General features: G+C 51.1%; 2 protein-coding genes across 2 annotated transcripts in view; both read left to right on the top strand.

Annotated features, from left to right (window-relative positions):
- Nucleotides 1-26,425: 26,425 nt before the first annotated feature.
- Pvalb (parvalbumin) lies at nt 26,426-39,265 on the top strand. The gene is made up of 4 exons (XM_052161513.1): nt 26,426-26,524; nt 27,937-28,069; nt 29,288-29,397; nt 39,056-39,265. The coding sequence occupies exons 1-4, from the start codon at nt 26,464-26,466 to the stop codon at nt 39,082-39,084; spliced, it is 333 nt and encodes a 110-aa protein (XP_052017473.1). The 5' UTR covers nt 26,426-26,463; the 3' UTR covers nt 39,085-39,265.
- A 19,293-nt stretch (nt 39,266-58,558) lies between these two features.
- Nucleotides 58,559-70,795, top strand: part of Ift27 (intraflagellar transport 27) — a 16,205-nt gene continuing 3,968 nt past the window's right edge. Inside the window, exons 1-6 of the mRNA XM_052161353.1 lie at nt 58,559-58,883; nt 65,294-65,373; nt 66,194-66,253; nt 67,307-67,366; nt 68,706-68,823; nt 69,665-69,774. Coding sequence (XP_052017313.1) covers nt 58,850-58,883; nt 65,294-65,373; nt 66,194-66,253; nt 67,307-67,366; nt 68,706-68,823; nt 69,665-69,774 — 462 coding nt within the window. The 5' untranslated portion in view covers nt 58,559-58,849. The remainder of the gene's footprint in view (nt 58,884-65,293; nt 65,374-66,193; nt 66,254-67,306; nt 67,367-68,705; nt 68,824-69,664; nt 69,775-70,795) is intronic.

Raw genomic sequence — 70,795 nt, 5'->3', positions numbered from 1 at the left:
GCAGCCATGTAAAAGCCGGTGTAGCAGCAGGGCAGGGAGCAAATGGGTAGATTCTCTGGGAGCCTCACTGGACAGCTGGTCTTGGTGAAGAGATGTTACCTTGAAGCACAGAACAAACCAACACAAAACCAAAACCATGTGAAAAGAAGGAGAAGGAAGAGGAGGAGGGGAAGGGGGAGGAGGAGGAGGGGAGGAGGAGGAGGAGGAGGGGAGGAGGAGGAGGAGGAGAAGAAGAAGACCTCAAAAAGATAAAAATGAAAATGTTTGGGGGTGTAACCTGAACCCCAGGGCGATTGAACAAAATAATGGGTTTAAATGAACTAGAGAAGCCTTGAGTTACCCCGTAATATGGCCTTGTCACTTGTTACAGACTGTAATAATGTATGTCTCCCTAGGTATCCTAGGCTGGCCTCAGCTTTCTGAGTGCTGGGATTTCAGGAAGGTTCCGCCAGCCTGGATTTTTTTCATGTTTCAAAAGAGATCATCTTGAACGAGGTGTTGTTGGAGCCATCTAGTCTCTTGCTGGTGCAGACTGGAAGGGTTCAGTTTATTGGTACTGTTACCAAAGTCTTCTCAGTGTTGGGGCAGCACATATTTGCCCTCCTCCACCTTGGGTAAATCATGAGTTCAAGGTCATTCTCGGCTACATAGAGAGTTCAAGGCCAGCCTGAGCCACATAATAAGACCTCATCTAGAAATAAGAAAAGCAGAAGAATATTCTTAGGGTAAGTGTAGAGGAGAAGTTGTTGGTCAAAGGGTGTGTGCTCCTTAAGTGAACTCTTTTGGCCTCACCCCACCCCACCCCTGCCCACCCTACAGTCACTTCTGATCAGCATTTAAATTGTTTAGAATCTGATGATGGGTTCGGCACCAGGCTTAGTGTTGTGTTTCTTTGTTAGGAGACAAGTCTAAAGCATCCTTTGCCTGGTCTTCTTTCTTGCCACCATCCTGTGGGTGGCTGGGGACCCTTTCCTGCCCATCTCCACCTCTACATGCTCCATGTGAAGCTGTGTGTGGCTCAGTTTCTCCATCTCTTTTTTCCCCCGCCCTGCAGAGCTTTCCCGTTTTCTCACAGTAGCTGGTCAACCTATTTATTTCTGGTTTCTAGACAGCCTGGTGGCTGAGGAGGCTCCTTGTCAGCAGGTTGGAGCCGGCTACTCTCTCAGCCACTGGCTTTGCACCCAGTGCTGAGCCACCCCCGTGCCGCCCCTCAGAAGACTCAGCAAACGCGGTCCTTGGCCTGCTCAACCCGGCCGAGAGGGACACTAACTACCTCGCCTTTCACGGCCAAAAACCCGGGGTGCTCAGGCTTTGCGTCTCCCTGGACACCCAGGTCCTTTTAAGGAGTTATGCATCTTATACGTTTCTTAATCCCCCGACTAAATTTACCAGCTGTCCCTTGCAGCCAAGACATTGGCTAAATTAAACTCCACAGTGGTGGACACGGTGTATCAGATGCGGCTCTGTGAGCTGTGGCGGGGGCAGCCACACCCGACCTGTCCTGAGGCCTGGAGGTCAGAGCGCTTAAGGGGGCCTCTCTCTTCCCTCCAAAGCACTGCTGTCTCACCAGCTACCAGGACACCATTTCTTTTTCTTTTTTTAAACATAATATTTTTACTAATTCTTTCTTACGATGAGTTTTGGTCCTATTCACCCCACCAACATTAACTGCTCCCAGGTCAAGGTCCACGCTCCACCTCCACTTCTTCCCAACGTCACATTCTATCTCTTCCTCTCTCTTTTAAATAACCCCAAGTCATATTTGTGCTGTCCATGTCCTCATGGGTCTGTGGCCATCCACTGGAGTATGGCTAACCTACGAGAGGCCACACTCTTTTTTTTTTTTTAAAGATTTATTTATTTATTATATGTAAGTACACTGTAGCTGTCTTCAGACACACCAGAAGAGGGCATCAGATCTAATTACGGATGGTTGTGAGCTACCATGTGGTTGCTGGGATTTGAACTCAGGACCTCTGGAAGAGCAGTAAGTGCTCTTACCCGCTGAGCCATCTCTCCAGCCCCCATGAGAGGCCACACTCTTAAAGTAAATGAACTCATTCCTCTCACAAGAAGCCTTCAACTATCATGAATCCCTAAGCTAGGCCTGGGGCCTGAGACCCCTCCCTGCCGCCATCATGGCGGAGTGTTGCCCGGCTTCGAATTATGCAGGCAGCCATGGCTGCTGCGAGCTCATGAGTGCAATGGGCCTATCATGTCTTCAAGACAGTCCTTCGGTCTGGCCCTCCCTGCCAGATCTTTCTGACCCTCTTTGAGTCATGCAGGTCACAGTTTCTACAGAGAAACTCTACCACCAAGGCTCATTCATTTATCCAAAAACATTTTCTAATTATCATTTTTAAAAAAAGATTTACTTTTTTTAGTTCATGTGTGTGTGTGTAAGTGAGTGTATGTGAGTGTGTGAGTGTACATGAGTGTGAATGTGTGTATGTAAGTAAATGTGTGAGTATGTGTGTGTGAATGTGTGTGTGTGAGAGAGTGAGTGTGTGGGAGTATGTGTGTGAGTGTGTGTGAGTGTGTATGAGAGTCAGTGTGTGAGTGTGTGTATGAGAGTGAGTTGTGGGAGTATGTGTGTGAGTGTGTAAGTGTGAGTGGGTATGAGAGTGAGTGTGTGAGTGTGTGTGAGTGTGTGTGTGAGAGTGAGTGTGTGGGCATATGTGTGTGAGTGTGTACGTGTGAGTGTGTATGAGAGTGAGTGTGTGAGTGTGTGTGTGAGAGTGAGTGTGTGGGAGTATGTGTGTGAGTGTGTACGTGTATGAGAGTCAGTGTGTGAGTGGGTGTGAGTGGGTGTGAGAGTGAGTTGTGGGAGTATGTGTGTGAGTGTGTAAGTGTGAGTGTGTATGAGAGTGAGTGTGTGAGTGTGTGAGTGTGTATGTGGGAGAGAGAGAGAAAGAGAGAGGGGAGAGAGAAAGAGAGCGAGAGAGAGAGAGAGAGGGGAGAGAGAGAGAGAGAGAGAGAGAGAGAGAGAGAGAGAGAGAGAGAGCCTGCATGTCTGTCTGTGTACCAGCTGCAAACCTAGAACCCAATGAGGCCAGAAGAAGATGCTGGGTCCCTGGGACTGCAGTTACAGATGGTTGTAAGCACCTGCCTGCCATGGGTGCTGGAACTGAACTTGGGATTTCAGATTCTGAAACAGCAAACAAAACTCTTAACTGCCGAATCATCCTTCCAGTGCTCTGCCAGAAACCCTTCTGAATGCTACTATTTCCACAGCACTTCATGGCACCCCTGTGATCTTGTTCCATGGATGTACACGTGGGCGGGAATCCCACACTCCATAGCAGGAGAGTCTTAAGCAGAGAAAGAGAGAAGAGGAGACAGTGGAGGCCACGGCCACATCCCTTTGAAGTAGCAGGAGATGCCTCTCTGATAGCGTGACTTGTGTGCAGCAGGGGCCATGTGGGTGTGTGGAAGAAGGTTCTAGACAGAGAAAGTAGTGGGGTTATGCGGCCCGAGTGAGCGACATGTGCCGCAGACCCGCAGGACTTCCCTCACCTGGCCTGGGGTGTGGGCCAGCTGCTGCCAGTGGGAGTTAGGGTATCTTCCACAGGCAGTGGTAAATGAGAGGAGAGGGGAGACCTGAGGGGTGAGCTGGCTCATTTCCATGGTAAGAGACTTCCCTGTGTATTGACCTCGGCAGCAACCAGATACACAAAAGTCAGCCACAGCCTTGAGGGAAGAGAGGGCCAAGGAGGCTGGTTCGTTCTGGACCCGGTTCTTGGCAATCATCTGAGTTAACAGAGCCACGTGTATGTTGTTGCTGCTGGGGACCCTTTAGAGCAAGAGTTCTCAACCTGTGGGTGGGGACGCCCTGCCTCAGGGAGGTCAAATGACCCTTTCAGAGGAGTCTCCTAAGACCATCAGAAAACATAGGCATTTAATTACAATTCACACAGTGGCAAAATCACAGTTAGGAAAAAGTTTTATGGTTGGAGGTCATCACAAGATGAGGAGCTGTATTAAAGGGTTGTAACATTAAGAAGGTTGGGAACCACTGCTTTAAAGGGATACCCAGGGCCCGGCCTGCTGTGGACACAGTGTCACATTGTGGGAACTTTCACCTCTCTCATCTGAAGGGAAGAAGCCCCTTTGTCACATCTAGACACAGTAAGCTCCTTGCAGCAGCATCCTGTGACCCTGTGTCCCAGGGCTAGGGCGTGGAAGGATGGCCTGGCTCTGAAGGACCAGCCCGTGCAGATGCCACACACCAGGTCTGGCTCTCGACAGCACAGCTTCAGGGTGGAGCTGCCCACTCTCCCAGAACTGAGCCCAGCATGTGGCCCAGGCCCTGTCCCAGCCAATCGGGCCATCCACAGAGAGTAATAGGTGTTACCCCAAACACCCCCTTCTTCCCTGTTCTGAGAAATTACAGGCATGAAAGATATGAATCAGGAAGTTTGACTCTGGAATGTAACTCACTGAAGCTTGGGGACAGGGATGGGTGACATTTGCGACGTTGTTGCATGTGCCAGTAAATCCTGTGGTCCAGGGGAGAAGAAAAAGTTGCCATGGCTTCTGCTCATAAATCGGCAGAAACCATTCTTTAAGCCCAAGTGCACTCCCAGAGAGAGCAGAGCAGGCCTGGGCTGCTTGCTCAGCAAGTTCATTGTTCTCAGTCTTAGGCAGAGAGCGTAAGAGAGCAGCGCCTGCAGCAGACAGTGCGGGCGCTGAGCTGAGGGTTTCTGAACACATCAAAGCACAGACCGGGCCTTGGGCGGGGTGTTGAACATCCCCAGGCAGAGGAGATGCCCTAGCTGCCCGGGAAGAGACATCAGGCTAAGCACACAGATGTCCTCTGGTATAAGATAATCTTTCTGATCACACACAGACAAAAGCCTGCTTTAAAGAAACACTTGAGAACTCCAGACCCCTCACGGGAGAGGCGTCCAGTGGCAGGCAGCGGCTTTGGTAACAAGGAGGAAAGGGTGAGTATCCCAGGGTCTAGCTGGGCCTTTCCTGTGGTCCCTTGAAAGCTAACTTCCCCACTTACCCCAATTTCCCTGTGAGAACTTTGTGAGTCTCACACTGTAGTCTGAACCAGGCTTGTTGACCAGATGGGCGGACATCCAGAGGAGCTCAGGGAAGAAAGAGGGTAAGGAAAAGATGAAGGGAAGATGGGGCTCTTAAGGCCATCGTGGAAAACAGGGCGTGGCCTCTCAAAAATGCAAACTGGAAGCACTGAATGAAGACAGTGCCCACTAGTGAGGGTGTAACCAGTGGAGGAGGCTGTGTGTGGAGGGGTATTTGCATTCTTATAGCCTTGACTGCATGAACCACAAGTTCCAGGAGGCTGCACCAACCTGCATCAGTGGATGGATAAGCGACATGTGATCCAGACACACCTCAGTGGAGAAGACTGGCTACTGAGAGCTCGGTGGGCTAGCAGGCTGGGGTAGGTGGCCACCAGAGGCACAGACAGTAACAGAGGAAGAAAGTCCTCGGGTGTGTATCTCACAGCAGGCTGGCTGTACCTCACACTAACCAGTGTGAGGTAGCTTTCTTAGTTGGAAGAGAGGGTTTTGAGTTTTCATGCCAAAGAGGAGATGAGCATAGGAGGATGTTTCCATTGCTTTTCTATTGCCGTGGTGAAATGCTGTGACCAAGGCAGCTTAAAAAATGTTTAATTGGGCTTAATGGTTCTAGAGGGCTAGAATTCATGATGGTGGGGTGAAGACACCGTGGAAGGAGCAGCCGAACGCTCACGTCTTGAACCACAAGCATGAGGCAGAAAATGGCGAGTGGCTTTTGAAACCCCAAAGCCCACTCCTCTAACAAGGCCACACCTCTTAGTGCTTCCCAGACAGTTCCACCAATGAGAGATCAAGTAAACATTTAAATATACGAGCCCATTGGGGTGTGGAGATTTTAATTCAAATCACCACAGACGGAAATATCATATGCCTTTACTGACAGCTATAGAAGATCATCACATATCAAAGCATCACCCCATGCCCCAGAAAGGTGCACATTTGTTGTGTACGAATAAAATATAAAATAAACGATGTATGTAAGATGGTGCGTGCCTGTAACCCCAGCACTCGGAAGGAAGAGGCAGGGATCTCTGGAGTAAGCTGTCTAGTCAGAAGAGCTGTTCAGGGTTCAGCCGGCAGTCCTTGCCTAATTGAACAAGGTAGAGAGTGGCTGGGAAGAACTTCACATGGATGTACACACTCATATACACACACATGCAAACCCACATACATGCACTATGCACATGATGGGGAACCCAAGGCTGTTGGGTCAGCATGCAGTGTAATCCCTGCACCGGGGAGGCAGAGCCAGGCAGGCTGGGGGCTGCGTGGCCAGCTTAGCCTGATAGATAGACACTGAACAGCTCTGCCCACTTTGCTCCTCTGCTCTGTGGTGCCCTCCACCAGGGCCACTTGCTGTGTCTGGGAACAGCAGGTGCCAAAGTGAGTCACAGAAGATGCCTCAGCAGAAAGAGATCTAGGAGAGCAGTAAAACTGAACATTCCAGCTCTCCTGTCCCCTTGGAGAGAATCCCAAAGTCGGGGAAGCTGCCTTATCATTTTTTCCCATGATGCTTTGCATGCTTATTTGGCCTTGATGCTCGATCCATCAGCATCCACACGATGACAGGGAGCTACTTCCACCTGAGCGTGAGCTGAAGATGCCAGACGGGAGCTGCCTAGTGCTCCCATGTCCCAAGTGAGAGTCTAGATGCGAGAGTTTCTGCAACTGTCGTATAGGGCACACATCAGGTGTCATGACCATTTTCATGAGTTGCTCAAAAAGCTGGGAGGGGAGACTGGCTGGAAGGCCCAGGCCTGGGTTTTCTACACCCTGCTCTGGAGCACCGAGCTGATCTAGAAAACAAGAGCGTCAAACGCAGGTTTGAAAAGTGACTCTTGGCTTCTCCTCTACTGTTAAGTATGAAAAAGATAAACAGGAGAAACCGAGAACTTGGAAGTTGAAGGTAGTTCTTAGAAGGGTGTTTTGTTTTAATGACTCCCAGCTCCAAAGAGAAATGGTTGTGTGTATCTCAGCTCTCCATAGGAAGAAGCATTTATTCCAGGATGAATGACTGTCCCCTCCTCTTCCTGTTTCTTCGCTCCTCCTTTGTGCGTATATCCGTGAACATGCATGCCACCAAAGTGCACACACATGCACTCACTGGCCATTGTGGACATCAGAGGACAGCTCCCAAGAGGCCAGTCATCTCATGGAGACATCAGGAAGGAGGCTTGGATATCGGCATCTGAGGCTCTGCAGGAGTGGCTCCTCTTGATTCAAAACTTTGTGAATTAAAAAGAGAATATTTTAACAGTAAAACCCCAAAGCATACATTGGCAAGGTAAACACAGAGACACTCTCATTCAAAACTAAGAAAAAAAGGAAGCCGGTAGTTGACATCGATTCCACACAAGTGGAATGGCATTGATTCCACACAGTCCTCAGAGAACTAGCCGAGGGCACAGGGCAAGAAACTTCACCTCGAAGCAATTCTCTGCTATGCTACCCTTATCTCTTGACTCTGCCTTCTGGTCACCTGTCCTTTACAGTAGTAGATGTCTACACTGGCAGCCCAATAGCTTCCTTTACTTTCTTCCTGTGAAACTGAGGATCCCAAAGACCTCATTTCAAAAAAATAATATTCCATAGTTATTGGTATATGTATCTTATCTATCTGTCTATCTATCTATCTGCCTGTCTGTCTGTCTATCTATCTATCTATCTATCTATCTATCTATCTATCTATCTATCTATCCATCTAGCTACCCATCTATCTATCTGCCACCCCAGTGTGTGTGTGTCTGTGTGTGTGTGTGTGTGTGTGTATGTGTGTGTGTACAACTTGTGGAACTCAATTCTCTCCTTCAACCCTGCATATGTCCCAGGAATTGAACTCAGGTCAATAGGCTCGGAAGCAAGCCCTTCATCAGATGGTCTGTCTCCAGCCCTCAAAGCATTTTTAATGTGAATAGTCTCTGTCTCCTGGTGGACGATCATTTCACCAGTCACTTGACTTAAAAAAATCAATGTGGATTTTCCATGACTCTTGTTGGGATTTCTGGGTACCTCCAAAGTTACACATAAGATTCCTGTGTACCCTAAAATTTATATACATAATTCTTCCCAGGACAGAATATTTTGAGCAAGTCAGATAACTCAGCTGTTTTCATGTCTCTGAGATGAAGTACCTGATAAAAACAAGTTTAAAGATCAAGTTTGGTCTGCTTCAAAGGTTTTAGCCCAGGGTCTTCCGGCCCCATGCACAAAGGTAGACCATCATGGCACAGGAGTGCAGGTGAGGAAGAACTGCCTGCCCCACAGATGACCAGGAAGCAGAGGAAGAGGAGATCCTGAGCCCTTGCCCACCTTCCTTCCTATTCCCCCTTTATTTCTTCCAGTTGCCAGCTCACGTAGGGTACTGCCTATCTCCAGGGTAGATCCCTCCACCCATCCCATGGGAGGACCCTGCCTGTCTGCAGACGGGTCTCCCTGCTCAGTTGATCATCTTAGGAAATACCCTCCAGACACGTCCAGAAGCATGCCTCCCCTGTCTCCTAGGTGACTCTAATTTCAGTCAAGTTAGCTGTGAAGATGAACCATCATGGTGGGCTGACTAGAAAATACCCTCAGATTTATGAGTACTTTCGGTGTGAGTGAATCTCGGCTGGGATTGCAGGTGTCTACCTGCACAGGCACAGGAGAGGCTGGATAAAGCTTATTTTATTTATTCTCTGGTTTTTATCATAATGGATCTGTTCCATTTGTTTTTGTTTGTGTGTTTGTGTTTGATCAAGTCCAGAGCTTTATCTTGGTCTGGAAATGATTTCTTACTTAGACTGGATCCTGCTCTCTGAAAGAACTGCGGGGACTCCTCTATTGCTCGGAGTCTGCTTGGAAGCTGAATTGCTACCACATCCTTTTTTCTGCTTAATGAAGCCCTGGGTTCCATCTCTATCACTGAATAAAACTGGGTGTGAGCTGGGTGGTGGTGGTGGTGGTGAACCCCTTTAATGCCAGCACTCTGGAGGCAGCGGTAGGCAGATCTCTGAGTTCAAGGCTAGCCTGGTCCACAAAGTGAATTCCAGGACAGCCAGGGCTACACAGAGGAACCCTGTCTCAAAACAAACAAACAAAAACAAAACAAATAAAACCCCCCAGAACACCCAAAACCCAAAACAACCAATACAACCTGGGTGTGGTAGTGCATGCCCATAATCGCAGCCCTCCAGGGGTGGGAAGGATCGGAGGTTCAAGGTCAACTCTCTTTTGGGATTTGTTTTTTTCAAGACAGGGTTTCTCTGTATAGCCCTGGTTGTCCTGGAAGTCATTCTGTAGACCAGGCTGGCTTCGAACTCAGAAATCCCACTGCCTCTGCCTCCCAGAGTGCTGGGATTACAGGCGTGCACCACCACTGCCCAGCTTCAAGGTCACTCTCTTGCTCTAGCAAGTTCAAGACCAGCTTGGGCTATCTAAGATACCCTCAGAAAAAGACTGTCAAAGTTGAGCCTCTGAGGTGTAGAGTCTCACAAAGGGCAGTCCTTTCTGCAGTCTCTGGTTCCTTACTCCCCTGCATCAGCTGATGCGCTGTACCTAGCCCACCCAGTTCCACCTGCCTGTGGAAGCCAATGGCATAGTTTCCAAATGTGGAACCAGTCTCTCTTTTGGTTTTCTACTGTGGTGATTTGTGGCTTAAATATCAAAGTTGACTCATGGTTCTGTGGATGCACTGGGCTAATGGTTCTGTGGACACACTGAGCTAATGGTTCTGTGGACACACTGGGCTAATGGTTCTGTGGACGCACTGGGCTAATGGTTCTGTGGATGCACTGGGCTAATGGTTCTGTGTATTTGCTAGGCTAATAGTTCTGTGGATGCACTGGGCTAATAGTTCTGTGGATGCACTGGGCTAATAGTTCTGTGGATGCACTGGGCAAATGGTTCTGTGGATGCACTGGGCTAATGGTTCTGTGTATTCGCTGGGCTAATAGTTCTGTGGATGCACTGGGCTAATAGTTCTGTGGATGCACTGGGCTAATAGTTCTGTGGATGCACTGGGCTAATGGTTCTGTGTATTCACTGGGCTAATAGTTCTGTGGATGCACTGGGATAATAGTTCTGTGGATGCACTGGGCTAATGGTTCTGTGGATGCACTGGGCTAATGGTTCTGTGGATGCACTGGGCTAATAGTTCTGTGGATGCACTGGGCTAATGGTTCTGTGGATGCACTGGGCTAGTGGTTCTGTGGATGCACTGGGCTAATGGTTCTATGGACACACTGGGCGAAAGTAGGCAGTTCTCCATATGGTGTAATTAAGGGAGTCACTGATAGGTAGGGCTGTGCCCAGCTGTGGGACAGTGAATGCCAGGGTGGGCCCATGAACTCTCATCAGTCTGGATAGTCTAGTAGTCTATCTACACTTCTGTCTTGGTGACTGGAAGAGCATAAATAGAAACCACATCAAGTCTGAGCCCTGGGTTCCAGATAGGCACAGTCCTCTCTTATCCTTCTCAAATAAAGTGAGCCACAGGTCATCTGTGCCCATCAAAGGACCCGAGGAGGGGACTCCAGCTTGACACGCATGTACAGTGGGGACACACTGGGTTATCTTTGTAGATTAATTCATCATAAAAGGTTGCTCTAAGCAGACCCGTGAGAAAGGCCGATCTAGATACGGTTGGCTCAGTAGACTGACATCTGATATATTGAAGTGGTCCAATGCAACAAAACAGTAGTGTGCTGAGAGAAAAATGGCTTCCAGGAGCCATGCAATGACAGTTTGGCTTAGTGATAGATTGCATAAATGATGGTAAACCCTCAGGGCCATACGTGAGCAGGATATGATGGCACGTGCCTGCAATCCTAGCATTCAGGAGGCTGGGGCAGGAGGACCATATATACATTCAAGGCTAGACGTTAAAGTACAGAGTCTATCACCTGCTGAGTTGTTACCACTGTGGCACAGCATGAGTCATGAACTCAGCTGAACAGGCTGTCACATGAGAGTATAGTACAGTTGTGTATCTGTTACGGAGGCTGGAGGATAGCTCAGTCAGTAAAGGTTTTGCCTTGCAACCATGAAGACATGAGTTTCAACCCCCAAAACCCATGGTGCCGAGTACTGGGAACTGGAGATCTAAAATCAGACTCATTTGGAGCACGTATTCCTTAAGTCGCTGAGTCTCCTTGGTCAGTGGGGCTGAGCTTCAGGTTGGGACCCAGTGGGAGAGCTCCAGGAGGCACTATTAGTGCATTTGAAGGATGTTTGTTTCTGATCAAATATTTGTTCTTTTTATCCTGATTCCAAGACAGATCCTACTGAAAGGGATTTTGACTGCAGAAGTTGAGGCAGTTAAAAAACTAGGTCAGGCCTGCTCTCTCTCTCTCTCTCTCTCTCTCTCTCTCTCTCTCTCTCTCTCTCTCTCTCTCCCCTCTCCCTCTCCCTCTCCCTCTCCATATATATATATGAATATACATATATGTGTGTGTGCACATGTGTGTGTGTCTGACTGCCTGTCTGCTGACTGCCTGTCTGTATGTGTGTGTGTCTGTCTGTCTGTCTCTCTGTGTGACAGTTTCAGTTGTCAACTTGACATACCAGAAGGAAGGAACCTCCACTGAGGAATTGCCTACATCAGATCAGTCTGTGAACACCTCTCTTCTCTACTTTGGTACCTGCATCCAGGCTCCTGCCTCAACTTTCTGTCTTGACTCCCCTCAACAATGGACTGTAACCTGTAATCTAAATAATCTATTTTCTTCCCAAGTTGCATTTGGTCATACTATTTGATCTCAGACATAGAAAAACAAACTGGAATGATATGTATGTGTGGTATATATGAAGTCCATAGGAGGACATGAGGTGTTCTATCACACTGAGTATTGTTCCTTTGAGATAATGTCTCTCACTTAACTCAGAGCTGGTTCTTAAGTCCTCATGCCTCAGCAATTATTCTGTTTCCACCCTTTATAGCACCAGGGCTACAGGAGCCCCCACAGCCATGCTCAACTTTAAAAAATCTACCTAAGTGTTGAGTTCTGAACTCATGCCTCATGGCATTGAATTTACTGTCTTGACCACTTAGAACTTAGAGTTCAGTACTGTCGAGTATAGCCAATCCTGCCAACTACCTCATGTTACACATGGGAAGCCTACAGTACAGAGCTGGCAAAACATGCCCCAGGAAAATGAAAGGGGGGGACTCACTCCCAGTATTGAATGTTAAATTTGTGGAGCAGAGGCAAGAGACACAGCTTGTTCTGCCAGTTATTAGGAACTTGAGGGGTTCAAGTCACAGGCTGATTCACCCTCATACATGTCTGCCTGGCTGAGCTGGTAGAGTTCCTCCTAATCCAGAAACAGGACTTGAATGAGGCTAAATGATTTCTGGTTTTAATGCCAGTGACACTTATTAGATTTATGTGGGTCTCTGGACAGAAAAAAATAAAAGTAGAGGAACCAAGAGTATCATGCAAGAGTTGAGAAAAATGCTAAACAGCAACAAAGAAAACCAAGCAGCCATGCTTCAAAGGGATCCCAGACAAGCCCCCAGGATGTTTTGTAGGCCGAAGAGAAGGCACAGTTCTCCACTGTCATCTACAGCAGTCTGGGGAATTCCTCCAGACTTCTAAGAACCTTGACTTTGGACAATCTAAGATTTGTATCTTTGAGAAAGAAAATAATTTTAGGACTAGCTAGCTTGCAAAGCAGAGCTGGGGATGAATAAAGACATCTTGATATAGATTTAAGCATCAGAGTTAAAGAAAGAGAAGTAATCAGAAGGAAAGACAGGCATGTCTGACAGCATAGATGTGGGTTTCTCAGAGAAGAATCTGAAGAGACATTATCATTACTGGAGACATCAAACCATATATATACAATAAAACATGTAGTAGATTGTTATGAAAAAGATAGGCACCCAAAATGGTAGAACTTCTTTATCATAAAGTGTCCAATAACCATGATGTTGGTAAATCAATAAACTTAAGGCAAAATCTAGCAGAGATTGAATTTGTGTGTGTAAATCTTAGAAGACAAGGACATACTGTCTTGGTTGTCTGCTACACACATAGTATTGCTCTAATAATGGAATAGCTTCCCTTTGTGAGAACATTTTGAAAAGATTTATTTCACATTTTGTGCATGCATGTGTGTCTGTGGGTGGGTATGTGCACATAAAGTCAGTTTCCCACGTAGGCCAGAGGAAGGCGTTGGATCCCCTGGAGTTAGAGTTACAGATGGTTGTAAGCTGCCTGTTGTGGGTATTGGAAACTGAAGCCCAACCCTCTGCAAAAGCAGTTTATGCTCTTAACTGCTGAGCCATCTTTCCAGCTCCTTTTTTGAGACTATTAAGGGTCACCAAATCTTATAGTACAGCTGTTTTTAATCACCATAGCCTTTGAGTTTTAGGAGTGAGATCCCATAAACTACAAAAGAACATATTGATATTTACATGATAACATTAAGGTAGAACATAAGAAATCAAAACTTGCTTTTGTACTCTGTGCCCTCATTCACCTTGGCTTCAAAATGACCCCTTTGCATTTGGGATCATTATCTCTTGGTGCCTTGTGCTGTGAAGTCTCCTTCAAAATAGCTAAACAACCCAACTGAGTTTAATTAGGGTTCTCCACAGGAGCACAGGTAAGGGGCTATTTATAGAAGCATAGGCAAAGAAAATGACTCTCATTCCCCCAGCAACCATTAACAGCCTATAGATCCTCAGAGAGGGGTGGGGCCTTATAAGTCTCTTTCTGCTCCTTGCCAGAATCTCACTCTGCCACTACTGTTGAATATGGGTCTCCAAGTGAAATAGCCACCATTTTTATCAGATCAGCTATGCTCTACTGGTTGAATTTTAGTGGGTTCACATTTCATTTTGTTGTTGAGAGGAGGGGGAAAGAATTCTCACAACAACAAAATACTGTGGAAATGGAAGGGAGACTGCTAGGAAGGGGATTGGGAAGGAGTCAAGAAGTAAAAGGTTTTCATTAGTTTTTTTATCAACTTGACACAAGCCATAGTCATCTAAGAAGAAGGAGCTGCAACTGAGAAGTTGCCCCATTCGATTGGACTATAGGTAATTATGTGCAGCTATCTTTTGATTAATAGTTGAAGTATGAGGGTCTCAACCCCTGTGGGTGGGGCCACCCCTGGGCAGGTGGTCCTGGGCTATATAAGAGCAGATTGAGCAAACTATGGGAAGCAATCCCTCCATGGCCTCTACATCAAGTCCTGCCTCCAGTTCCTGCCCTGCTTTCCCTCGCTGGACTATAAACTGTGGAGTGAGATTTCCTGACCAAATTGCTTTTGGTCATGGTGCTTTATCATAGCAAATAGAAATAAGACAGGGGGTGATAAAGTCAAAACATTATATGCACGTATGAGAACGACAAAATGAAACTCATTGTGTATAATCAATATTTTGTTCATTTAAAACTTAAATGAACTAAGTTAACTAAGTATAGTAAATGGTCTTTTAATTATTCACAATTAAAGAAACCACATGCAGCTCACAACTGTCTGTGATTTGTGTACCAGGAGATGCAACATACATGCCCAAGACATACATGCAGTCAAATCACCAATTCAATGTACATAAAATAAAAAATAAATAATTTTTTTAAAAAAGAAAACGTTTGTGAACAAATATTCACCAAAGATGTGGTCACATTTCTCAGATTAGCTGAGGAGCTGCTGGGATCTGCACTGCGTGTTCTTAGCCGTGGCTCAGGCTGGGGTCAGAGTTCAATCTTGGGGACCCTTGTAATGCAACCTGGACCAGAGACCGTCCACACCCAGCTTGGATGCTGCTCCCTTCCATCAGTCTTCCAGAGTCATCAGCTCCCAGGCACGTTTGAACACGTTGCTCCCTTGTCCTAGAATGACCGTCTCAGGCCTGGCCAGCCTGCTGGGCAAGTCCCCTGACTCATCACCGCTCACCGTTGCTGAGCACTTGGCCCTGCCCATCACCTCAGAACCATAGCTGGGCTTCCGTCATTGTTGGACCACTCTGAAAGTCACTGTTTGTTTGCAATACCGTTGTGTAATCCAGACATCTGGGAGAGAAGCCTGGTTGGCATCTGACAGACCAGAGCCTTTGTCACCCTCTCTTGTCTCATGTGGACCAGACTCTTCCTGACAGTCACTGAGGGACTGATTCTCCTCATCTGAAGTGAGCATGGCACTGCTAGCTGTCTTAACCTCTGTTGGCAGCTGACCCCACCTTTCCTTCCCTCCATCTCTCCCTCCCTCCTTCCTTTCCTTTCATCCTTCCTCTCTTCCTCCCTCCTTCCCTCCTCCTTCCTGTCTCTACCCACTTGCCCTTTCTTTTCCATGTTTCCTCCTTCTCTTTCTATTTTAAAAAAGTAATCCACTCCCCCCAGTTTGCCAGAGCTGCAGTGGTGAGCAGGGTTCTAGACCCGGCTGATAAGAGCACTCAGTCTGCTCATCACAGGGACTGGTTTAATGGCAGGCATGTGGCCCCAAATGAGCTATTCTGGAACTGCCTAGAACTTGCTACAAGCCTGCCTCATCACAGATTCTCTTGGCTTTGGGATATAGTTCTAAGGTGTAAACAGCTATCTTACCAACTATGTAGAGAGAATCTGTCTGAGAGACTGACAGAAGGAGAAGCCTTTAATGCCACCACCAATGAGATCCTTTTTGTTTGTTTGTTTGTTTTCATTAGATATATTCTTTATTTACATTTCAAATGATTTCCCCTTTCCGGGTCCCCACCCCCTCCCCCGAAAATCCCATAAGTCATCTCCCCTCCCCCTGTTCCTCAATCAACCCCCCTCCTGCTTCCCTGTCCTGCATTCCCCTACACTGCTGCATTGAGCCTTTCCAGGACCAGGGGCCTCTCCTCCCTTTGATGTCCAACAAGGTCATCCTCTGCTGCCTATGTGTCTGGAGCCATGGGTAACACCATGTATACTATCTGATTGAAGTTTTTGTCCCTGGGAGATCTGGGAGTACTGGGTGGCTCATAATGTTGTTCCTCCTGTGGGGCTGCAAACCCCTTCAGCTCCTTGGGTCCTTTCTCTAGCTCCTCCATTGGGGACCCTGTGTTCAGTTCAATGCCTGGCTGAGAGTGTTTCCCTCTGTATTTGTCATGCACTATCAGAGCCTCTCAGGTGACAGCTATATCTGGCTCCAGTCAGCAAGTACTTGTGGATATCAATAATAGTGTCTGGGTTTTGTAACTGTATGTGGGATGGATCACTAGGTGGGGTAGTCTCTGGGTGGTCTTTCCCTCAGACTCTGCTCCACACTTTGTCTCTGTATCTCCTTCTGTGGGTATTTTGTTCCCCCTTCTAAGAAGGACCAGAGTATCCATACTTTGTTCTTCCTTCTTCTTGGGCATCATTTGATATGTGAATTGTGTTTTGGCTATTCCAAGCTTCTGGGCTAATATCCACTTATCAGTGAGTGCATACCATGTGTGTTCTTTTGTGATTGGGTTACCTCACTTAGGATGATATTTTCCAGTTCCACCCATTTGCCTAAAGAATTTGATGAATTCATTGTTTTTAATAGCTGAGTAGTATTCCATTGTGTAAATATACTACATTTTCTGTATCCATTCATCCATTTAGGGACATCTGGGTTCTTTCCAGCTTCTGGCTATTATAAATAGGGCTGCATTGATCCAACCATTCCTGATGGATGTACACTTGTGCTTCCATCAACCAACAAACTCTCTTCCACCACTTTACTTTTTTATAAAAAAGAAAATACACTAGTCAAGCTTGTTTCGTGACAACAGAAAGAAAAGATTTTTGACTGTGCTTGTTTCCTATGGCAATGACTCCTGAGGAACATGTTTTAGTACTTATGCCTTTGTGTGACTGTGTGGCAGCTTGGAATGAGGTAGCGGGGGTGGGGGAGTGCTACCATAATGCCGAACCTAACCTGAAGTTCTGAGAGCTTCCATGGAGAAACCACACAGTGGAGCCAGCTCAGATTCCAGAATCTGCAAAGGTGACCACACAATTGTTGTTTTAAGCCATTGAGTTTTGAGGTTCTTTGTCTCCTAGCAATAGATCAAAGTACTGACCAATACATGACTTCTTGGGATTGTTGTTAGAACTAAGCAAGGTGATGGTGAGTATAAATTCCATAGCACAGCACTTGGTTCATAGAGAATGTTATTAAGAAACAGTATGCAGAAATAGTAATGATTTTATTTTTATTATTATTAATAATAATTATTATTATATTTGTTATACAACTTACGTTATGAGTTCATTGAAGGTAATTAGCATGTTGTATGCACTGGTGTCCTAGGACCTGTTATAGAGTGTGCATGTCTTAGTTATTCATCTAGTGCTGATTCCAATCAATGAATGAATGGACAGATGGCTGGGTGGATGAATAGGTGGACAAATGGATGAATGGGGGAATGGACAGACGGTTAAAGCAAAGAAATGGATGAGTGAATGGATGCATATTTGGTTGGTTGGATGTTTGGGTGGGTGGGTGAATGTATGAATGAAAAGATGGATGGGTAGATGGATACATGCATGCATGCACGAACAGATAGGTGGATGGACAGGTTGATGGGTGAATATATTGATTGATAGAAGAAAGGATAGGCAGATAGGTGGATGGGTGAATGGGTGGAAAGATGAATGGATAAATGCATAAATAAAGGAAAGGATGGGTGGGTGGGTGGGTAGATGGGTGGGTGGATGGATGGATGGATGAATGGGTGGGTGGATGGATGGATGGATGTGGGTGGATAGATGGATGGATGGATGAATGGGTGGGTGGATGGATGGATGGATGGGTGGGTGGATGGATGGATGGATGGGTGGGTGGATGGATGGATGGATGGGTGGGTGAGTGGATAGGTGGGTGGGTGCATGGGTGGCTGGATGCCTATACAACAATAGGAATGTTTGCAAAGTACATAGCACAGAGCTTACAAGTGAGATTCATCCAAAGCTTATGTAAACCCATAATTTGATTGACTGCAAGTACTGTAAGACTATAATTGTCACAGGACCTCAGTGAGCTGTGGGGTTCTGTGAGATGGGCCGGCCATCAAGACTTCTTAGAAAACAAAGATCTGCACTTTGGCCAGAGTTAACGGCAGAGCTGTACTCCAGGCATCTCACCTAACACAAGAATATTAGGAGTAGCAACTTACTTCATGGGCCTCAGGGGGTTAAATTCAGTTTTGGGGTTTTGGGTTTGTTTGTTTGTTTGTTTTTGCAAGAATGAGTGCACATAGGATTAAGCTAGTAACAAAACCTGGCACTGATGAATTCTCAGAAGAGGGTCTATGGGTCTCACCATAGAAGACTTTCAGCTTTCTCTTTGAAAATGTTCACAGTCAAATGCTGGAAGTCTTGTACAGTTTATCTGTGTCTGGAGTAACATCTTCTACAGCTTCAAGTTCAACAGGCTCAGAAGTTGAACAGCGAAGGCTCCACTTTCTTCCCCCAGCCCTCGTCCTCCTCCACAGCTGAGCAAGTGCTCCCAGCTGCCCATGTTACTTTCCAGAGATGTTGGGACCCAGGGAAGTTGGCACAGCAGGTTGTTTCTTGTGAGACAGTCATGGACGGATGGTAGGTTGCTCTGGCGACCTCCCAAGACCTCTACATGTCCCACTCTTCCTCCCATGTGTTTCACTTTTCTCTCATTATGGACTGGAGCCCACTAACATGATCTCTGGTAAACCTGAAAGACCATAAAGACCAATCCATAAAGACCTTGTCACCTGACACAGTCATTATTGGAAGCCTTAGGTGTTGGGACTTCAACACTTGGGAACAGGACTCAATCTGGCTTATAACTCTGGGTACAATGATGGTGAGAGGTGAATCTTTGATTGTCCTCTTTGCAGTGGGAGGTGGGGAGGACACCTGAGCACTCTGATGCTGATTCACAAAGGGGATGCCCCTAGAGAGAGCACATGTGCCCTCAGGGGGTTGGGAGTGAGGCTGGGCAGCTTGTGTGAAAGAAGAGGTGCTGGCCATTTTGAAAGTGAGACATGAGTCTCCAAAGATGGATGGAAACTTTGCTGCTGCACACACCCACACAGACATAGGCAAACATGTGAACACGTGTGAACCCACAGCGCTTTGGGATCTCCCTTTATCTTACTACATGATGTGGTTTGTTGGGGGTGATGACTAAATCAGAGAGTGAGGTGGTGGGTGAGGAAGATGTCAAGTGGGAGCACAGCCTTCCTAAACCGGGACACTCTGGTACAGCCAAAATTGTACCAGGCCTCCAAGTTCATGCCCAGACCCTTGGCTGTCCAGTCCCCTCCACAGCTCCAGCCCACACATGGCATGGACTAAACCCTCCCCCAACCCCTCTGAGCACCATTGAGACCATGGATTTTCAGGAAAAGGTCACAGAACCTAGGTGGCCAAAAGACACTGCCACTTTGGTCCTCTCAGCCCTTAGCTCATCTCTCTGGCCCAAGCCTTGGTCCCTTCCAAACCCTGATGACTCTGAGACCCACGCAGCCCTGCCTACTATTCCTATTCTCTGGTGCTCCCTTCTTGTGTGGGTCCTCGCTTCCCAGCAGGCATGGGTTCTGTTTGTCCATCTGCTTGTTGTATTGAGACCTTGGAGCTTACACACACTAGGTAAACACTCTACCCCTGATCAGTACCCCCATGCCTTTAAAAAAAGCTTTTAATTTTGAGACACCATCTTGCTAAGCAAATCAAACTTGCCTTGGATGCCCTCTGCAAGGTCCTCCTGCTTTTGGTCCTCCTGCCTCAGCCTCCTGAGTCCTATGTTAGGAGTTTATGACCTCTAAATGCCTTTGTCCTCTAACTCAGTGTCTCTCACAGCTTCCCTAAGCAGCTTCATTTTATACATGAAAACACTGAGTTCAAGAGAGGCTTACTGACTGGCTCAAGGTCACTCAAGGACAGCGTCAGATCTGGGCTCTCTTCTTACTATCCTGGGCTTTGGACCTCCGTGAGGAAGGAGGAGGGGGTGGGGCATCAGCTCAGGATCTGCCTGCTGGGAATGGGGCAGAGATTCCTTGAGTTAATGCACGTCACCCCACACGACTAACCTCATAAATATCACTGGATCTGCAGGTCCACCTGCGGCCAGCAATCTGGACCGCAGCAGCTCTGTATCCTGTTCCCTGCCGCAGCAGGTGGAAATAGCGTGAACTAAGGAAATCTCACCAGCAAAGATAACAGCTGAACGCTTGTCTCCTGGCAGACAGTGGCTCAGAGAATGCTGACCCACACACACATGGGTCCCTGCCCCCCTCCAGGGGCTGGAAGACAGAGCGGGCTTTGGACATAAGTGCACATGATTGACCAGGCTGTGTGAGCCTGGGCAAGTGGCTTGACTTCTCTGAACATCAGCTGTGTCCCTCTGTGAAAAGAGAATTGGGGAACATATGTATGAGTGTGACATGCATGGCTGTGTCTTGCTGGAGGCTGTGAGTAATTATTACAATCTGGGGGGTAGAAGGGACAAGGGACAGGGTAGTGTGAGGATACATCACCAGCCTTGGTGCCAGGAGCCTGGTCTCTGTCACAGAAAAATAATAATTAATTAATTGATTAATTAATTAATTAATTAAAATGATGACAACAACAACAACCAAAAAACAGGGTCTGGAGATGGCCGTGTCAGTAAAGTGACCTGAGTTCAGCTCCCTGGCACCCACATAAACCTCTGGTGGCCTCAGGAGAGACGCTGAGATAGGCAGATTGCAGGAGAGCTGTCCTGACGGAGTCAAGGAGCCAGTGACCCTCAGGGTCAATGTCTCAAAAGATGTGGGGGGTAATTGAGGAAGACAGCTGACATCAACCTAGACACACACACACACACACACACACACATACACACACACACACATACATACACACACATACATACACACATACATACACACACATACACACACACATACACACACACACTCACACACACTCACACACACTCACACACACATACATACACACACATACACACACACTCACACACACACATACACACACACTCACACACACACATACATACACACACATACATACACACATACATACACACACACACAGACACACACATACACACACACACATACACACACACACACACACACACACACACACACACACACACTGAAGCTAGAAGGCAGCTCCACTGCATGTGGTTTCTGCCTTTAGGAAGCTTACTGGGGGTAGGAGACTGTCCAGAAAAGCCACTTTGAGAAGTGTGATGTCCTCAGGCACACTGGCCACTCAGGGGACTGCCCTTATCCTGCACAGATGCCCACTCCAGGACCCTCCTCTGTGACTGCTTCCTGGGCTCCAAATGCCAGGATTCCACACCCATCTACCCAGAGCCAGTCCCTCTCTCCATGTGAGTCTCACGGTGCTGACACACCTCACCCTCTAATCTTGCAGTGTCCCCTGAGGCCCAGGCCCAGGCCTCCCCTGCTCTGCACAGTGATGGAGAACTGAGCCCAGCTCCTCTCAGCCAGTGAAACCTAACCCCAGCCTCCCCCATCAGACCAGCCCTACCCAGCACAGCACCAACTCCCTCTTTCCAACAGGACTTGGACAGGAGAGTTTCTAGTGCAGCAGGGGACTGCCCTTTTGTAACCCTCCAGGGATGCCAGTCTGAGAAGGCAGCCAGTGTGACACCAGGTGTGGCTGGGGAATACAGAGGAAGAACATCCTTGTGGGTCCTGGATCAAGCCATACCTGAACTTTTATAGATCCGGTAAATCTCTCCTCATCTTTAGGCAGACTGAACTGCACCATCCTGTCACTGAGAGTCAAAAGTCTTCACTGATAAATTTAAACTTCTGATTTACATTCTTGTGAAGACTGACTAGGCTAATTACTCAAGGCTGCCAGGATTAACACAGACTCGAAACAGAAGGGCTGGAGAAGATTCTAGTGTCATCTCTTCAGGCTTTAGGACACACCACTTATTTTCTAGCTGTGTGACTGTGGACAAGGTTCTGAACATCTCTGAGATTCTATCTCTTCAAATTTTGGAGTTCTGTGTAAGGGTGCAGTATAGATATGCCTAGATCATGAGACATACAGTAGGTGCTCAATAAATGTACCCTGACAATGTGGTTCACCCAGCATTGTTTATTTTACAGAACAGAAGGGCATGCCAGTTGCTAGGGTGTCCCTCATGGTGAAGCCTGCCCCTGGTCTGTCTTTTGCTTTCATTCAAGAAAGAAATTCAAGAAAGAAAGAAACTTTGAAACCACAGGAACCTGGATTTGAAGCATACTTCTGCTTTTGTGGCTTGAAGCAAATTAGTCAGCTACTCTGAGCCTTATTCCTTTGTCAGCTACATGGGAAAGGCATTTCTACCTCTTAGGAAGACACGAGGGTGAGCACTATCCCCCAGCCCAGTACAGTGTACTGCAGGCCAGGCAATCATTTACCAACCCTCCTTAAGATCTTCTTCAAAGAGTGCTCCACAAACCTGGGCTGGAGTCCAGCCCTCCTGGGCTCAATCTTCCCTGTAACTCCAACTTCCAGTCAGCCATGGTGAGATCAAAACCCTGAGCCCAGGCCCTGACCTCCCTCCAGGAGTCCTGAGCGCTTCCAAGGTGTCCCTAAGTCAACACAAAGTCCTGGCTGCCATGTCCTCTTGTTTGGATTTGGGTCTGTCACTCCAAACTTGGCCATAGTGGGTTGTGGATCCTCATGATGTTAAGCTGAAATCAAATCCTGGTGTCATCTCCATAAAGCCTGAAGCTGCTGCCTCTAAACTCAGAACCTTCATAGACAGTCATAGCAAAACTAGTCATTTTGTGAGAGGTTGATCTTGATCATCAACCTGACCTAGAGCCCCCTAGGATTTTTTAAAAGAAGCACACTTCCAGAGATTAACCCAGGAGGTTCTGGCCTAGACCCATTTCCATCCAAGGATCCAGAGTATGAATGGACTGTTGGGAGGTGGCAGACCTGTGGAAGGAAGCGGCAGGCTAGAGGTGAGCTTTGAAGAGCATCTAACATGGCCTCTTCCTTCTAATTCTCAATGCTTCTTGGCCTCCATGGGGTGAGCCATGCTACTCCACGAAGTTCTGCCTACTACAGGCCTGGAACTACAGAGCAGCTAAATGGAGCTAACGCCTCTGAAACTGGGAGCCAAAATATGTCCTCCTCTTACAGATGGTCTTCTTGGGTATCGGTCACAGGCAAATGCAAACACAGAAGGATGTGTCTATCTGGTGTGCTGGATATGTTTCTTTTTACAACACATGCAGGCCCCAGCAAGGTGACCACTGTTCAGTCTTTTCAGTCAGTGGTGGGGAGGGCAGAGTACGACTTCCTTACCTCTGATCTTCCACGAGACTCTGGAACTCGGAAGCTATTGCCAAGAATGGGACCCCATAGCTGACCACGTCAGCACCTGAAGTTTGACTCAGGGTAGACAGAGGAGAGGAGACTTCCATGGTGTTATCTCAGACACTGTACATTCTTATGAAACACATGCATTCATTCACACATCTCCAAACTCAGACCTCGATGGTGTCTGCAACCCGAGATATCAGAGACCCTTGGGAACCAGAAAAGTGATGCGCCTTTCTCCCTCCAAAGTGCCCTTTCCAGTGACACTGGGCATACATTGTCACCCCTCAAGCTCAGGCTTACTCCTTATAGCAGGGCTACATAGATGGGAAACTGAGGCACTGAAGATGAGGCTTGTCCAAAGATGGGCAGTGCCTCTCCTTCCGCCAGACACTGGCTTACTACATGGAAGTGCCTGCCTGGTCCTGGCTGCAAGCCAGAGCTGAGTGTGACAGACCCATAACACTCACATCACTGCCACGGGAGGTGGCCGGACCCCACGATGCCTCAGGGTGTAGTAAGGACACAGTATGTATAAAGAACCTGGCCTAGTCCCTTCACCCCAAGCAACCCCTGTTCCTTCCTTTCCCGATTCCTTTCCTTGTAAGCTTCGAACAAAGTGTGGCTGCCACCCAAGGTGATCATGGAAGGCTTCATGAAAGAGGTGTGCCCTGCTTGGACCTTAGTGCTGGGTGCTGTAGGGAGGTAGAGGCCAAGGGTTATTAATAGGCCTGGCTCAATAGGCCTGGATGGGGGTGAATGTGATACAGACACCCAGCACCGTGGCTGGGGAGTACCTGACACCGGAAGGGGAGGGGGCCAGGGGCTGGGGGAGCGCCACCTCCCAAAATAGCCAGGGCTGTAGACTATTTAAGTGGCTGTCCCACCACGAGTCTCATTTCCCAACAGGATCTCCCACCAGCCCGGCTTTTCTGTATAGGTTCCGGCCTCAACTCATCCAAGGTAAGCGGTAGCCTCAGAGGTTGGAGGATGGAGGATGGAGGTTGGAGGATGGAGGATGGAGAAGGTGGAATCAGGCCAATTAGAAGGGGCAGCCACACTGCCATGTCTTGAGAATCAAAATGGAGGTTGTGGAGTATGGGACTCCTGGGTTCTCTCCCAGCATCTTGGGTGTGTTGAGTAAATCCTTGTCCCAAGCCTGGACCTCAGTTGTCCATCTGATAGACCTAAGAGGTAGAGCCATACATCTACATAGGTCTACTGGCTCCATCAGGGGAGCAGAGGGCAGGGGCTGGGAGGCAAGGACTTGGGTGGGGAGTTGATTGGCTAAGCCGACAACATGCATGGTTCCCTGAGGATGTCTCAGGCCCAGCGAGGGAGGTTCAGCTGCTGGGAATTCCGTAACAGGGAGGAGGAGGAGCAAGGTGGAACGGGCGAGAACCTGTACCATAAGAGCCGGTGTGCGGCTCAGACACACTGTAGGACTGAGGCTGGGGCACCGGGAAGGATATCTCAGAGGTTTACAGCACACCAAGTCACACCAATAAGCTGGCCCTGCTCTGCCTCTGCCTCCATACGTGTCTTTAGGCATTTAGAGACTCCAGGCTCACTATAGCACAAGGGTCTCCAGTTGGAGAAACAGATGCTGTTACTAAGCCACAGGGTAAGAAGAACCTGGACATTGAACTGTCAGCACATTGGAGCTGGCCGTCCAGCTGGGGACCAGGGGTAGAGGCTGAGGCCACTGAGTCAACTGGGGCAGGAGCCATAGGGACTAAGGCAGCTGAGGGGTGCAGGACAGCTGGGGGGTCTGGAGTGGGCCTCATGCCCAGAGCTATGAAGTCAGGGGCTGTAGAGCGTTGGAAGCCAGCTGGCAGGCTCTGCCCCAAAGACGCTGACTCACCAGGAGGGGGCAGCTGGAGCCAGGCACTCCTAAGGTTTCCAGGAAGGGCAGCCTTCCAAGGCTCAGCCCTGGGAGACAGTGTTGACAGCAAGTTGTCAGGCAACTTGAGCTACTGGGCAGCTGGGAAGCTGTCCCTTGGTCCCCAATATCATCATCTCAGACGCTGCCCACCTGCCTCAAGTGCCACAAAGAGATCTACCCATCTCTAACACAACACATGCAGGCCCCAGCCCAGAGATAAAGGTTACAGCTCAAGGTCATGGGGGGGATTCAGTGGGACTCCTCACATCCAGAACTCTGTGTGTGTGTCTAGTGCTCATACACTTCGAAGGCTGCTAACCACAGTCTGGATCTTTGGGAGACCTGGGGGAAGATGGCAGCATTGTACTCTGGTCGCATGAGATGGAAAGTGTCCTGGATGAAACCAAACCTGGTAGTCTCCAAAGTATGGTCTGATGGTACTGTCCCCTTATCCTCCAAATATGGCTAACTTGAAAGGTGGATAGCTATTCCATGAGGCCTCCCTCACCTTCGCCTCCCTCACAAGAGTGAGCTGGAACACAACCCCGCGGAGGTGGCTCTGGAGTCCAGGAAGTGTGAGAAAAGGGTCTTCTGACAGATAAACCGACGCTTTCCTCGCAGAAACCAAATCAAGTTTCAGAATGTGGTCAGGTGAGGGATGGAGCCCAGACAGAGCGCCTCTGCACGGAGGTCTGACAGTCCTGGCTACCTCCTCCGTGGGTCCTGTGGCTCAGGTTTCAAGTTCTTAACATTCAGATATTTCGCGGCATAAATTTGCATCCAGGACAGAGGGCAGGAGGCTACTGGACGCGTGCAGAGACAATGGGTGCAAAGCCAAGGGGCCCCCGCTGGGGTGGAGGCTGGTCAGCATCATCTTTCCCCAGCGAGAGAGGACATCATTATCCGAGAGGACATTATCCAAGTTGCCCAGATCGGAGCCTCGCTGCCTCCCGTATGCCCTTGACAGCAGCACAACTTTCTAGTCTCTGCTGGTGGCCCCTTAGATGGCCCCTGGCGGCGGGGTCCTGGTCGAGCCTCCCGAATGCCAGGACCCCATGGGCATGTGGCCCGCTCGGCTTGGCTGGTGCGGCGGGACTGAGCTGCTGAGCTGTGCGCGGAGCCGGGCGCCCCCTGGCGCGGAGCCAGGCCGAGCGGGCGTGCGCCTGGCGCGCGACACTGCAGCGCTGGTCATATGAGCAGAAAGGATGAGAAGAACACTTTTTAATCTTTTCGCACTTGCTCTGCCCGCTCAAACAGTTGCAGGATGTCGATGACAGACTTGCTCAGCGCTGAGGACATCAAGAAGGCGATAGGAGCCTTTGCTGGTGAGCAGTGCACTCCCCTGCCCGGCCCTGTCCGTCCCCTTGCCCTCTTCCCTCGCCTGGGGCACCCCCCCACCCACCCCCGCATGAAGCCTTCCCTGTTTCTTCCCTCGCGCATCGGCATAGGCATCGGTCCCCATCCTAGGGGCTTGGCTCTTTGGTCCTTTGCTTTGCTTTCCGAGAGCCGCACGAACTGTGCTCCCTCATTGAGCCATACAAAGTTGAGGGTGCGAAAGAGTGGCCTCTATGGGGGTCCAGGACCAAGCGCAAAGACCAGGGTGAGAAGAAGCATCCCCTCTGAGAAGTGTAGAAGGGTCTGCACGCCTGGGCTTTCTCTTCAAGAGACCCCTTTCCTCGGCCCCCATCCCCAACAAGACCTTTCCTGGAAGGTAGCCCATTGGTGGAGATCCCCCCCAGGACAGACATGAGGACACAGTGCCCTTTCTGCATCAGGCACACAGCCCTGCCCAGCCCGGTGCAGCTCCCCATCTGGACCCCCAGTATCTCATCTTTTTAGGCAGTCCAAGAGAGAGGTACCCGCTCAGCTGTGTGGTCTCTTTCCTCTAGCTTAGATGCTCTTCCTCTGTCACCTAGGTAGGGAAACTGAGGCTGGGATAGGATGAAAGCTGTACAAGGTCACCCAGCCCAGCACAGGAAGAATGAGATCTGAGGTGGCCTCGGGTCTCAGTGCCCCACCTTGGTGTGTAAGAGGACAAAACAACTTTTTTCCCTCCAACTCTGGGCTGAGGAGAGACCATAGCTCTTAGGAGTTTCTGGACCTAGAGGGATGCCGCCCATCTGCTTTTTTATATAGCTCCCGTTTCCTCCAGGCACACACAGGAAGCTCCAGGAAGCCCCCTTCCCTCCTGGAGCACTATGCTAACCCAGTCACAGGGCCTTGAGCCACCTTGTCACCTTGAGGATGAAACTCACCTGAGTTTTTGAAAGTTGTTCATCCCACCCCCAGCCGCTGGGGTAGGTCTCAGAATCTGTGCAGGACTTCTGGGTCCTCCCCTCCCCCTCCCATGATGTGACCTTGACAGAAATGTGTCCTCTCAGAGTTGGTTTTCGAACAACTATATGTAGCCAGTTGAGAGAAAGCTGTTTTTTATTTTTTCCCAACCATTCTCGCTAGCATCCATCGCATGCCCATGCGCTCACCCAGCCCTCACCCAAAAGGCTTCATAGAAATACAGTGCTCGGGAATCTCTATGTGGCTCGGCAGGGTGTGTATGGGGAGCCAAGAGGGTTCGACCTTGGGCAGAGCATCCTTTCCGAGCTGGGCTCCCTCTGCCCTCCTGTTCCCCACAACTCTGTGGGTGCTCTTAATAAACACTACCACACCCCTTTCCCTGACCTTCCCAATGCCCCTTCCCTGTTCTTCTTTAACCACCTCCTCCCCCTCCCCCCAACAGCTGCAGACTCCTTCGACCACAAAAAGTTCTTCCAGATGGTGGGCCTGAAGAAAAAGAGCCCGGATGATGTGAAGAAGGTGTTTCATATTCTGGACAAAGACAAAAGTGGCTTCATTGAGGAGGATGAGCTGGGGTAAACTGAAGATGGGGCCGGAGGGGGGTGGGGGAAGGGAAGAACCTGGTGATAGCGCCCCAAGTTCCCATCCACCCCTCCCAGCAAGCAAGCTTTGCTTTGTCTCTGCAGGACAATGTCCTAGGCACAGGGGCAAGATACTTCCTGCTTCCGGGAGGGTCAAACCCTCAGCCCAGAGTGCAGCTAACTAGGTTAAATTATAGCCACTTAATATCGCTAATGGAATGGGGTTACTTAATAATTTAATACCAGTGAAGGAGCACTTATTCTGGCTGCCTCCCACCGCAAGCAAAGGCAGGAGGTATTCTCCTCAGAGTGTCATTGATTTCTGTGTATCTGAAAGGCACCTTCACTGGTCTGCTCTGCAGACCCCACGCCTCTGGACCAGAACTACAGCTAAGCAACTTGTGGGCAAGCCAGGGAGGCAGAGACAGCTCTCGATCGTTAGGGTCCTTGGTGCACAGCTCCGAGGAGACCGTAAACTTGCATCAGCAGAGAGCCTTCTGCCCTAGCCCGCCTCAGCCACCTGGCCTGTATCTGATGACCCAGCTGTGCCTTCTGTGACTTTCCAGCCAAAACTGCTTTGAATTTTGTTAGAAACAGGAGGCAGAAGGTGTTCAGAGATGCATTTTAAGTAGGAACTCCCTCAACCTATCTTATCTCTCCTCCAAAATTTACCCCAAGGGCACCTTCTTCTAGAACCTTTTTCCACCTACTTAATTATGCCTGACAAGTCCATGTACAAGCATGTACACACAGGTTCACACATGTACACGTGCCTGCTAAGTGCTCCTCATCCTCCATGTCTCACCATCTCTAGAGAGCCTCCTAACTCCTCCTTCATCACCGCTCCCCTCTGCCTCCTCTCTCTGGGTGTCCATCATTCCATCACACACGAGGTCTGTCTGTGTGAACTTGCTTTCTTCATTTACACAGAAAGCTCATTATGATCACTATGGTGACCCCAGTCTTTTTTATGTATTTATTGGATAAACAAAGGCAAGAGTCCCCTAAACTGGGGTCAACCCTGCATAGAGGGCCACCACCCATCTCACACCCACCAAGGCAAGCCAGAACATGCCACCAGGCCTGCCCACCTGCACACAGGTCGACCACCACCACCCGGCTTCCCTAGCCCTGCGAGGACGCCAGCCCACCATCCAGCCAGGCTCTGCCAGCTGTCTTGACCTGACTTCCTTCCTCCCTTTTCTCCCTCAGGTCCATTCTGAAGGGCTTCTCCTCGGATGCCAGAGACTTGTCTGCTAAAGAAACAAAGACACTGCTGGCCGCTGGAGACAAGGATGGGGACGGCAAGATCGGGGTTGAAGGTGGGTAGCCGTGACCATAACTCTGGGAATGCTGGGACTCTGGGGTATGTGGCTGTTGAAGCTTTGGTCTGTTGAAAGGAACAGGAGATGGTAAGGGGGAAAAAAAGACAACCCACAGGTCAGAAAATTCTCCCAAGTCCAAGTCTGCCAGGCAAAGAAACCCAGCTATATATGTTTCCCAAAATAATGTGAACAGCCAATGAGGAATGCTCCCCCCCCCTTTCCTGCTGGGTAAGGGAATGTGGGAGGTAGAATTGGAGATTTTCCCTGCTTTTCTTTTTTTCTTCTTCTTCTTAGTTTCTGATCCCGGTTCTGCCTACATTGGCTGTGTGACCTTGGACAGTGTCTGTCCTTCTCTGAACCTGAGGCTCATGTCAGTAACCAAAGGAGATAGGCCCACTGATCCTTCAGGACCCCCAGGCCCTTGTAGTATCAGATTTCAAGGATGGAAATTCCTTATCTACTGCCCTCCCTGTTGGCGTCTCACCCTGGTGTCCTGTAACCTCAGATAGGGTCTTTGGCTTCCTTCAGATTCCTTCCATCATCGTAGGAGAGGCAGGAAAGAACAGCTAACCAGTGCCCGGCTCCCTGCTGGAGTTAGGATGTGCACTGAGGGCTTCTGTAGCTTTGCTCTGAGCCCAGGCACAGGCCTGCTGGCCCACTACCCCACATCCTTATCTGGTCATCCTTATCTGGCATCTGTGGGGGCACATCCCAGAACTGCCAGCTTTCTTAGCTTCGTGACACTTTGCAGAGGGCCATAAGGATGATCATGGCCTTAGCCTGGTTCAGAGAGCTAGGACAGGGGGTGTGACAGGGCTTTCAGGTCTGGTCTAAACGTGCTCGTATGGTGGCCCTTTCTGCCAACATAAAAGGAAACTGTATTTAGGTGCCTCTGGGGCTCAGGCTCCGGCCTTTCTAGGGTCTTTCTAGTCATAGAACTTTGGCAGGCCTCAGCACTTTCATCTCTGGGGGAATGATGGTTCTCCTCAAACAAGGAATCCATGTGCTAATACATAAGTGCTTAGGACAGGACCAGGCAGAGTATACAGCAAGTGCCTTCTGTGTGCCTCTTAACTCAAAAAAAAAAAGGGGAGTGGGGGAGGGGTCTAGATAACATTTGCACTTCAACCCCCCTCCCCCCAGGGTCTATTGGCAAATTAAAACAAGTACTTAGTAAACACCTGTTGCCTGAGGGGGGAAAGTCCCGATTCCCACACTCCACTTCTGCTCCTCACCACAAGTGACCTTGGGCACATCTCTGCCCATACCCGGGTTCTCTTGCGTGGCACATGGATTGTTGCAGGAGTTCATGTTGGGACCCATAAGTGGTGTGGACACAGATTGCTAATTCAGAAGGCGCTCAGGAACTGATTAAGGGATTTTTAATGAAAGCAAGAATGAAGTTCAGATGCAGGGGGTGCCTTGGCCACAGGACGTGGCTGTTCTTCTTTTGGGTGGCAGGAAGGAGGGGCCTTTTGAGAGACCGGAGCAGAAATCGCAGCAGAGACTCTTAGCGGCTTGACAGCTCTCAGGGACTCTGCCTGCAGCTGCATTCAGACCTCCGTTCTCTTCAGTTCCACACCAAGCCTGGCTTCCCCTGCAACTCAGTTTGCCCCTGCTCCCATTTCTGAGATGCAGCTCAGAGTCGGAGGCAGGGTCTTCAAGCTGGCTGCTCCCGGGCAACCTAAGTGAAAAAAAAACCAGGCCAGGCAGTTCTCAACCTGGCTCCTGCCTGCCTCCCCGGCGCTCTGCCATATTGGCTCTTACAGAGCCAACTAAACTCTTTGAAAGGACTCACAGGCCGTTACCAAGAAGCACTGTAATACCTAGTGTCAGGTGAAATACAGATAATTAGGACAGGAACTGGAGAGAGACGGCTCAGTGGCTAAGAGCACTGGCTGCTCCTCCAGAGGACCAGGGTTCAATTCCTAGCACCCACATGGCAGCTCACATCTGTCTGTAAGTCCAGGTCTAGGAGATCCATTGCACAGGCTGTACCTACAGGCAAAATATCCATAAACATAAAATTTAAAAAATAATTAGGTCAAAGGTATAGTACCGTGTCCTGATAAGGAATCCTTGAACATCAGGTCTATAACCCCGAGCTGCAGCTTCATGGATAAAACACCCATGAAAACATGGGTACATTGAAGGCAGTGCCCAGCACTTATTTAGTAAGTACCTGTACTGTTCATGTTAGCTGCATTCTGAGTATGGCCTTGTGTACACACACACACACACACACACACACACACACACACACGGTCATCCAGTCTGAGCTTGTCATCACTAAAAAGCTCAGGACCAAAGGTGTATTGGATTCCAGATATGTCTGAATTTGGAGTATTCACATAGAGTGGCCAGGGCCCTGAAAGGGTTTCAGATTTCCAGATTTGATATTACGGACATTGGTCCATGCCAGGCAGAGTAGAGGTTCAGGCAGCTGAGAGAGGGAGGGCAGAGGCTAGAATGCTATAGGTCAGGATCCAGCAGGCAGGGCAGGTCTAGGCATGGCCCTGGCACCAGTGAACCCACTGAGGCAAAGATGGTTAGGGAAGGTTTCCAGACTGGTTTGTCAGGAGCAATCAAGAGCTACTCCTTAGGCATGTAGTGTATCCCAGGCTGGAGCTGGGCTGGGTGGTGTTGTCCCCTTTTCTCCTGGAGTGACAGGGGACATCCATTCAGAAAGGGCCGCTCAGGGAAGTCAAGGTCACACTATGTTCAAGATCCAGGCTTCAATCTGGGGTTGAATGAATGAGTCTGAAGGGATGAGTGCAGGGATAAACTAGTGAATGAATGAATCAATCAGAGGAGGCCTGGACCAATCTGTGCAGCCTGCACCTCAGGGTCCTGGAGGAGCAGGACAGCAGGGGCGAGAGAGGGGACGAGGGTGGCACTGTGGCATGAGGACCCTAGCTGTGCTTCCCTAGTGAAGATGCATGTGCCCGCTTCTGTGACCTGGCTTGAGACGGACTGATGCCAAACAAGAGCGCCATGGAGGAGATAGAGTCCTTCTCTGGGGCCCAGAATGTTCTGTGGCCAGAGTCTCTCGAGCCCCACCTCCAGCCTGAGGATGCTTCAACTTCTGCTGGACCCAGGCAACTCACAGTGCCCGCCCTGGTCTTTGGAACCAAGGCTAGATCACCATCCTGTCCCTGAGGTTCTTCTACTGCATGAAAGGCCTTGAATCAGCTATGATGCTAAGCCAAGGTAGGAGTCACACGTAGCTTTTCCAGTGCACCCGACGCGGTCCTCTTCAGTCTTCGCTGCCTGTGAGGGGGCACCGCCAATAGGGCTCCCACTTTAGAGGCAGGGAGAGTGGAGCTCAGAGGCAAGGAAGAGGGAGACGGTCAGGACGAGTGTTGAGGTCTGCTTGCTTGCAGCAATGGCTCCTACGTCTGTCCCATACCCGGGATGTGGCTGGAGTTTAGTAAACGCCTAGCAGAAGAAGGCATTAGATACTTATCTTGTGGCTCGCTTCTCTCCACCACGCTTGTGTGTCCCTAAAGCATCTTCTTTTTCCCTTCTGTTCCCTTCCTTTCCCTTCTGTTCTTAGCACCAAGAAGAGGGCCTGGTGCACAGTGGGAGAAAAGAGAAATTTGTTTAGTGAATGAATAGGAGAAGGGAGAAAGGAACGAGTGCGGGGATAAACTAGTGAATGAATGAATGAATTAGTCATCCAATCAATTGGTTAGTGGAGGAGAGACAAAACAGATGCATATGTATCCTGCAAGGCTGCCTAATTCCAGCATTTAAAGAGGTGCTCTGCACGCACGGGGTGGTGGTGGTGGTGGTGGTGGTGGTGTGTGTGTGTGTTCCTAGGGGCTTGTAACCATAGGTGCTCTGGGAGGGCAGAGCCAGCAATGGCTGCTCTCCCCAGTTCTCCCTGTCTCTCCAAAGAGAAGGATATCTACGTGGTTCTTTAAGAGCCTAATTGCAGGAAGGGAGAAGGAAGACACTGTTATAGCAAAGCGCCTTCAGACTTGGGTATCTGGGGCAGCTACTTCCAGGAAGTTTAAAGTCATTTATAGATGTGATCAATCGCTAATGGCCACCCTAAAAGGCTGGGACCCAGCAGGGAGAAGGAGGAGAAGCAGAAAAGGGGAGAGAGAGAGAGAGAGAGAGAGAGAGAGAGAGAGAGAGAGAGAGAGAGAGAGAGAGAGAAAGAGAGAGAGAACAAAGGGAGAGAGGCAGCTGTGACCAGCTAGACACAGACAGCAGTGACATGATCTCCTCTTCTTAGCCATGAATCTCAGACTGGACTGGCCCCTGTGGTTCCCACTCAGAAATGTTTGCTTCCCGAGTGGGGTCCAAATACCCGCAATTTTAACAAGTTACATGGCAGTGCTGGTGGACCAAGGAACAACACAGAACTGGGGCTTCTCAGTAATTCTAGGAAACAAGGGCTGTTGCTATCCGCTTTACAAGCGAAGCCACAAAACATAGATGGTTATGTGGCACCAGGAGCCCTCAGGAGGGCTGAGCCTGGCGGTCCTGCCAGGACCCTGTGTTATCTACTTCTCTACAGACTGTGTTTTGAGCCTGGGCGTTCTACACTCAATACGCAAGGAACACACAGCGGACAGGGATGAGGTTAGCATCCAGATTGCTTCCTGTGTGTCAGGGCGATACAGCCATGACTCCCCGACTGATCGAGCTCAGGCCCTCACAGAGTGTCGCCTTCTGCATAGCTTTGTTCTCTGAGCAGATAGGGAAACTGAGCCTTGGGAAGCATGGGCGCTTGCTTCTTTGCCCACCGAGTCTTAGCTGGATCTGCACACCACACGCCTCACAGTTGGGCATCCTTCCGCATGTGACCCAGATGGTTCTGCTCTCTCTGTGCCTTGTGCCAGCTGCAGCTCCTGCACCTGTGCTCTGGGTTTTGCTCCTTGGTTGAAAACATAGTTATTGTCGTTGTAGGGATGGAGCCTTTCCGCTTTCTTCTGGCAAAGTCCTTAGCAGCCTACTTGAGGGTGGGGGGAGTGCTGGTTAAGTATGACAAGCGGTGAGAATCAGAACCTTCCTATACATAGATACCAACCCTGAAAACAGCCTGGCCTTTCCACCTTCTGGGCATCCGTTCCGCCGCATTTATGAAGTTAGTGTAAACACATAACCTCTCGACTCTGTTGCTAAGGCCTTACAAGCCACCCTGCTGCTCCATTTAAAAGGAATTCAATCCTAATCCACACAGAAATGGAACTGGGAGATGGGGAGATGGGGCAGGAAGGACAGGGGACCCCTGCCTCACTCTGATCCCCACCCGTCTGCTCTGTGGGACTTGATATGAGTGTGCCCATGAGGGCCAACCCACAGCCCTTAGGTGGATAGTGTCTGATTCCATCTCACTCACTGCACCCTCACAGCAGCCCCCAGAGACCAGGAGACAAGGGCCGCAGTCCTCGCTGAGAGGTGTGTAAACTGAGGCCCAGCTAATGGTGAAAGCCAGGGCCTGCCCTTGGTGGGATGCGACCTGGGTCTCCTTTCCATATGCTTCCTCCCTGAAGCTGAGCGTTTGGAGTTATAAATGTTTCCGTACTTAGCAATCTGTTCCTCTATTCCCGGGCGGACTTCCGCTAGCTCTGGCCTTATGCTGCGCTAGATAAGATGGAGCAGGGAGAGGACACGGCGCTTCTTATGTAACCGGCCTCTCGAAAAATGGAGCAGCGGTCAGGGCGGAACAAGACGTCCTCTCTCCACCTAGCCCTCTCCTTCCAATGCTAAGGCTGCAGCTGGAGTCAGATGCAGGGCTGCGCCAATCTGTCTTTGATCAGAAACACAGCCAGCCTCCAGCCAAGCCTCCTCACAGCTGAGACCCAGCCTCAGTTTCCCCATTTATATCACAAGAGGACCAGAGCCTTGTGAGGATGAAATGGGATAAGGTAGCTGGAACCATCTGGCAGAGAGCGAGTTCCCAGGACTGTTGATGCCACCTCCCTGTGACTGCCTGGCTTGACCCCAAGTGACCCTGCCTCCTCATTCTGCAGCAGGAGAAAGTGATCCTGTTTGCGGCACCCATCTATAAGAAACTGAGCCCTGGAGCTATTTTGAGGCGAGGTGAGGTGATAAACCAGGAGCCAGCCCTTGCTATGGTCATCAGAACGGAGGGAAGGCAGGCCTTCCAGACACCGACTCCCTGAGTCTCAATTTCACTCGGGGCTATCAGCCTTCCCTGGCCTCACCTGTCAAGAACTTCTAAATTTGTCCCATCCCCACAGCACCCAGGACTTGGGCAGCCCTAATTAGGCTAATTTCAGTTTCCTAAGGGAAACAGCAGAATGGCCTGGCCTCCGCTGCCTCCCTCCTGCCCTGCTCCCTTGTGTCTCCCTCTCTTTCTGATTGGATAAGGAAGACATCAGAAAGTGTCCTCAGAGGGGTGGCTGGGGGTTGTGCTGTTCCTACATGTCTTGCAGGAGAAAGAACGTTCTAGATTTTCCTAAAGGAACCATGTCCTTCAGCCCTCATCCGTAATTGACTTGGCTGTACTCATTCTGCGTGCCAGGTGCCTCTCATCTGCATCCCCCGGAAGTCTTTCTCATGACCTTGTAGCTGTCCCCATTTCACAGATGAGGAGACTGAGGTGGGGGTTCTAACTCGGATTGTGTCAGGAGCTTATACCAGCTCGGCTGTTGGGTGTTTTTGGGTTTCCTAGATGGTCTGACTGCATCCTGCTTGACCTTGCTTTGGGAGATCGCTGTAGGAGGTTGTTACGTCACGGCTTCTCTGCCAGTTGTGTGTGGAGGTCCAAGGGAGATGGAGCTACCAAATGCTACCAACAGCCACTCCCTCCTATGTGTGAAGCACTGTTGTGTGCTTTCTCAGCTGCTCTTCAGGAAAGCTACGTGAGCTGGCATGATTCCCACTTCACAAAGAGAGGCAGCACGGTGGCCCGTGGCTACCTAGCCAGTAAGAATGGAACAAGCCACAGGCCAGGGCGGCTGTGGGGTCTTGGGCAGGTGCCTCGATAGGGACAGATGATAACCCACACTAGCGGCAGTGACAGTGGCAGATGAAGATGACAGACCCCCTTTGCTGTGCCAGGGGGCAGTTGGGCATCTGTGCGTTTGAAGTGACTTGATGACAGAAGCTTCCGGGAGCTGAGAGCTTTCTCTGCACCAGGCCTGTGAAGCGGAGTCGTGGTGCTAGCTGGGATGGACAGCCCCCCAAAACAGCTAGTCTCCTGGGCTCCACTTTGAAGAAAAGGAAGCGGAGGCAGGAGCATCTAGCCAAACTCACAAGGAGAGGAGCTGTTGGGCCCTGTCCCCCCACCCACCCCAGTTGCTCCAAATGCCAAGTTAGACCAGGAAGGACACCTTCCAGCTGGGATGGGAGAGATGAGACATCTGCTCCAGGGAACCAAGAGGACAGCAGAGCACAGATCCCACCTCCACCTCCAAACCCAGTTTGATTCTGGGACCCAACTGACAAATCTATTGACTTAGACTCCCAAGGTCTCTGTGTTTGTCATTTGCTTTTCTTTGGGGTGAGAGGGTACGTTTTAGAGGAGACCTTTGCCCAGAAAGCTATTAGTTGATTGGCAGTCCCTAAGCACGCTGCCTGACCTTGCTTTCAGTTTGTCTATAGCGCCCTGACCAGGGTTCTAGGGGAGGATAAAATTAGAATCCTGTGTTCCCTGCTAAAAGCCAGGCTCAGTGGCCTTAAGGACAGCCTAGCTAACTCACAGAAGATCCCGGGGTCTGATGGATTGGGCTTTTGGAAACCTCACAAATCCAAAACATACTATCAGGCTCCCAAAAGCCCAAATTCCACACCCCTGGTCCTCCAACACTGGCCATACCCCATCTTGTCTAGACCTCACCCAATCCTATGTAGCTCTCTTCTGATCCCAGGTCAAGGGCAGGAGATGAGAGGAATCTTGCTGAGGAGCAGGCAGGAGCCCATAATCCCTAGAGTGACTGAAAAGCCTCGCTCCCCTCTGATATCCTGTGAGCAACACTGGGGAATTTTGTTTCTTCACAGGATCTGGGCTGCTAGCCTGGTCAGTAGGGCTCACACAGGAACTTTATGAGGCCAGGGAACAAATTACAGCCCTGTTGCTTACTTTTTATCTGACTTTGACTGCTTCAGCCTCTGTTTTCCTATCCATAAAATGGGAATCACCTGCATACTACCCTTCACCCTGCTCCCTTTCCATTCATTCAATTATTGTCACCTGAAGGGTGTTAGGCCACTGGGAAAGGGATGAACCAGGGAGACAGTATGGGGGTGGGGACCAACAAAAATAAGAAGATAAATAAGATCATGTCGTAGTGTGCTGTGCTGAGGCTAATGAAGTCATAAAAATGGGCTAATGCGATAGAACCCGCAGTGGTGATATTTGAACCAGGATGTCTGTCACTCTATACCTAGGTTAAGGGAGGTCACAAATCTTCCCAGGAAAGAAAGACTCTGAGAGCGAATGTGACCATGTTAAAGCCAAACTCTAGGGCCTCAGTTTCCCCATCAGTAAAATGCAGGCAAGAGTTTGACTATCTGTGGTAGTTGTAAGAATTCCACGAGGTGATACTTCCAGGATTCTTCCCACGCAGACATTTGGTGAATGCCTCGCAGATTGTCACCGTAGACAACAGACAGTGTTAATGAGAATTCTAACAACAGGATAAAGACAGATCGTGAGAACCACCCCTCCCTCCAGTCCTGCAAGTTCTGGGCTCCTGGCTGAGAAGGCTGAGAAGGCAGGTCCGCTGACCCGTGCCCTGGGGGAGAGTCTTTGAATGTTTGTGTCCCTGTCAATGCTTCTAACCATTAAGTCCCAGGGCCTTTTGAGATTTCAGAAGCTTCTTCGCCTGCCTGGACCCTCAATATCTCCTACCCTGAGTCCCAGCACAGACTCCCACATCCAGGGACACTGCCTTAAGGACAGGAGGTGTAGCGTCTGTTTCCCAGGTCCCAGGCTTTGTCCCCTCACAGAGCCAGGACTGGGACAGCTGCATGGTATGACTGATCTTGCTGTGGTCAATTTGAATTTTTAAAGCGTTATTTATATTTGCACAATGTGACAGTATCAGGAAGAGTCCCTTTGCCCTTCTCCCAGCCTCCCTGGGGTTAACATTTATGTAAGCTCAGTCCAGGGTGACACATACACCAATGTCCTGTACACACACTGGGCAGACGGAGTTGACTTCTGGGGGGAGGGGCGGCTCCCAGGAACCTCTGGTGGCCTTTCAAAGCTGCTTCGCACCGGTCTTGCATCCTCCTCTGGTTCCACTCATGGAATTGGCTCTGCCACCCTCCATGGATGCGGAAGGGACGGAAGCATCCCAGGATCTTCTCCAGGAAGGGCCTAAACCTCTCACTAACTAGTCTCATGCCACAATGGTGCATTTGTAGAGGTGATGGGAACTGGGGGTGTCAGAACCTCAGGGGGTTCTCAGAAACAACGAATGGCAAATTCTACATCTACCCTGACCTCTCGGGTCAAAGAGCAGCTGTTCAAAGAAACTGCCAGGCTCAGCACCCTGTTCCCTCATCCATAGACTAGGCCTGGTGATAAACAACACTGTGGCAGCTGAAGCCCCAGGAGATACTGTACTCGAAGGGTTTAGGATAGCTGCTGCACAGCGGACAATTGCTGCTGCACAGCAGACGTGGGGACAATTGTTGGTGATAACAGCATGTTGTTTTTCTTTTGCAGAATTCTCCACTCTGGTGGCTGAAAGTTAAATGGCACTGACTGCTTGGGTCCCCCACCTCTCCACCCCCAACGCCCCATCTCAGCCCTTCTGGAGGCCCTCCTGAGTTTCTGTTCAGTTTGTTTATGCTATTTTTTACTCCCCCATCCTCTATGGCCCTCAGATGACACCACTCTTCTGGAAAATGCTGGAGAAACAATAAAGGCTGTACCCATTGGACAACACCTGTAGGGAGGACCCAGGCCTGGTTAGGGTGTTGGTTTGACAAGGTTTTTTTTCCCCCCGAGGGAAGTGGGGGTGGTAGAAAAAGTGAGATAGATCAAAGGACAACGCCCTGATATCTCCTGCCTGCTGGGTACTGAGTACTCACGTGGACCACCTCATTCAGTCTTTGCACCTTTCCCACAAGGAGATGAGGGTGAGGGATCATCCATCTTAAAGAAACAGAAACTGCATTTTAAAGAGGAAGGGAAGGGTCTGAGTCCACAGGTGATTGATTATTGTACCTGAATAGGCCCTTCAGGAATAGCTAGATGGAAAGAAGGACACTCTATCAATTGCTTTTGACTTTGCTGTGATAAAATACCTGATAAGAGAAACTCAAGGAAAAGAGCGGTTTCTTTCGGCTCTCTCAGAGGGTGCGGCCTATCACCAGTAGGGAAGCCCCAGGAGGCAGGCTATGCAGGGGCAGGACACATTGTATCACACTGTATCCACAGGTCAGGAAGGAACCAGCCGAGGGCCAACGGCCGTGCTCTGCTAGCTTGCTTCTTTTTCTTCCTCCTGGGACTCCAGACCTTTGGGTGGCCCTGGCCACATTTAAAGTGGGTCTTCCTGCCTCAGGCTAATCTACAAACTCCCACACTGCCGTGCCCATAGCTTTATGCCCTAGATGATTCAAAATTCCCGTCAAGTTGGCAAGATAAACTGTCACAAATACTCACAAAAGTGAGCCTTTCCTTGCTTGTCTCTAAGTACTGCCTCCCTTCCGGCTAAAACAGGCTTTCCTCCCAGCGCTAACAGGACTCCCAGGAAGTTGAAAGCATGTATACAGCAAGACCAGCTGATGCCAGCTCCTCCTTCCCCATAACTCCCCCCAACAGGAAGCCATTTGCAGCAGCCCTGCAAGGAATGCACTGTCGCAACACCCCTGGGCAGCCCAAGAGCATAAGACTAGGGGAAGTGAAGTGTTTCTCTAGGGTCACACAGACAGAAGCAACAGAACCAGCATCCCAAGCGCCGAATCACTCCCAGATTCCTGTGCCCCTCCACAAATATGTCCGATGGCCAGAAGGGCCCTCAGCAGGCCACTTTGGGTCATGCATCCTCAGAAATGAGGGACAGCCACTCAGCTCAATCCTGTGGGAAAAGCGGAAAGACCATCTTTGGAAAACTGGTGAGCAGGCAGACCCAGAGACCAGGCAGTCCTAAAGGATCAGAGATGACCCTGAGAGAAGTTCCCTTCAGTGCTGTACGTGGGAGGAGGGACTGAAGCTCCGCCCCCATCGTGCCATGCTCCGAATGGGTGGGTAGGCTGTGGAGTACCACCCAGGTAGAGTAAACAGGACAAGACCTTAAGGGAGACCCAGAGCAACCCTGTGCAGATGTGCCCAGGTTTGTCTCAATGGCCAGAGGCAGGGTGTGTGGGAGTGCTGGCTATCAGAGTGTGCACCAGCGCGTGTGTACACCAGTGTTTGTGAGCACACAGGCACATGTGGAGATAGCTGGGGCAGCAGGGGTTAGGGCCAGGGCTGACCCAGGTTTCCATGAGGTCCTCAGAGTTCTCCACTTAGACCCTGAGATAAAAGTGGGGAGGAAGATGGGGGTGGGCACACCCCTGTGTGGAACCACAAGGAACACAGGGAACCTCCAATACAGACTTTGTCTCTCTGCTCTATTCCTCCGACCACAGCTGTACCTTTGGGTTGACACATTTATACGCTGGTACCTTTGCCATGTGGAACTGGGCTAGCTCGTGCCTGGCTCTGAGAGTCAGTGATAGGACTCTGCCAGTCCCTGAACCACCACAATAGCCTAGCGTGTCTCCTGCCCTTTTCTCTCTGCTACAGCCGCACACTTCGAGTAGAGGGTGCTTTATACGATACAGGTCAGGTCACAGTGTTCAGCTAGAAACTGAGGGATTGCTCAGTCTTTTGAAAGAAACGCTCTGGGCATAACGTCTGACTTCAGGGTAGCCCTGTCTTCCCTTTCCTGCCTCCTCAGCAGGGGCTCCACCTGGCTCCAGTTAGTCTAGGTGGCATCCTACTTGGACCCTCCCCTGTCCTGACCCTGAACTCTGTCCTGGCTCAAAAACAACCACCTTGGCTTTGGCTCCAGCAGGAATCAGAACCCAGGCCCCTCCTGCTGGCAAAGCTGACATAGGAAATGGCATCCCATCCGTTTCTCTCAGAGGCTGTGAGATCCTTGCAGGCAGGGAGTTCTTGTGGGTTCCCCACTAGAGGCCAGGGCTAATCCTGCAAAAGTGCTGGGGCCATCCACTGGGATACAGAGGCACTACAGGAGCTCACGCAGCTCTGACTCAGTCAGCACAGAAGAGGCGGAGGGCTTGCCTGGTGTGAGTATCCCGCATCACATGCACACGTGTTTTAAAAGTAAAGATGGACAGAGAAGAGCAGGGGACTGGCTTTAAGCCTCTTTCTGTCTCTCCTTCCCATGGGGCCTCATCTACAGAGATCTAGTAACTCACCAAGGAAGGGGGACTGGAGAGGGACTCTCCCTCCTTAGCACCCTCCTCAGCAGACCTGGTCACTGGGCTCTGAAGTCCCTCCGGTGACCCGGCCAAGATGCCTGTATCATCAACCTTTGCGCCCTCTCTGTAGTCCCCCCAGCCCAGATGAACAGGGTCCAATGTCCCTTTCCTAAGCTCATGGGAGCTTCCTGGACCCCTTCACCTTCTCCCATCAAGACTGAGTTGGGAGTTGGAAGGAGGGTACTCAACTGGGAGAAGCTGCCAAGCCAAGTAGCTTTTGCAGTGTCTCACTACACAGGGACTGTGTGTGTGTGTGTGTGTGTGTGTGTGTGTGTGTGGTAGTGGAGGTGGTGGTGAGGGTGACCTAAGCACCCAGGCACCCAGTTTCTCAGGACAGGAGGAAGTTAGTGGGGACACTGGAGCAAGAGTGGTCAGGAAGAAGGGCAGAGGTGGACACAGCTGGCTGGGGATCCCCAGAATCATGAGCTTGGAGGCTCAACCACCGCTGCATCATGGGGGATGGACAGGCTGATTCCCAAAGCTGTCTCTTCTTCTGCACACCTACCATGTCTCCAGAGGCTTTGTGCTGCTATCCATTATGATCCAAATGCCCCATCCCTCCAGAGTTCCTGGTGGAGTCTAATCAGCAGTTCAGTAAATTAAGAGATGGGGCTGGCAGTCCCGGGAGACCTGCTTGCTAAATAGGCTCAAAGGACCGATGCTGGGAAGATGGTTGCTGATAAAACATTTAATGTAGAAGCAGGAGATGTGAGTTTGATTCCTGGCACATAGATATAGGCACAAGCACAGGCACAGGTACAGGTACAGGCACAGGCACAGATGATGATAGATACAGATACAGATACAGATAAAGATACAGATACAGTTACAGATACAGTTACAGATACAGATACAGATAAAGATACAGATACAGTTACAGATACAGATACAGATAAAGATACAGATACAGTTACAGATACAGATACAGATACAGATACAGATATAGATATAAATGTCTGGTGTGGTGCCACACACTTGTAATCCCAGCCCTTGCAAGGCTGGCACAGGAGGCTCTCTGGGACTGGCTTCCTAACTATATAGACGCTAAATGAACTCCAGGTTCAGTGAGGAATCCTACCTCAAAAAGTAAGAAAGCAAAGGGTTGCAGAGATGCTCAGTGGTTAAGAGAACTGACTGCTCTTCCAGAGGACCTGGGTTGGATCTCCAGCACCCACATGATGGCTCACAATCACCTGTGACTCCAGTTCCAAAGGATCTGATGCCTTTTTCTGAGCACTGTGGGCACCAGGCATGCCCATGGTACACAGACATACATGTAGGCAAAATACCCATAAACATAAAATAATAATAAAGTAGAAATCAATAAAAAAGACATACAGGGTAGACTTCAGGCCTTCCCCCCTCACATAGACACACATATATACATGTACCTACACACAAATATGCATACTGGAGCACATATCCGCAACACAATGTAACAAAACAGGGTTGGCAAGACGGTCCATTGAGTGATGGTGCTTACTCCAAGTCTGATAGCCTGAACTTTATCCGCAGGATCCAAGTGGTAAAAGGAGAACTGATTCCCCAAAGCTGTCCTCTGACCTCCATACATGCACCATGGTATGTGTGAGTACACTCAAAGGCACAACAAACAAACAAACAAATAAAAATTAAAATATATTGAAGAGCCCATTTTCCCCTTCACCACATGGAAGATGCCCCACTCATGAAGTCGAGAGCTCAGCCGACTGTTGGGAGAGGGTCTTGTGCACTGTGTATGTTCAGATGGTGATGTCTATGCCCAGACATCTGTTTGCAGCCCAGGCATTGGCATGGTCAAGCACCTCTGATCTCAATGCCAGGCAAAAATTGTTTCCCATCATTTCTGATTGGTTAATAAAGAGCTGATCAGCTGTGGCTGATCAGGAAAGGACAGAGGAAGAGGGGAGACAGGCAAGTCCAGTGAGGGAGTCCAAAGAGACCAAAGAGAAAATCAAGCGGAAGAGGAGACGAAGGTGTAGAGAGACCGTGTGGAGGGACCAGGAGGAGTCGCCATGAGGTCACAATGAGAGCAGCCATGAGGCACACATGGACCAGAGAGACCCCAGCCAGGGCGAGGCTCAGATGCAGGTCAAGGGTCCCATGGCTGGGCAATAGGCAACCTTAGAGGGTGAGAATAGCTCAGAACCTGTCTAGCTTACTGCTGCCAGCTTGTTAATAAATTTATTAGGTATCCGTGTTAATTATTTGGGAGCTAAACTGAGCTAGAGAATGCACAGAAACACCCTGCAGTTATTTGGGAGCAAACGGAGCATGGAAACCCCCCTCCCAAATACTATTACAGCCGACTCCCGGTCTGCCAGAATCCTGACCTTGAATTTCCAGCCTTCGGGACAGTGAGAAGCCCATCTCTGCCACACACAAGCTGCCAAGTGTTAAGTGTTTGCTAAAGCAGCCGGGGTGGGCCAAGATGTCACCTCTTAGCCCATGCCACGGGCACCCAAGGACAAGCCTATTTTACACATGAGAAAAGGAAGATTCTGGGAATTGGGTAAGTTCCCCAAACCACACAGCTAATACAACTGAAAATAGCAAGGCTTTTGTAGCTCATTCAACCACTAAGCAGAAAAAATACAGCAGAGAAGAATCCAGACAGAGATTAGCGGTTGTTTGCTTGAGGGTGGCACGGCCCTGGGAGAGCACAGGACAGCCACAGTGCGGGATGTGCAGACTCATGGGGTGAAGCTGTTACAGGGTCCTCTGAGATCCAGCATGACTCAAACACCAAGTCAATCCAGAAAGCAAGAATGTATTGTAATTGGGCCTCCGCTGATCAGTCAGGGACACAGAGAGGACCTGGAAACTGAACTTTACTTGACCCTATTCAAAATGGAATCTTTACTCAACATGGCTTCAGTTTGGTTCGTTCCTACAGGGCAAGGGGACACTTTGAAAGGCAAAGGTGAGGAGTGTCACACAATCTTCTGAATTGGTAGCCATCAGCCACCATGATTGCAGACAGGCACGATGTCAGGTGGAGGATGGGGACGGCCGATAGGCAGATGTCCTTTGAAAGGTCGAAGGACAGCTTCGTGCTGTGGGCTCTCTCCTTCCACCATGTGGCTTCTGGGAAATAAACTCAGGTCATCAGGCTGGCGCGGCAAGTGCCTGGACATACTGAGCCGGCTCACCAGCTGTTAGGTGTGTTTCTTGTAAAGCGCTGTGGTGGTCTCTGGGCAGGGCTATGTATGGCTTAGCAGCTCTTTAGAGAAGAGCCTGGTGCTCTGCCTAGTTGCACGCTTGTGTGCTGCTTAGCATGGGCCAGCCCGAGAGCCAGCTGGACCCCAAACTGTATCATAAAGTGTAACATAGAAAGTGTCTATAAACGCTGTGCTTGTTGGCTTTGCATTGTGTAACAGAAGACTCTAGGGGAGTCAGCTCAGTGCCGCATCCCTCCAGAGTTCTTGTCGAACTCTAATCGTCAGTTAGTAGATTAACAGATGGGCCCTGGGATCTCTGCCTTATGAATAGGCTCAAATGGCAGAGGCTGGGTGGTGGTTGCTGGTAAACATCTGATATAGAAGCTTGGAGACATGATTCAGATTCCTGGCACCCATATAAAAAGAGACAGGCTTGGGATCATGGTTTAGAGGATTCAGTGGTGTTTGCTTGGCTTCATGGCCTTGGGCCTGGGTTGAGGCAGAATATAATATCTTGGCAAGGGAGGTGTGGGTGAGAAGGCTGCTTACCCAGGATGGCTGTGGATGCTGAGGAGGAGGAGGAGGAGGAGGAGGAGGAGGAGGAGGAGGAGGAGGAGGAGCTATCCCCTTCATAGGTACAGCCAATAGCGTGTGTCCTCCAACTAGGCCCCACCTCCTAATGGTCTGTCCAGCTAGGAACCCATGAGGAAGTGTGTTCCCCCTCACAGGACAACCGCATCTCAATAGTGCCACCAACTGGGAGACCAAGCTCTTGACACAGGAGCCTTTGAAGAGGTTTTATCCTCAAACTCCCGGTAATTCCTCTGAAACCTTTTCTTTTCTCTGAAATGTCAGTTACTACTGACAGAGCGTACATCAAGGAGTGAAGTGGGCAGCGGCTACCTTGTAGGTGCAGAGTGTTGTGGGGGCACAGAAAGATGTGAGTCTAGAGAAAAGCTCGAGTAAAGGTGAACACACTAGTTGCCGCTCTCAGGCGGTGAGCTGACTGTCCCGTGATTCATCTCTGCCATCAGCGTCTGCCTTCCTTGTGTGGTCGTTTGGTTCCATGGGAATGAGACCCATTCGGCACTCGACCCCGCCCCCCAAGCACCGAACACAGCTACCAATGACAAGGGAGTGTCTGCTTGGTCTTTTTGAACAAATTAACTCTTAAAATAAAGATGTCACTCACGGGCCAACAAGGACGTCGTGTTAAGCCTTTCTGGGATAAGATCTGCGAGCTTGCTTTGTGTGGGTCCGTGAGCGCCAAATCAGCACGAGTGATGGAGTTTACAGGCCACAGCTCTTGGTCAGCCTGTCCACCCTGGAATTGCTGACCTAGAAGACAAGCTGTCCTGTCAGGAGAGGTATGCAGTGGAGATGAAGTATTTGTTGAAGGAATTTAGCAGCAGATGAGCTGTCTAGAGTGCGCACTCCTCCTAGCCCTGAGGCACTCTATCTGAGCCAGTTTACAGACCCTAAAAATCCATTTCATCTCCTGCTGACCACTGGTTGGATGGATCCTTCAGGTACTTATCATGCGGCACTGGCCTCACATGGAGACCCTACATCAAGAAGACAGTGCCCAGGCCCTTTGGAATTTCCCCTTTCTGACCTGATACAGAGTGGACAGTATTAGCTGGGAAAAGTTCTCATGTGTGCTGATGTCATCAGAGTGAGAGGACAGAATCTGTGTGAGATACCATTTCTGGGGTTTCTCTGTCCGGGCAGCTAGTCGCATGTGTGACTTTCCTCTCTCCCTGAGCCGGACAGGGATTTCACTGCCAGCCAGTGCTTTCGATGGTGTCTGCTAAGCTTCCCAGCTGAGGGGACCCCACAGGGCCAGGCTTAGGTGGATAAAAGGAGACTGTTGCAACCTGGGAAGGGAAGAGGTTAAGAAAAGAAAGAGGGTGGGTCCATGGGGGGGGGAATTGTTAGCTTCAGGCAATTCCACTAGGCCCCTCCCTGGGACCTAGCAATGGCCGCACGGTCACCTGCCACCTCCGCGCTCCAGGTGGGCTGTGTCTAAAAGGACACCCGCCACTCCACTCTCACTGCTCCCACCACATTCCCAGCCAGCCTCTCTCCCCCCATTTCTCTGACCTCATGGCTGTGTCCCATCTGTCTGTCTGCCTGTCTACATGTCCACTTGCATGCCTCTACCCCTTCCCCAGGTCCTCCCTCCACCCCTTACCACAATAAACCCTCTTATACCAGATCTGTTACATGCTGTAACTGCTCAGGGGCACACCTTGGCATGGGCCTGCCAGGTAGCCCCCTCCTCGCATTGTATTTCGTGACAGTGACCTTCAGAAAGTCATAGGTACATCCATGGAGGCATGCACTGGTGATTTTAATCTTCTCCCCGGGCAGTTAGGAAAATCAAAGGCATTTTGTAGGTGGCAATCGTATATCATTACGGCTGCCAGCTCAGTGATGATTTTTAAATTTGTTGTTGTTGTTGTGTTTGGAACAAAGTCTAGCTCCATGGTCTAGGCTGACCTGGAACTTGAGAGCATCCTATCTCTGCTCCCAACTGTTGGATCGTGGCCATGTGCCCCACACCCAGGTTCTGCCACCATACCCTGCTCCCCTCCCGTCTTTCCACAAGAACTCTGCTTGGACACCGAACAGCAACGTGCCCTGGGGTTTGGGACGACTACACTCTGAGTAGACAACAGTTTCATCCATGGGAAGTCCCTAGGTGGGGTGCCAAAGGCTTTGGACTTGGCCACCCCAGGCCTACCCCCACCCCACCCCACCCCCACCACAAGCCCCACCCCCACCCCAGCTTCAGGACCCAGAGGGGAAGCTCCCTTTCTCACAGTGAAAGGCACAGCTACCACAGTTATGTTAGAAAGATTCTAGGACTCTGGGGGCTTCTGGAAGCTTCTGACCTCGATGGTTAGTTAGTTAGTGTGTCAGAGGGGACCAAACTGGTTTAGTTAACCAGTGACTGTGTTAACACAGGCAGCAGACCTAAATCTACCCAATACCACAACCAGCAAAGAGTGTGCCCAAGGGTGGGGGAGGCGACTGTTGGCGAAATGTTTGTCTCACAAGCATGGAGCTCTGAGTTCAGGTACTAATACCCATGTTTAAAAAAAAATCAGCTATAGTGCCTGCAATCCTAAGGCTGGGAGAGCCAGAGGCAGGAGAATGCAAAGAGCTGAGCTGTAGCCAATCTAGCTTCAGTGAAATACTCTGTCTCAAAAATATAAGTTAGAAGGGTCTGCTGGGTGGTTTTGTGTCAAATTGACCCAAGCTGGTTATCAGAGATGTTGAAATTGCAATTAAGGAAGCACCTTCATAAGACTGACTTGTGGGCAGAGCCTGTGTGGGGCATTTTCTTACCTAGGGATGGTGTGGGAAGGCCCAGCCCATTGTGGGCGGAGCCATCCTGAGTAGGCGGTCCTGGAGTACTTAAGAAAGCAGAATGAGGAGGCATTCCTCCGAGGTCTCTGCTTTGAGTTCCTGCCTTGACTCCCCTGCATGTTAGACTATAAGCTGTAAGATAAAATTAAACCCTTTCATCCCCTGTTGCTTTCGGCCATGGTGTTTGTCATAACAACCAGAACCCTGACCAAGACAAAGTGAGTGGAGAGATGGTTCAGGATTCAAGAGCATAGGAACTGGGTTCAGTTCCAGCACTGGCATGGTGGGCTCACAACCATCTGAAACTCCAGTCCCAGAGGATCCAATGTGCTCCTTGGGCCTTTATGGGCCCTGCAAGCACATGGTACACCTCAGGCAAAAAACAAAACAAAACAAAAAACAAAAACAAAAATAATAAAAACAACAAAAATAGACGCACAAAAACACAAAATAAAAATTAAAGATCTTTACTAAGGTGGATAATGATGGAGGAAGACATATGATGTCAACCTCTGGCTGCCATAGTTACAGACACACACACACACACACACACACACACACACACACACACACACACACAATGTTCCTCAAAGAAGCATGTCCCCCAGAACCACAAGCTGTGACCATAACAGGTATAAATCTAGGCAGAGTACAGAAGACATGCAGGTAAGGGCTTTGTTTGTGAGGGCGTCTGGATGAGAGTGGGCCCTGAACCAATGACCTTACAAAGAGTAAAAATGAATCCCTAAGGGAGAGGGCTGTGTGGATCCGGAGTCTGAGAGTAAAAGGGTCACAGCCACAGCAGAGGGTGGCCAGCAGAGGGAGGAGGTGCTCCCTGGCAGCCTTCGAATGGAAGGTGACCCCAGTACCTTCATCTCAGACACCTGAATTCCAGAGCCCAGAGCATCAATTTCTGTCACCCGAGGAAGCACGTTTGTGGCCGTTGGTCAGAGGAGCCCTGAGAAACTGGCAGGCAAGGGGAAGGTCACTGTGTGAACGGTGGCATCTTCACCGAAGGACGAAACTCTTTAGCTACAGAGCAGAGTCTTCCAGATCGCTGGGTGGCAGTAACAGCCACACTCCCAGTGCTCCTTGATGGAGGATTCTCTGTCCCCACTGCCACAATCTCAGGGAGGTAGAGAGGTGACACGGCAGACGCAGAGATGTTCCCTCCCTCTCTCCCCATCCCGAAGAACCAAGCCTACTGTCCAAAGGCTCTTGATCACCAGTTCTGAAGCCCTCGTAGCCCAGCAGGCAGTCAGGGGCTGCCCCAGGGGAAAGCCCGCAGTATCTGCAGGATCCTGGGCAGAGCACTGGATCTGAAGGCAGCAGCTTCCTCCTTGCAGTTGGGCTATCCCCAAGCTTGCTCCAGTTCCCAGTTCCAGGTCCCAGCATGGGGTGAGGGCCCTGCCCTGCCTCCTTCCCCAGCTTAACCCACTCCCTAGGGCTGCTATGGGAACCCCTTCCTTGCTGAGGGTGAACTTGGAGAGGCCCCAGATCAAGATGATGTTGACCTCTGGGCTCACCCCAGAGCCCAAGATAAATGGCCCAAGAGGCTGGGTGGGTCTGAGCCCAGATGTGTGTCACCTATGTCCACACGTAGGGAAGCAGCTAGCTCTCGGCAGTGTAAGACCCCAAAAAACCGAGGGTGCCCCAGCACCCCACACCCCGGAAGACAACACCCAAATCACTCAAGAGAAATGGTCTCGATGCAATGGCATGAGGATTTCTTTATTTCCAGAATTCTGGGTTCCATAGCCGTGCACCACGCAGGGTTAGATGACTATGGACCCCGAGTGCTGAACTGAGACAGCTTTTATAAGTTTACGACAAAGCCTGCAAATCACAAACCAATCATTTCTTAGCATGGAGAGCCCGCGAAATGCAAGCCAATTGATTTGTACCACTCCATAGTTTTTAGGCCAATCAGTTTAAATTATCGGAGCCCGCGCTCAGTGAACCAATTAGTTTCCTATAATGTCTATAGCTGCGTGAACTCCTGCATAAGGTAATGGCGTAAGTTTACAGAAGCAAGATAAGCTTAGCCCATTTCCAGTTACCCTATGGGGCCAAGATCACCTATTCAAGGCCTTTCTGCTAGGTCTAAACAAAGGGCGGGCTCTGGAATGTGACCTTTTACCTAGTTTCTAACAAAGCGAGATAGCATTTTAAACTACTGATTTCTTGGGGTCATTAGAATTAGGCTGTATTATTTTCTATCCTTTCAGGCAGCTGCTATAAGATTGGAGGGACTCAGCAGCCAGCAGAGCAGCGCGGCAGTGGTGACTCTTGACAGTCATGCTGCGAAACAGAGATTCTATCACATTCTGTATTCACCACAACACCCACCGTGCTGACTTGGCCGCTCTCCAGCAAGAAGCCAGCTCCCCTCTCTCATTGCTGAGGCCTCTCCAGGTCTCAAACCACTTGTCACTCTCTCTGTGTGTAAGGCTCACATCTGTGAACTCTCAAGAAAGGAGTGAAGAACGATCAGTTCCGCAGATTGCTCTGGAGAAGGTTGCCTGAGGATGGGAAACAGAAATGTTCCTGCTGCTTTGTGAAATACCCCACCCCACTCCAACCCCCGGCTAGAGCAGGAGTCAGCTGCAGAAAGGCTGTTCCCCTCTTGTCACAATCCAATCCTCCATGCTTTGTCAACAAGGTTAGAGAGGCCATTGCCACCGTGTGGGGCCAGCCTTGGAAAGGTCCTTTCAGAATGTAGATGTTACAGAAACACCCAGTTCTGCTCTAAATGACTCCCTTTGGTATTTTATGTCTGCCTAAAAGGCATTACCTCTGGGTCTCACATTCCTTGCAAAGGAAGCTTCCTGCCTTTGGAGAGGAGAGAGTCTTTAGATTAGGAAATTACCCGTCTGATTATTCATTAGCTTTAAAACGAGGTGCTCTAGAATCATAGTCACGGGTGGCACCTGTCTGATTTGCTGTGTCACCATGCAATGTGCTCTCTGCACATACTGTGCACGGCCTCAAGTTGGGTCCTGGGATCCATTCCATCTTCCACAGAAGGAGACGGAGGCTCAGCTGGGTCTATGAGCTCTCCCAGGGCTGCCCAGCCTGCAGCTGGGAGAGCGAGGCTTGGGGCAGATCGGAACACTATCGCCAGTCCTGCAGTTTGTACGCCAGTCTGATGGGTGTCTCGGTGGAACCTCCGTGTCCTCCTCTGGCAAATGGCTGGACCAAAAGCAGAAGCTCAAGGAGGCCAAGAATGTCGCACAGTTTGTCACCTGCATCTTAGCTTTGCAAGACCCCAAGTGTTTGTTCCCACCAGATCAGATCCGGGGAATTCTAAAATTCTTCTAGGTGGGGGGCAGGCAGGCAAGCCTGACATATGTACTTGTGTGGTTTTGTCTTGTTTTTGCTTTTGAGACAGCATCTACCGTACTCAGGCTGGGTTTGAACTCGTAGTCTTGAGACATCCTCTTGCATTGGGCTCAAAATATAGTTATTTTGAGGTACACACCACTGTCCATGACTTCATAATGAGTGTGAAGGTATTTGTGTGTGTGTGTGTGTGTGTGTGTGTGTAACGTGTGTAACTGCATGTGGAGTCCAGAGTTCACCTCTGGTGTTGTTCCTCCAGCACCTTTCACTTTATTTTATGGAACGAGGTCTCCTCCTGGTCTGGAGCGTGCCAGAGAGACTCGCTGAGTGCGGAGAATCTTCCAGTCTCCCCAGCACTGGCCTCAAAAGCTTTTGCCCTACACCCAGATTCCTTATGGGGTCTCTGAAGATGAAACTCAGATCCTCAGCTTTCCAACAGTTTCCAAACTGCAGTTCACCCACAGAGCCACCGCCCAGCCCGTGTGTTTCTGAGGCAGGCTCTGGCTCCCGGCTCCCTGAGGTGTAATTTGTTTCTAGTCAGACTCCTAATGGAATCTCCTAAGTCAAAGGTCCCCCTGCCTCTCCTACCTGAGAGATCAGGAATGTCCCTTTGGGTCACTTGGTCTCACCAGGTGTAAGCTGGGAGTGTGAAGGGCCTTCTCTCCCACTAGCTCCCTTTACAGACTGTGACAGACACTGTTGTGGGAATTCACAGAAGAGCTCAAAAGTGGAAAGGCTCTAGAATGTTCTGGAGGCTCCAGTCACACCCTACCTCATCTAACCCCAGCTAACATGCTTGGCCAGTCCCATCCAGCCTTGAAGGGCCCTCAGCTCTGTGGGCCACCAGAAGGTATCTTTTTAACACCACTATGTGCCAGCCACAAAGGCTACTTTGGGGTGCTGGTGATAACACTCAAAGTTACCTGGTGGAGGTGCCAGGGAACTAGCCTCTGAACGGGGACCATCCTGGTGGCTGGGAGACCTCTGGTTTTTGTCCAGCGCTTTATAGTTTGCGATGCATATCTTAGGCAGTGGGAGCTGTTAGGCTACACCTTCACAGTAGCTATTAGAGAGAACAAAAGACGTGTGTGTGTGTGTGTGTGTGTGTGTGTGTGTTCTTCTGTCCAGCCATGAAGTGGCCTGCTGTGTGACAGTCACAGAAAGACTGGGGGGAGGGGACACTCAGGAAAGAAGGATGGAGGCAGAGCCCTAGAGAAATATCAGCGAGGGTGCCAGCTACACCTTGCCAGCTGCTAGTTGAAAATGAAGTATTGGGTCAAGGAAAGAGGGAGAGACTGCACAGAAGCCCTGAGGCAGCACAGGCAGGATCCAGCCTGCTGGTCCCAGGAAGCTAACAGTCCCAGACAGAGAGCAAGGCACTGAGGCATGTGCCACAAGGTAGAGAGGTCAGAGGACAGCTTGCAGGTCCCAGAGCTCAAACTCAAGGTTGCTAGGCTTGGCAGCAAGTCTTTACCCACGCCAACCCCCCCCCACACACACACACGTGAGCCCCTTCCCCCCCCCACACACACATGTGAGCCCCTCCCCCCACACACACCCATGTGAGCCCCTCCCCCACACCCTCCAGCCATCTCACTGGCCCTAAAAATGTTTAGGGATCACCCTGGCTGCCTAGTGGAAACGAGACAGTGGAAGTCAACAGTGGATTTTAAGAAAGCCAGAGAACACGGCTTGTGCTGTTTTTGGGAAGCCAAGGGACAAGCTAAGATAGGGTCCAAGGAGTTTCAGGCAACAGGCAACAAAAGCCAGTCTGCACAGGGTGGTGTGTCCTCCAGACTCCCGGCATTGTGGAGTGTGAGGGTATCACAAAAGGAAGAAGAAAGAAACACACTTCAGGAGAGGTTACTTTGTTGTAGCGGAGTTTGGCCGCTGACAAACGGAAATGTCTGTGCTGTTTGAGCCCTCTGAACATAGTGACACAAACTTAGTGAGCACAGCACAGGATCCGGGGTAGACATCCAAGCTGGCGCCTCCAGGGAAAGCCAATTGAGTTATCTGCCCACCACCACGCTCCTAGACTCTCCCCCACCCAGGAAAGGACAAGACACACTGAACATAAAACGTTCTGGAAGAGCATGTCTGGGCTTTCACAGAGGAGCTGTCAAAGGGCTGTTAAAGAAAGCCTGGGGTGACTGACTCAACTTTAAGTAAAAGAAACTCCAAAGATCTGGAAAAGTCAAGAGCCCTTGGCGCCTGCCTGTGGCTGGTGTTTTCCCCCGGCGACTGCTGCCCCCTGCTGACCAAATCAGCATATGGCAGCCTGCCCAGCAGGCAGGACCCACAGCTATGGGCGCTCCCACTTTGCATTCAGAGCACGCGGGAGGTGAGTCAGTCCTGCAGCCTCTGCTCTTTATTGAGATGTCCACTGCCAAGCACTGCACCAGCAGAGGCACAATCAAGTGGGCCCACACGGGTGCCAGGCACACAAACCTCAAAGGTCATTGCCACAGGAACCTTCGCACCAGATGTGGTGCCTTGCCTTACAGCCGATTGTAATGCAGAGCACGGCTGCAGCCTCAGGCAGCCCCCCAGGAGACCCAGCGTGTCCCAGGCTGTGCATCAGAGCCGGTGTTTATGAGTTTTCCTGCTACACATCTATGTTCTGTCATGGGAACAGGTAGGCCAAATACTGAGCTACTGGGACCAGAGAGACAGGCAGAGGTGGAGGGGAGGGAGGGAGGGAGGGAGGGAGGGAGGGAGGGAGGGAGGGAGGGAGGGAGGGAGAGAGGGAGGGAGGGGAGGGGTGATTTTCAGACCTAAGCAGTGTGGTCCTCAGGATTTCCATTTTAAACCAGTAGCCTTTTCTAAGTGAGCAGTTTCTGTGCATGGAAAAGTTTGGTCGCACCCCTCCCCCAAGGGGACATTTGGCAATGTCTAGAGACATTTTGTTGTTGTCTACAGAGGTATGGTGATTTGGGTAGCTAGTAGGTCAGAGATCCTAGCACATAGTAGCTCCCCACCCCCAAGCAAAAAGCGCCCCCCCATTAGGGTATCAGCCATGCCCAGGAGAAGCCTGGCACAACCTGGCCCAGGGTCTCCTTGGGGGCAGGGTCTGCGTGAGGCTGCGGCCCAGCTCTGCTTTAGTGACCCGCATTCACAAGACCCACAAGGTTCCCTCCTTCTCTGCTCAGCACTGGCTCGGACCTGCATGCACCAGAGTGATTGAGTCTTAATTCCCGGAAATCATTCCTCCCGAGGCGCAGTCTAAACTCTACAAGGTACGACTCCCCCAACCATCGCTTTTGTACCCAACAATCTTGCTACAACACTATGTGGGTGCATGGACCCCTAATGTCATCCAGACAGAGGGCGGGAGGACCACAGTGTGAGGATGGAGGAGCCTAGGCTATGCAGTGGATCTGAGCAGCCCGGGCCTTCTGCACAGAGTGTGACCGAAGTCACCACATGGCTTTGTACTGCAGCTCACGCATGCTGCTGTCCACGCTGTCAGGAGTCTCAGGACCCCAGAATGATCCCAAAGTCCCTGGGAACAACATGTCAGCAGCTGCCTCTGTGACCCCCTCTCAAGCAAAGCCCTCCATGCGAAGAAGCAGTGTCCCCTTCGCTGTCAGCACCCACAGCCCCACCTCCAGCTTTGGAAGCAGCACTGTCGCTGCTGCCAACCCTTCCTCTTCAGCAGAGAATTCAGCTCACACTCAGAGTGCAGTCAGGGGAGAGGGAGGAGCCGGGAGCAAACTCCCCACATCTGCACGATGGCTGCACCCCTCCCACTGGCAATACCTGTGTGAGAACTGGCGTGGGAACTGGTCCTTGTTGACTGCGGACATGGCCTAGTGGAGCCCTTGCCTAGTGGGCACAGGGCCCTGGATTCAAGTCCCAATACCACCGACAATAAAGAATAAATAAAACAACTCGTGTTTATCATATTACCATAAGGGTAAACCCCATGAGATTCATCCCCCACCCCCGCCCCCCGGTGTCTTACCATGCTGGAGACTGTCCTAGACGCCAATGACCAAAAGCTATTAAGTGCCTCTTCTCACGAAGCTGACCTTTAAGTGGAGAATTCTTTTTTGTTTTGTTCTGTTTTTGTTTGGTTTTTTTTTGGTTTTTCAAGACAGGGTTTCTCTGTATAGTCCTGGCTGTCCTAGAACTCACTCTGTAGACCAGGCTGGCCTCGAACTCAGAAATCCGCCTGCCTCTGCCTCCTAAGTGCTGGGATTACAGGCATGCACCACCACCGCCTGGCCAAGTGGAGAATTCTGCAAAGCACCATGGCATATCCTTTCCACTGGTGGCCAAGGCCAGGAAGATAGTACAGGAAATCAAGGTCACAAGCCGTCAGATGGAAAGAAAGTCTTCCCATTGAATGCCCAGAGATGGACTGCTAGGGACATGTCACTGGAGCTTCGAGCTGAAGGTCATGAGGGACAGAACCCTGCAGCCATGCTAGGAACCTTACTTGTAAAGGCCCTGGGGTAGGAACACTCTCAAGGAAAAATACAGCAGCCCCGGGACTGCCTGAGAATGGCTATTTGCAGGTTAGTGTCCATTGAAATCGCCTGGGTGCCCGGGGAGCTCATGGCACAGCATGAGGGCAACTGTGCTCCTGCCCTAAATCTTCCCTTACCCAACACAGATTCCAGATATCTATAGACAGTCTTCTCAGTCTCCTGCCTCCCAGCGGGGCTTGGGTTCCGCACCCCCACTCTCCACCCTATGGGATGAATTCCTCATAGAAGGCGCCACCTGACTTTTCCAGAGAAACACCTCTTCATCCAGACAGGACAGACAGGATAGACAGACCAGAGAAACCCTGCCCATGCCCAGTGTGGCAAACCAATCAGATTACAGGGGTTTGTCCCAGAAGCATAGACAAGGGCTCCTAGGGGAACTAACTCTGAGGCACCATTAGCTCCAACAGTTCCTCCTGACACAGGCATCTTCCCAGAGAGACAGTCCCTCTCCAAGTGCTCACGATCGATCAGAATCCTAGGACCCAGTCAAAGCGAGAAGGCAGCAGTGGGGTGGAGAACTCCCCCTGGCCAACCTACAGCAGCAGTGCTGACCCAGCATGGTGGACATGCACCCCACTGCACCCCAAAGACTTGTGTGTCGAGAGCCTGGCTCGCAGAGCAGGGGTGATCAGATCTAAGGCTTTTAGGGGAAGTGATGGAGCTCTGATTTCATCAGCGGACTACTGATCCCTTGATGGAGACTGTCTTAGTTCGGTTTACTGCTGTGAACAGACACCATGACCAAGGCAACTCTTATAAAGGACAATATTTAATTGGGGGCAAGCTTACAGGTTCAGAGGTTCAGTCCATTATCATCAAGGCATGGCGGCGTCCAGGCAGGCATGGCGCTGGAGGAGTTGAGAGTTCTACATCTTCATCTGCAGTCTGCTAGCAGAACAATGGCTCCCAATCAGCTAGGATGAGAGTCTTAAAGCCCATGCCCACACTGACACACTTGCTCCAACAGGGCCACACCTTCTAGTAGTGCCACTCCCTGAGCCGAGCATATACAAACCATCACAGGTACCTAAAGTGATGAGCTACTGAGAGGTGACTGGGTCCTGGGAAATGAAACCTAGTTGAAAGAGAGGGGGACTTTGGGGTGCAGCATATCCTGGGAACCCTTCCTTCCTCTCTCTACCGGAAGTGGCTATATGTTTATATTCTGCTATTGTTATGATGTTCAACCAAATGGCCAAACTAAACCTTTCTGCTTTTAAACAGTTTCTCTCAGGTGTTTTGTTACAGTAATGAACCCCCAATGCACGGGCCTACTTCCTTTTCCTATGAGTGGGTTTCTGTCTATTTCAGAGGTCTAGAGGTTACGCGCCTTGCCCAGCCATATCTCATTTAGTGACAAAGCAAGAGGGGCTCCCAGGAAAGTCAGGTGGCATTTACCCACCCCTCCCTCATGAAGGGCGACACCAGGACGGCTTCCTTTCATTCATAATGGAGGAAGTCAACTGAGAGGAAAGCACAAATCCGCTCAACAAGGTAGGCCCGTCCTCCCATCCAGTGCGGCATTATGTCGAATTAGGCCTATTTTAGATTTTATATTTTAGTTTAGTTTAACTGATACGTACCATAAAGTGATATACATTTACATATGCATATACTGTATGAGTTTCCATCAGGACTAAGGTCTCTATCCAAATATTTTTTGTTTCTTTGTGAATATTCCTCCTCTTTTCCCACCTCCGGAAGGTGCCCAGCAAGGGAGCTGTCCTCAGTTGCTTGCTGTGCAAGCAAGCAGGGCCTTCCTGTTTCATCCACACAGTTAGCTTCTTCCTCATTGCTCAACGTTGCATTCTTCCTCCCCGCTGTTTCAGTTTTTAAGGTTCATAACATGCTCGGGCTTTAAAGATAGTATTTTGGTTCTGGCCATGAAGCAAAGGTTAGGTCTGTGAATGTTCGTTGCACCTGGGGTCTGGGAAAGGTACCAAGAACATCGAGAACCTGCGACCGCAGCTTCCTTTACTGCGCAGGCGTCATTCCAGCGGCAGCGTTTCCCCCCAACCCCCTCTCTCCGTGTGGGCGAACCCATTCCCAGGAAGACGGGGTGTAGTACAGATGGTTCAAACCATGCTCTGGCCAATCAGAAAGTCCCCTTAATCCCCACCTCCAGCCGCTTCCGGGTTGGGCGGCTTCGCCAACGACGCAAGGCGGTGCCCTTGGACGGTGATTGACATCGTCTAAAGCCATTGGCCAAGCTGAGAGCAGTTAAAGAGTAGAAACCTCTCGGTTTTGTCCGGGCGAAGGGAGACGGGTTTTCCCCGCCTCCTTCTGTTATTGGATGTCTGGAGTCTCCGAGCATTTGATAGCAACCAATCAGAGGACAATATGGAGGGAGGAGGCGGGTTGACGATGGTTGCCAGGAGCCTGTTTGGCGCGACTCTTGGGACCAGAAGAACAGTGGTTGTGTCCCAACTCTTCTTCGTCCGCATCCGAGGCTGGGCTTGGAACGGGTTCTGTCCCGCCCCACCGGCACCACTGCAGGCTGCCTGGGGCCTGGGGCCCCCTGTGCACCCAACCCTAGCACCCGGGCCACCATCCATCACTCCAATACGGCCTCAGGCCCTGGGGTCAGCTGTCCCCGAATCCTAACCCCTTTTCAGCGCTCCATCCCCACCCCGGTAGTAGCTGGTTACTATGGTGAAGCTAGCTGCCAAATGCATCCTAGCAGGTGAGTGCTAAATGTGTTTTAAGGCGTGGTCCCCAGAGCCCTAGCCGTCCTAACTCAGGTAGTTTTGGTTCATGGTCGCGTCCACTGTCTGTCTCCCTTAAGAATGGCTGTAGTTGAACAACAGCAGATTCTAGAAGGCGCGCGGGGCGTGGGGGATCACGACACGACACCGCCCCTCCCCTAGGGCACATTTGCGGATGCAGCTGTGTCCCCGGTCTCCCTCCCATATTTTGAAATCACCTTCACCAGGTAGACTTACAAACTTGAGCAAATATTTCAGTACAAGCATGAACTGAACCCCAGAGTCAGGGGTGGTCAGCGTTGCTGGTCCCACTCCCTCTGATGTCAGGAAGATGGGCGTGGGTGGGGCATGGATTACGGCACGGTGCAGCTGAGAACCTGAACTTGGAGTTTCCCCTGAAGTAAGAAGCATATTATTGTTGACTGACATGGAAATGACCTGCCCAACTTGTAGAGCGTGCAGGAGTGTTATATAGATATGTGCAGAGTGAGTTCGTGGTGCTCACACCCGTGGGCTTGCCTTGAGCCAGACTGAACATTTGGAAGCCTATACTACGTTTAGCTTGTAGCCTGGTTAATGGCAGAGCACGTGTGGCAGAGCACGTGTGTCTACTGTGTCGACACTGCATGCCAGTGTCATTTGGAGGTATTTCATTTAACCTCCTTGCCACAGCACACACGGATAGCTTCCGTGTGATCCTGACGTGACTGGGGCACTGAGTGGTGTTGCCAAGGGTGAACCCCCTCAGTGGAGGTCGAACACCCCATCCCCAGATCCACCTGACTTCTGCCTGTGGGTCAGAAGTCTTGGCCACTCCTTGTTGTGACAATATACTGGACAGGAAATAGGGAGTTTATTGTGCTTATAGGTCCAGAGGACTGTCCATCATGGGGGGGGGGGGTGGCGAGGCATGGTGGCAAGACTGGGAGACAGGCTGGCCATGTCGCATCAACAGTCAGGAAGTGGAGCACTGGCCCTCAGTTCCCCTTCTCCCTTTTATTCAGTCAGGGGCTCCAGCCTGTAGGGTGCCATCACCTTTGGGGGCGGACCTTCCCACCTTAACCTAAGCTAGACACTTCTTACAGGCATGTCCAGAGACTTGTGCCTTCCATGCTTCTTCAAAAGATTAGCAATGGGGGTGTCTTTTGATCTTTATCCTAAAGAGTAAGAATGAGGAGGGTGGGGCGGGGGGGGGGGGACAGTACCTGTAATGACTTTACTAATTTGAAAATGAAAGTGTCATGCAGAGAGATGAGTGCGGGCTGTCACTCAGACCCTAGTGCTGCGAAGGAAGCCTGTCTCTGCAGAGAGTCTGTAGTTCTCAGGGTGCCAGGGAAGGCAGTGTGGTGTAACAAAAGCAGTCAGTCCTTGCCCAGTTCTGTTGCTTTGGACAGTGTCCAGCTTCTGCATGGGTAAGTTGGGGACATTTTTTTTTTAAAGTTAAATTTCATTTTAAGTGGGCGGTTCTGCCTGCTGCTCTCCGCTAGCTCCTCCTTGGCTGGTTAGCTCTCGAGGAGCTCCTGTGGTGAGCCCCTCTCCTTAGGCTTGGCTATGTGCTGGCCCCGTGTCACACCCTCACAGTCTCCTGGCCAAATGCTCACAGTCACCAGTCAGTCCTCATGTAAGACAAGTCGAGCAAGGCCCAGGGCAGTGAAGACATTTGTCCTCGGTCACACAGCAGAGCTGCAGTGCTGTGTGATCCAGACCCAGGTAATCTGCTTGACCCCAGTCCTCCTGGCACTGTGCCCGTCACATGATTCCAGCCCCAACCAGAGTCATTAGCTGCTCCTGACCTCCACTCCAGCCTGGTCCTCAGTCTACAGCTTCTGCTTAAGGCCTCCAGGATGTTTCCCCTTGGGAGCCTCCAATGGAACTATATTCAGATTCTTAGTCTCTGCGCATGCGTGCCCTCCCCCTCCCTCTCTCTCTCTCTCTCTCTTTCTCTCTCTCTCTCTCTCTCCACACACACACACACACACATACACACACCCTTCCCCTAGCTTTTTCTTCTCACCCCTCATAGGCCCACGTGTTCTCTCACATAATCACCAGTCCACACATAGTCACTCAGCAGATGTTTATTGAGCATCTACTATGTTGAGTCACCATGTAAGCTGCAGTTGGCCCAGCACCCCCACCAAGAAGATCCCAGATGTGCAAGTGTGAATCGTGGGGCCCTTCGAGTGTCAGACTTTGCCGAGTGCCTCAGGCACAGCTGTCGCTTCTTTGGCTTGAGATGGAAAGAGAGGGGGCACAGTTGACAGGCAACTGTGTTTTATTTATTGAACCAACAGCAGTGTGCACCAGACATGGGACACACTGATTCATTAACTCTGGCAACCCTTTGCAGTGGGGCCTTCACAGAAGCTGCTAGCCTATCTTACAGATGTAGCAAAGTGGGCAGGAGGAGTTAAGTGGCACAGTTACTTAACACACAGCTAGGGTGGCACTGGAGTCTGGCATTTTGGGGATGCCCATCTGTCTAGTGGTATGGGGACAGTGGCCACACCCCCCTGGAGTGTAGCCATAGCACCCTGTCTGATTATATGATCCTGATATGATAGCCACCCTGGTGAAGACAGCAGAAGGGCAGGTGACCTCGGAGGCCACACAGAAAGCCAGTTGAGCTTTGCCCAGAGAGAAAGGACAGGATCCAGACTCAGATTGGAAAGAGGAGTGGTTGGGGAGCTGGGGGGAGAACAGGCATACCCGTCCAGATTTTCTCTAAGGGACAGCTGGAGACGGTTGTAGTGGTCGCCTGGGACCTGACTGGAAGAGCTGTAGGTGTGTGTGGTGGGTGAGTGAGAGAACTCACGGCCATTCTGTTCTCTGACTGCCTCTCTGGTGAGGCTGAGCTGGGCTTGGGAGTCAGGGACAGTTAAAGACAGAATCAGTTCCCGACCGTGAGAGTCGGGAGTCAGCCTGCAGCCTGCAGGCGCAGAGACACACAGCAGTGGTGCAGACCTGGAAGGAGGCCACTGAGCTAGGTGCAGGGACAATCTGGGGAGGGACAATGCCTGGTAGGACAGCACTCAGTTCAGCCACACTAGGGCCATGTCACCACATGCCACGTTGACACCAGGACCTGTTTCTTCTGGCAAGGGGGACTCAGCCCAGCTCCAGAGCCAGGTGCAGGCCAGTCCTTTTCTGCATTCAGGACAGATGTGAGGCCCCTGTCCTGGTGACAACTACACTCTACATGAGTGACCGTCATGTAGGGGCACTGGGGTAGTCAGGTGGGGGGATCACCACCTCCAGGGCTGGGCAGAGAGAAGCCCAAAGAGGGGGCTTCCAGCTCTGCAGATGATGTGTGAGCTCCTGGGGCGGCCTTGGGTAGTGGGGCAAAAGCCCAAAGCGTAGGCTTGAGAGGCTGGCCAGAGCCAGAAGGACAAGGAAGAAGACAACAGGAGAGGGGGGGAGGAGGTGGCCATCATATCCTCAGACAGCGAGGCTAGGTCCACAGCGTCGTGATGAGCAGGCGGTAGATGGAGAAATCACTCAGGTCTGTGTTGAGACGTGGCCATGGACAAGCAAACGGCAGAAGACAGTGGAAGCCTCCACAAGGGCTGGAAACACAGCCAGCTTGGGAAGGAACCCGCCTAGAGCAGCAAGGGTCAAGGAATGGTAGAAGCCAGGGCTCTGGGAGTAGCAGACCCCTCTCCTCGAGGCCCAAACTAATGAGGTGGAGGGGCTAGCTAGGGCAGAAGAGGCAGAATCAGAGCAGGGAGGACAGACCCCAGCAGTGCCCACCTTTGGGAAACTGAAGAGGGTTTACACATTGGGGTGGGGGGAGCAGAGGAGCAGGCAACGGCGACAAAATAGAGCCTTGCAGGGTCCCCACAACCACACGATGGGTGGCGCGGGGAGGGGGGGCAGTTGGGGATTGCTGCAGGCTACCTTCCCATCTAGAGGGTTCGCTAGTGAGAGCCCAGGAGTAGCCACTGGACTTGGCAGTTAGTTATGAGGTCATGAGTAGCCTCCCACCGCAGTCCCGTCTTCCAGCCCTTGCTCCGGCTCCGGCGAACCCCTCCACCCAGCAACCACGTGGGCTCGCAGGCTCTCGAGGTTTCCCGTGCTCCCTCGGATGCTCTGCTCCTCAGCTGTGCTGTTTGGCTTTCCGCTTGTCATGCTGTTGCTCCTAGAGTGTGTTTATCAGTTCCCCTGCCTCTCCCCGCTCAGATCCCTCCTCGCAGCCCACACAGGAGTCCCGCTGCCAGCCTCAGTGACTGGCAGGCAGCAGAAAGATTCACAAAATTAGCAAAGTCAATCTGTGGGGAATCTCCCAGGGAGAAAAAGCCAATTTCCTCCCAGGTTGAGGAACAGAATGGGTGTCAGGATGGTAGTGACTTGACTCCCATTCTGGAGTGGGGAGGGGGTCATCAAGGCAAGCATGGAGAAGGAAATGCTGGGCCGTGTGCCCTGGGGCAGGTGGGACCCGCAAACCCTGAGAGGCCATAGTGAAAAGAGCCTGAAGGTGGTATTTGGGGTAGTCAGCCGGACCGGCCTGGTGAAGCAAGGCAGTATTAAAATCTCAGATAGTTCCCTAGCTTCTGCGAGCCTGGCTGTCCTCATCTGTGACCTCAGTGTGTGTGTGTGGGGGGGGGGGGGGAGGGAGGGTGACAGCACAGCACGGGAGGGACAGAATGAGAGTGAAGAGCTTGTGAGGAGAGCGTGGCCCGTGGCTGTTCCCTTCTAAGAAGCACCAGCAGGAAACCAAGTCCTGAATGGCTCACTCCGCCCTCGCACAGACATGGAGACACCATAGCAGTCCTGTAATTGTCTCATACAGGAAGAGTGCAGGTGGGAGAAGTCAGGCAGAGGGAGCCACTGTGAAGCAGACAGAAGACAGAGCTTGTTCCAAGTGCTGGGAATCAAGAAACACGGAATGGATGTTGGTGGCAGCAGCGGTGGTGGTGGTGGTGGTGGTGGTGGTTGTGGTGGTGGTGGTGGTGGTGGCAGCAGTGGTGGCGATGGTGGCGGTGGTGGCGATGGTGGCGGTGGTAGTGGTAGCGGTGATGGTGGTTGTGGTGGTGGTGGTGGTGGCAGCAGTGGTGGCGATGGTGGCGGTGGTGGCGATGGTGGTGGTGGTAGTGGTAGCGGTGATGGTGGTGGTGGTGGTGGTGGTGATGGTGGTGGTAGCGGTGATGGTGGTGGTGGTGGTGGCGATGGTGGTGGTGGTGGTGGTAGCAGTGATGGTGGTGGTGGTGGTGGTGGTGGCAGCAGTAGTGGCGATGGTGGTGGTGGTGGTGGTGGTGGTGGTAGTGGCGGTAGCAGTGATGGTGGTGGTGGTGGTGGTGGTGGTGGTGGTGGCAGCAGTAGTGGCGATGGTGGTGGTGGTGGTGGTGGTGGTGGCGGTGGCAGTAGTGGTGGTGATGGTGGTGGTAGCGGTGGTGGTAGCGGTGGTGGTGGTGGTGGCGGCAGCAGTGGTGGCGATGGTGGTGGTAGTGGTGATGGTGGTGGTGGTCGTCATGGTCACGTGTCTGAGGGTCAGGAACATGAGAAAGCAGGTGTCCTGAAAACACCTGGGCAGTGGACTGAGAGTCAACATCCTACTCTCAAGGCCGGAAAGATACCTGAAGGTCAGAGGAGGTCAAGTGGGACAGTGGAGAGAGCAAGGCACCCTGAGCTGTCCCCATGACGACCCGGCATGAACTCTATGTGAGACCACTCCCTCCTATTGTGGAAAAGACTCAGATCTGACCTGGGCCTGAAAACTGACAAGAAACTTTTGTTTCTAATGTGTGGGTTCCTGATGCTGTTTGTTGAAGAAAGAGAGGGAAGGGCCCAGCCGGCAGAGACCATTGGAAATGACTGGAGATGTGGGGTGGGGTTTGCGTGGGGTGTAAGTCTGGCAGCTCAGTGCTCACCTAGCAGGTGAAGTTGGAGTCCATCACTTGAAAATGAGATTTCTCTCAGGGAGCACAGCCTCTTGACTTCCTGCCTGCCTGCCCAGATGAGGGAGCAGGCAGTGGCTCAGCCAGGTGGGGTCACGAGTTGCTGCTCCCCTTTTGCAGGTCAGACCCTAGCTGAATTGGAGTTTGAAAGCGACAGCTTTCCCCACAGGGTGCACTTTGGTGGAAAAACAGAACTTCTGCTGCCAGGGCTTGGGAGCCGCCTTCACTCCTGTTACCGTTACCTTGGGTCATTCTTCTAGTTGATGAGGCTATGGGGTTTACAGAAACGTTCTCTGGCCTAGATATTCATTAAAGATGGGGTTTCCCGGACCTGTTGCCCTGTGGGCAACCTTTCTGCTTCCCATGAGAGCTGCAGACATTTGCTCTGAAAACTCAACAGAGTTTCTGGTTTCGAGGCAAGCACTCTAGAGCAGGAGGAGGTTCTCATGTCAGATGGGGTCCAAGCGGTGACTTTTCTTCTACTCTGGCCTCAGGAGACCCAGCTGTAGGCAAGACAGCCCTGGTGCAGATGTTCCGCAGCGACGGGGCCCATTTCCAGAAGAACTACACTCTGGTGAGCTGGGCCGCCCACCTGGGGACTCTCTACATTCACTATGTAATGAAATGTGGCAGTTAACCATGAGAGGGTGACTTGGTAAGGTCCCTAGATGATGCCCTAAGAGGCTGAGAAGAAATGGCCACATGGAGATCCAGCCTACACTGGCCACCAGTAAGGGACCAACCAGGATAGCACATGGTTGCTAGGAACAGTGGAGGGCAGGGACTTGTAACCGCAATTTTGGTTACTTTACTGGATTCTTTTCCCTTCCGCCCTTCTCCACTCTTATCCCTTCCAAGCCCCCAAGACTAAACAGGAGAGAAAGGAGGTCAGAGGGGAAAGGGTGAGTCACTATCGTTAGACTACTTCCTGTTGATTAGGACCATCAAGTTCCTTGAAGTGAGTCCTTTGTCAGGACATCAGCAAGCAGGAGCAGAGGGAGCAGCAGCCTCCTCTCAGGTTCTGGCATTTTTATACCCTCTGAAGAGTCCCCAGAATTCCAAATGTAAACTATCTTCAGCTGGCAAAATCACACCCCCGCCAGAGCACGAGGCAAATCATAGTCATCTACTGAGGACAGACTGAAGCAGCCCCATATCCCACAACTGGGATAAAATCAAAAAACAAAAACAAGCAAAAAAGAAAAAGAACAAAGCTTATCTGTATTTTTAAAGAAATCAAAATTCTCACTATGGGGATTAGAAGGCTCTCACGGCCTCTGACTTCTGCTTGGGCTGGGAATGCCCCCTTCGAGGAGATGGATGGGCACTTGCCTCATTCTGATTGCCCCCATGTGGGGGCCCCCTAAGGCCTGTGATCTTGTTGTTCCCCGCAGACAACCGGAGTGGATTTGGTGGTGAAGACAGTGCCAGTTCTTGACACAAATGACAGTGTGGTAAGTGGTGAGGGCACTTGGGGCTGCTCCTGTAGGCTAGGTTTCCCTCACTGCAAGGGTAATGGAGTCATGGAACATGGATACAGGGAACCTTCAAGGGAGGGACTGGGGTATGGGGACAGGATTGGGATGCAGCAGGCCTCGCCAAAAAGAACTCGTTATCTTTTTTCTGAGTTCTTAACCGGATCCCTCCAAAGACTCCCACAGCTCTTGAGGGAGACTGGCATCGTGCATGTCATGTTTGTCACAGCATCATGTCATGTTCGTCTGGGCGATCCCAGGGAGACAGGGTCTGTGGCATTCATCAGATGCTTAAGGAGACCTCTGAGCAAAAATAAAGTCACAGAAGTCCCCAGTGCCACAGGAAAGGCTGAGACAGGAACCACACTATACAGGGCCAGACCATGGAGCAGGCAGTGCTGCCCACCAGGCCTTAGAGCCAGGCAGGAGGTGGGCACCAGCATGAGGCCCAGGGATCTCTGAGGGAGTTTCAAGCAAGCAGCAGTATTTGGGGAGGGGGGTCTCCACCTGGGCAGGGAAGGCTCGGAACTCTGTGTACAGAGCACATGTTCACTGCCTCAGAGCAGTGACAGGCTGTCCTACTTTAAGCACCTTCCCCAGGCCTCCTAGGTGACCTCCTTTATCAAGAGTTGTTAGCCGATCTGAGAGTCCATTTGGTTAATAAAGCACAGAGCGGCCTTTTGGACACCAGAACACTCGCCAGCCTGCTTAGCGTTCTGTCTTGCCAGGGGGGCAGTCTGCCCACCCCCACCCCACCCCCGCCATTTTTGTGCTTCAGGTTGGGAAGGGTGAACCACCTGCCACCCAGGTCACACCAGGTAGACGGAAGCTATTCCTCTGCCTCTTGGGTGCTCCGGACTGTTCTCGCCATCTCTCTGGGGCCTCGGAGGAGGGTAGCGCATGTGTGAAGGCAGCCATGGGCACGGGCACGTGCACTCGGTCTACACGCAAGCCTCGTGTGCCCCCAGCCGAGTGGGAACCTTGGCCTGACTCTTCCCGAGTTCTCTCTGACACGAGTTTTTCTGGCCCCAGGAGCTCTTCATTTTTGACTCGGCCGGCAAGGAGCTGTTCTCCGAAATGCTGGATAAGTTGGCAAGTAGCGTATTGATATGTGTGTTGTTGATGTTTTCCCCCTCAGCACCCACTTCTGCCCAACCCCTTGCCCCTGTGGCACGTCCCGTGGGGATGCCCTGGGAGTGGCCAGGCAGGATCCTTTAAGAGTATCCCTCCTACTGGGGCTCTGAGCCACATGGCAAATATAGATGTTCCTTCTTATCTGTCATGGTCAGCCCCAGCTCCAGAACGTGCCAGGAGCCATGAAGTTGGTCAGTCCTTGTAGCTGCCCGCCCCCAGCCTGCTGATTTTAATAGCAGCTCTCCCCAGCCTCCCAGGACAGGACCTCTGATCCCTTCCCCTCTAAGGAGGCCTAGAGTCAGAAATGGGGCTCTGCCCTTTCTACCACACCAAGGGGGGTCACACATGGCACTGAGCATATTCTGCTGGGCTGGCCTTCTAAGGAGACTAGAAGATAGGACTCTGCAGGCCCCACAAGGTCACTGATAACCCTAACAAAACAGGGCCTACTTGTATGGGGCAGTGGTTCCCAATGTCTGTGCTTCAGACGGAGGGGTTACAGCCCAGGCAGGGGCATCTTGTGACCTCATCAGGGGCAGGTGGCAGGACCTTTAGGAACTCAGAGTCCATCCTCTAGGCCAACAGCCTTCAGCTTGGAATCCTGGCTCTTCACTGGGTGACAGAACCCCCTCCAGGTGTGGTGGTGTATGCATTAGGTTGATGGCAACACCATACAAGAAGACAAAGTGTCCCCAAGTTTTTGAAAAGCCCACCCTTATGAAGAAGATCCACAGGCTAGGCAGTGGAGGAAGGTGTGCCCTTTGCAGCCTGCACTTTGGGAGAATACCATAGCCTCGTAGTAATGATGGGTTCCCAAAAGAACTGTGGTGCATGAGTTAGTAGAATCAAGACAGACAAAAGAGAGCTTCTGGGTGGCAAACAGCCCTGTCCTGCCCAGCCTGGCTGCCCCTGGAGCCTGTCACAGGGGGCCAGTCAGCATCCTCTCTGAGCTGTTGGCTTCAGCTACAGAGTGAGACTCTCCCAGACAGCCTCACTCACTGGACATCTCAGTGACTCTCAGGCAGCTCCTGACGAGGGGTGCCTGCCAGCCTCTGCCATCTTCCCCCAACCCAGGCTCAAGCTCCTCTTTCCCTTGTTTGTCCCTCATGAGTGCCACTGCACCTGGCCTCCCTTCATCTGTGGTGACCTGTGGCCATCTGTGGGTGGGGTAGTTTCTCAGCCCACACCCCTCCCTTACCCGCCTCCTCGAAGGCCCATGTTCTCTCCCGACTCCCCATCCCCATCACAAGAGCCCCTGTCACATCCTTGAAACAGGCTTCTCCTGTCTCTTGCTTAGTGGGAAAATCCCAACGCCCTGTGTCTCGTCTACGATGTGACCAATGAGCAGTCCTTCGTCAGCTGTACCAAGTGGCTGGAGAAGGTCCGGTCTCAGACGTCGGGCGTCTCCCTCCCAGGTATCAGCTGTGGATGGGCCTTTTTCCAACTCCACCTCTGTCCTTCAACTCAAGGGCCTCAGGTCACTGTTGCAAGCCCCTATGGAAACAGAACAGGGGCCTGAATCCCTGACTTTCTGACCTCTGTGTCCTTGCTCAGCCTCTAAGTGGTCTTGAAAACCTCCTCCCCGAGCCTGGGGGTGGGGAGCCGGTGCCACCCGCCAGGCAGAGCTGAGAGGGCTGAGATAACAAGAAGGGCGGGGCTGTGTTCCGGATGGATGTTTCCAGAAAGCTGACTCCAGGGAAGGATCCCTCATTTTCCCCAGTACGCCGGGCAAAAGTCACATTCCATCCCGGGTGCCACTCCTGCACGCTTTAAATCAGTTTCTTTCTCATCCCTGTGTGAGATCAACAAATTCTCCTCATTAGAGGCCAGGGAAAGCGGCCTCCAGAGACGGGCTGAGAAATTAGCGCAGCCGAGGCAGCTGGGAACGGAGCTCAATTACCTGAGTCCCTGACTCCGAGCCCAGGCCCGAGATTAGCATTAATGACCACGTCCGATGTTGGCTCCACAAGATGAGAATTAGCACAAATGCTCCTCTAGCCTTGGTCCAGGCCTGCCTGGTGCTCACAGCCTAAAGGAGGTGATGAATAAAGATATATTTTGAAGCCATACAACGGCTCTGAGCTGAACTGCAGGTGCACAGTCTGTCTTCTGTGGCCCTTGGGGACCTTCTGTGCTGGCACATACCACCTCAAGTGGGCAGCATCTATCACTTGATGTGTCACACGCCCCTCTCTGCCGCCGACCTCCCGTCCTGCCACCTCAAAACCTAATACTGTGGTTATTCCTTTTGAGTAGGTGTTTTAGTGGGAACCAAGACAGACCTGGCTGGCCGACAGACAGTGGATTCTGCTCAGGCCCAGGCATGGGCGCTGAGTCAAGGCCTGGAATTCTTTGAGACATCTGTGGTGAGTACCCCCACCCTCCGAGCCACGGGGCATGGGGGCGGGGAAGGGCCTGTGCTGGAGGTTTGATCATGACCTGGGATGCGTCAAGTGGATCTGCCCACCAGGTGCAAAAATCTAAATTAGAACCGATGCTCACATTTTACCCAGGGTCTCTGCTCAGCGTATGTCATCATGAGAGTCTTCTGTGTGGCACTGTGAAGCAGTGCAGACAGCCTACCCTGGGCAAAGCTGTGTGCATCTCTCTTGGGAAGACCTTGAAGTATGTGGGGGAGGGCATGGGGCGGGGCCTTCCACTTCCCTGACCCTTGCACTCTGAGAGCTACTGAAGGTCACACGGTGTTTCAGCAGAGCCTACCGTGTAGTTCTGTGAGACAGGAATTGTCCCCCAGTTCCAAATTCAGCATTGAAGTGAGAAAAAAAAAGAGTAGCCCCAGGCCCACATGACCAGGGCGCACCCAGTCCCGGGACCTCCACCTTCTTCTCATACCCAAAGGAGCATCTAGTGTCATTTTTGACCTGAGAGCCACCTTGCAGTGGGAGACTCAGAATGATGGGCAGCTGCCGTCAGGGCTGTGTGGCTCGGTGAAGTGCCTTCTTACATCTGAAACCCTGAAAGTTGTCAGATCCCTGCCCTGCGTCTCCTCCCACCACAGGCATGCGGGTGGCCTAGACACCACTGTCTCGTAAGCAGCCGCGGCCCTCCCTCAGGAGCATTGCTGGAGAGTCCTGTTTGGCCTGCAGTGGCTACGTTCCTTGCGGTCTCACCTTAGGGTCTTTAGACCCAACTATATATATATATGGCTTTCCAGAAAAGCCAGCGGGAGTGGTGCATACTCTCCGTGTCACCTCCTCCAGCTGCAGGCTCTGTCATGCCCACAGAGCCGCCCGAGCCAGCCCTCTGTTGCGGTGTGGACGTGGACATCCATAATGTCCCTGTGTGTCACACTTCCCCAGACAAGGCCTTAGCTTCCAGGGCAGGGGCTCTGCCTTCCAAGGGCAAGAAGCCGACCTGCCTCTGGGA

The sequence above is a fragment of the Apodemus sylvaticus genome, chromosome 17 (genome assembly GCF_947179515.1).
Source record: "Apodemus sylvaticus chromosome 17, mApoSyl1.1, whole genome shotgun sequence".
NCBI classification, from domain to species: Eukaryota; Metazoa; Chordata; class Mammalia; order Rodentia; family Muridae; genus Apodemus; species Apodemus sylvaticus.
Note: the sequence above shows the minus strand (reverse complement) of the source record. Positions and strands in the feature narration are given on the sequence as shown.

Bases quoted from the DNA above. Each gene is read 5' to 3' on its own strand.
- Pvalb (XM_052161513.1), top strand. From the start codon at position 26,464: ATGTCGATGACAGACTTGCTCAGCGCTGAGGACATCAAGAAGGCGATA. The intron at 26,525-27,936 runs GTGAGCAGTGCA...TCCCCCCAACAG, and splicing joins GGCGATAGGAGCCTTTGCTG to CTGCAGACTCCTTCGACCAC. The intron at 28,070-29,287 runs GTAAACTGAAGA...TTTCTCCCTCAG, and splicing joins ATTGAGGAGGATGAGCTGGG to GTCCATTCTGAAGGGCTTCT.